Below are 72,089 nucleotides of genomic sequence, written 5' to 3' on the forward strand. Positions count from 1 at the left end.
GGAGTTGGGAACTTGTTTAAATGAGTAAGAAAGTTGTAATCAAGTGTTCTTAAACCACACAGTCTTTTCAAAAGATGCTTAAGTTGTGAAGGCCGGTGACTTTTTGGAGTTTTTCAAATCCTTTTAATGGCTATATTAAAACCACTGAAAAGTGCCTCTTCAGCAATTCATATCTCATAATATTCAGATGATATGGAGCTGGGACTTTTCTCAAGTTCTCAAATAAGCTAAAACATTATTTTGATTAGCACACAATCCTTACGGTATGTGATTTGTTGTAGATCGGAGCTGATACGTGTGCTTTGTTTCAAGGTTTACACAGTGTCAAAATCAGTGGCAAAAGCCAAAATAGGTAAGATGAAATGAAGCTGCCAAAAACCCTGGCATAGATTACATAAGTGAAAGAATACTCTGAGTCAATATCACCTCAAGAAAAACTTCAACACTAAAAAGGGAGGGGGAAAAAAAGAAAGGTCATCTGGTTTCCATTAAGAAGATAAAATGGTTCACTCTGAGCCTTTTACTGGCCGCTTTGTTACTGGGAGGCGTCCATACTGCTCTCTCCATCATCATCCAGTTGACACAACATTAAAGGCTTCAAACAGCCGCACAGGGTTCCTTAATCAAAAACTAATTGTAATAGATATTGAGGAGTGCTAACACTCTGACCGCTTGGCTGGTATATGTGGTCCAAGGCTGGAGATACTATTAAACACAACAAAGGCATGATAGCTGAGACAGGGCAATGCAAGTGTGAAATACAACATGTGGCTGAAAAGGCACAGATACACTGATACTATAAAGCACTGGTCTAAGGCGAGCCTGTCAACTCTGGTTATTTAGAAACAAAACAATGGATCTGGAAAATTCCTGAAAGTGGATACAGCAGAGAGATTTAAAATCACTAACAGCTAAGGAAAGGATACTGTGGCATGGTGCCAGACTTAGAAAATTAGGAACATGTCAGACAAGAGGACATTTTGACAGTGCTTGTGTGTTTAGTATGTGTGTACGGCGTGTGAGCCGGCGACACAATATTTAATTTAGCAAATTAATTCTCATTAATTTGATTAGCCATTATCATTAGCAATAACTCATCAAAGGCCTTTATTCCTATATATTAACCTTTCAGACACTCGCCCACTTAGCATATTAAACATCAGAGTCCAAATGCATGAACAAGGTGAGCGGAGCTTCTGTCTTCGAATGATACATGACGCAACAGTCATCTTCTTGGACTGGAAACACATAGACTTGTCTCTTTCATCATGCCAATCCTTTTGACAAGTCTCATTCTTCTTCTGTTGCTGAAGAAGTCATTTGACAAACCTGTCCTGAAATGAATCTTAACAGACCTACAGAGGTCAGCAGTAAAACACTGGGCAACGAGTAAACAGAGCCAACTGTTTGAAGCCATCAAACCTGCTTTTTGGGTTTAGAAAATGGTCTGAAATTAACTCTACATCTATCTATCTATTGTACCGGATGATTTCACACCCGACGCGATAGAATCAGTGCTTGTTTTTGTGGGGTACTTGTGCGTATACCATGTCTGGCTTTCATGCAGGTGATGAAAACTTTGAGTATGAGACATGAACTCAAACACCTGCAGATAATGTTCACCTTTTTACCCCATTATTCACTGCATTATTCCCTAATCCTAAACAAAAATTGTAATTCCCCAAATTTAATCACACCATAATAATTATTTAAATGTCATAAGCATAACTGTTCCTTAAACCTGTTGTCAAAAGCAACAGATTTAAAAGACTCTGGACTAAAAATACAAAAACAAAACGTATTCTTATTCTGAAGTTTTGCAGAGATGTTGTTCTCGACATTGTGCAGGATAACTTGATGTAAAATTACAGTAACATGCTCCCTGCTTTTCAGGGAGCGCATATGCGCAGGCATGCTTATAGATCCTACCAGGTGTGTCTGTTTTTGTCTGTGTGTGCGTGCACCAGTTTTACTCCTCCTCTGTTGGCAATAGAGTGAAGGATATTCAAACTCTATATTGTACATCAGTTTGGCTTTAGCAGAGTCAGTTTTCTCTGACCATAAATGTATGGCTATGCACGGTAATTGTGTGGAAAATGCATGCAGCCTCCACCTAGCATAACCACCCCTGCTGCACTCCCCTGTGGATAACAAATGGCCCTTTTCTCTGGGAATTGAGGCTAAACGATGGTTTCACTTAGAGAGCAAAGTGACTGTCCATCTTCATAACAGTGCTCTCCATCAGAGAGCAATGAATCCCATCCCGTCCCACTGGCTCTGATTAAACACAGGCAATGGATATCCCCTTTATGAAGGCCTCCAAAGCTGGCCCTTGTGTCAGCCTTGCACCTGCAACTATCAGCTTCTCCTTCTTTAATATATAAATTTAAAAAAAGAAAAAAAGGAGAGAAAAAAAGCCATCTGGCCAGGGGGAGCAGTGCACTTCTCCAGCAGGCCAGTTCAACAGAGTCTGTTTGAAAGTGACACACCTTAACTTGATCTGAATTACTTAAGGCATTTCTTGTTGGTGGGGGTCACATGGAAAGCTCACAGGTCACAAAGTTCACTGGCTGAGGGACTTTCACTCGTGGTTGTGCTTTGAGCTCTTCCCCTTGTCTGTTTTTCCTCATTTCTGTTTAATAATATTGTGTTAAAGCAGTAGTCTGTCTCATATCAGTAGGGTTATAATGTGTAACGGCTTTCATTTTTGTTTGTTTTCACGGGGAGAAAAATAATTAGTTGCTTCTTGAGCTCTTTGTAGCCATAAGCCCAAAAGATGTCATTCTGAATCAAATGCATTTTGACTTCAAGTGCAGCCCCTTGAGAAATGTGGCTGAAATGAACAATAAAGTCTGTTTACATGCCTATTTCTGTTGACACTTTTTACCATGTAAGAGGTGCACGCGGTATAATATATGCCACCACTGGCTCATATAGTCTGTCCATGGTGGGAAGCTGTCACGTCAAATCTTGCGTTTGACCACTTGCCACTAACTTCTTTCAAAGTGTTCAGCATGTCACATGAGAGCAACATCTTGAAGTTATTTAGGCTTATGAGAGAAAACATTGAGTTTTACTTGGTGAAAGAGCTTCCAGCATTTGAATAGGCTTGCCATTGTCAGGTTGACCTTTAGTTACAGGTTACAGTGCTAAAACACTTGCGCATCAACTATGACTTAGTAATAGCACATGCTGTACGTGATGAGAATCACTTGATGTGATGATGAGCACTTTTAAGAGATTCACACTAGAGCGTAGGTTCCTCAGCCATAGACACGGTGCAGAAGACGATCAGTCGGAGATTATTTGTTTATTTATTTTGTTGAAAAAAAAAAAGGTTGTGTCGATGGAAAGCTCGTGAGTGCTTTTACTTGATCAGGTGGGGACAAAGATTTCAAAGCAAATGGTTGAATCCAGAACAAAAGTGCTTGTGTGTGTCTCTGGGAGATACCAGAATGCACACAGTGGTATTCTATTGTTCATACATTAGCTAATGCCATTATCTTGTCTGTGGAGTCAAAAGAGCTAATCTCATGTTATAGGATTTGCAGCCACCTAGACTGATCTCATTGGGTAAACGTTTGGCACAGTGACAAAAGAACAGGATGAACATCCAAGTTCAGTAAGCAGAATCCATAAACCAGCAGCAACCCGACCCCGTGACTGGCAAGAGTAGAGCCAATGCAGATGTGGCCAGCTTTACTTTTCACTTCAGGCTGGAGTTTGAACTGTGAAAAAACTACTTTGACACAAGTTTTTTTATTGGTTTGTTTGTTTTCTTAAGCTTTGCAGCATGCCTGTTGTGACCAATTTCATATTTTTGATAAAAATGTGAAAACCTCCTCCACTGTTATCCAGTGGTTAAACATAAATTTCAAAAGCCAACTATTTGCAGTGGGAAACAGTCTTATCGGAGTATAACTGCCAATTTGGTCCAGACACCCGCCTCATAAATTATCAGGAGTTAGATGGATTGTACAGACTGAAAGATGAAGTGATCCCAAACCCTTGAGAGCAGCACTAGACTCGAGTTTGGCATGGTGTTATCATTACTCGAGTTCATATTGATGACTTCTTTCTTGGCCTGATGTCATTTTCAGCAGTGACCATGATCAATAAATTCGGTTTAAAGGCTGCTATGGGGTTTTGTTGATTTAGTGCACAGGATTAATATGTGCACTAAAATCAAGTTCAATCAAGTCAGTTCTGTTTATGTAGTGAAAAAAAGTGCTTTCAAGTTAGCTAAGACACCCTCTGCCCTAAAACCCTTGATTCAGATGAAGAAGAAAAACAGGAGAAAACTCAGGAAAAGCAGTTGAAGAGGAAAATATTCAGTATTGGTATTAACTAAAACCAAACCAAACAAAAAAGCAAAAAGAAAGCAATAACACCCTATTCTCGTTTAATAAAAACAGAGCTCTTAATGGAGTGTATCTAAATAGCATTAAGTATCTAGAACCAAAGTCAAATCTAGCACTTTATTATTTTTTAACAAGACATTTAATAGATCAAGAAAACACTTCTTACATCCATTTCTGCAAGTTAAACAAGGAGATTAACATCACGCTCATGTCTATGCAATAATTATGGATCTAAAACTAGAAAGTAATGAGTCTCGTTTTGTTAAACGACTGGAAATGGGGCAGAGCAGCCAGTCTTTCTTCCAATAAAATAAGGAAATATGCATTTTTATTATTTTATTTCTTACACTATCTCTAATGACAGTAACTGTAACAATAACTTTCTGTGAAGTAACAACCTTTAATGATTTTTTGACAATTACTCAACAAGGGCTGGAGTGATGGTTGTGACTGCACTGCGATCAGTGATTTTCTTATCACACATCCTTGAGTGAAATAGGTGCACTGACACTGAACTGAAGTTGAGTTACTTTTTTTCTGCTGACAATTATAAGGGGTCTAAAATAGTAATTTGTCTGCTTCACTTTACTGTTTTAATAAATTGCAAAAATCTAATGGACTTGCAGTGAATTTGACAGATTTCCTCAGAACTCAGAGTATTGGATTTACTAGTAGTAAACAGAGCATATATGTAAATAATTTCCCTAAACTTGAGTTATGAAGGTTCGTTGATCCCCTTCTCACCTTCCAAACCTGTGGGAAAGCAAGGCCATAATAGTTAAGAATACTTCTTTAAACCAGTCATAAGATGTGTATCTTTCCTGGCAATCCTTAGATGACTCCTGCTATTATGTTTATCTGTCCCCAGAGCTTCTTTTGAATTCATTATTCCTATAATGCCCATTTGCCATATTTGTTAACATGCCGGGTCACCTGTCTCACAGCTGCCTGTGTTGACTAGATCTGCCTTTTCATCAATGAGAGCTACCTGCCATAATGACCCTGTAATAAAGTGTCATTATCTATCCACCCAGTCTAGTGTAGCATGCACAAAGCCACTGGAGGAATCCAGGCCCTGTCTAATTCATTTCTGCTGGGTATAAATGTCAGCATCCTTTTGTGAGGATTACAGACATTCCCACATTAGGGCCGGACTGATTGTTCTATATGGAACGGTGGGAGTGGAATAGAGCGTTTGATTTCAGATAATGTAGTACGAGACAAATGTCACTGGACCGGATAGGTTTTTTGTCTAAACCTGGCTGCAGACTTGAATCTGAGACTATGACGGTGTCAGGGAGAGCTTGAAGAGATGAGAATGGCAGTGGTGTGGATTACACAGTCTGTTATTACAATTTGTCAGGTTTTATGATGTCAGTGATGTCTGGAATTTATCTCTTCAGCCTTTTATATTCCACCTCATTATGACATCCAAAGCCATCTAAGGTACTAATTTGTCAATTTGTATGTCGTTAGCTGAGAACTGTGTTAAGAGGAACGGTGTAATCCCAAAGTTGGATCAGTTATTTGTGGTGTTTTGCTTTTTTTCTGCCTTTAAATCTGTCATTTTGAACCCGGGTGCCAGTATATGAACTTGCAGATTACCAAAGCATATGCCAAAAATGTTGTAATTTACACAAAACTTTAAAACTTCTTAAAGTGTACAGTATAGTTTGTATAGATCATTGCTTTAAAGAACATGTTTAATATCTTGTTCAGTAATTGCTATATTGATTGCTAATGTCATCGTGATTTAGTAGAGAAGCAGTCATGTGGCAGCTTCAACAATTCAAGGGTCTCTTTGTCCATTCATCAGCACCCCTGATTGGGCCCATGTCATGGTTAGCTGCAGGCCCACCAGATAAAGATCAGTGGATGATTGGGCACACACATTCTTAACATGGCTGACCCGTGACATCTCAGGGGCAGGCAGGGAGCCTGTCATTATGTGTACAATGCAGCGCTTTCTTCCCTCTTATCTTTACTGATGACATTGAGAGTTTTTGTATTAACTCATTAATGAAAAGACTCATCATTAAAGGCATCACGGGACACGGTGCGGCGGTGGTGACACTGCATTGCCACTGTCAGCAGGAATGTGTCCGAGACGCTACACTAGCACGATGACAGCATGAGAACTTCTTGTGCTTTTGTTGTAGATGTAAAGCTATAATATCGAGTTTCCTTTGTTGCCTTCACCACAGCCCACACTTGCCCACACTACATTTAAATCATGTATTTAACATGATATGTTACACCTCGGCGTCCATTTCTGATAAGGAACCTTATATAACGTGTTTAGAAATTGTGGCTAATTGTTTTCTCAATGTTGTTTAATAATTCATTTAATAATGTCTGCTGTAAGACAATGAGAGCAGTGTTTGGGTTGTCAGGCTGGGGAAAAGAATGTTTGCTGGACACAGTGAGTTTATAAACAGCTTTAACAGTTTGGGGTTGTAAGAAATGTAAGAATGTGGCTATAATGATATAGTATAATCAGCATCTTTAGACTTTTATAGCTTCTCAGGGACCTCACCAATAATAGTATTGTTTTATAAATTGTGTAAATACTGGAAAGCATGATTTTTCACAGCCTCGCAATGATAAATTACCAATAATATAACTTTATAAGCAGTTGCAAATTAAATAATTTCTTTAATTACAATAAAAAATGTATCAAGATTTCCTTGTTATAAAGTGGTATCAAGACTTTGTTTAACATATCCAAATTTCCCCATCCAGGCCAGTTTGATCTCCACGAGCCAGTGGGAGGTTCTGAAAGTGTGCGTCGCTATCCACTGCATGCACTAACTGCTGACTGCACCTTGGTGTGTGCGCTCAAAACCATGCATGTGGTGAGTGGCTGTGCTTATGTGCAACTCGTGTGTTAATGCTGTCGTTTCCACAGATCAGTCACAGCAGCATTTTCTCTGTTGTTTATGGTTATGTCACCACAATTACAAGAGAGAAAGGGGGGCAGAAATAAAGTGTCTGTGAAAGATTGATAGCTTTGGTCTTTAGTTCAATTGTAAATTAGAATAGCAAGTCCCTCTGGGATACAAGGGCTCTATTTATGATTAAGAAAGAGCTTCCATAATAGAGTGGTGGTAGAAAAGTTTGCTCTTGCTCACAAACAGGCAATTAGCTTGATGAAACAAGCCTTACTTTTTTTTTCTCTTTTTTTCCCCCCCTCGCAGCCTGGCTGTGTGAACCCATATTATTATGGGCAGCCTTATAGTTTATGGTATTATTTTCACCTTGCGCTGCAAACAATATGGTATTTAAATAAACTGGCATTTTTCTTGTAGACCACTGTTTTATCACTGCAGTTTAATACGGGCAGAGCAAGTTCAGAAGTAAGGCGAGGTGTTTATATTGTGTGTATCATGTGATAAAGGTGACAAATATCACACCATAGTTTTAATCCTGGCTGAGAATCTGCACAGAGAGTGTAAATAACATATGAGGGATATATAGAAAAAGACTTACAGTATGTACAGTGAAAATGCATATTTATTTTTCCCCAAATAGTTTTTTTTAAATAGAAAAGCAAAATTTATTGATGTGTAAATTGCCTATAGTTGTTTCTATTCAAACCCCCCAAAAGTAGCTTTCTCTCATACGAGAAACGAATTCCAGCCAATATACACGATGATGTCATTTTGCTTCAGAGTTTTCGTTTTAAAGGATCTAATCCTTGCATTGTGGGCTCATTGCCATGCCAGTTATTCAACCTGACTGTACAGATTTGTCCCCCTACTGTATGTTTCCTGGAAGAGATCAGTCACAATCTTTTTAACAAGCTAAGCTTTACTACTGTTTCATTCATGCGGGGAAATCTGGATCAAAAACGGAGCCAAGAGTTAGTATTAGTTAACACTGTAGAGCAGTCTGTCTGAGAAGCTAAAAATCCTCTGTGTAAAAGATTATTACCAACACCATTATAGTTAATGGCACTATGGCTAAAAAAAGAGTGAATGGGAGACGGGAAATTACTGAAGCATCAGAATATACCTGATTGTATTGTAGAGACTAAACAAGTAAATATGTGAGGCGGTGTGTGCCAAAGAGCACGTAGCTATGAGATGTACCACTGTTTGTTAGGGCTTTATCTTTTAAACAGTGAATTAAAAAAATAAGCATACAAAAGCATAGTTCATAGTGCACACCTGTTCAAAAAAAGTAAATGAATAGAAGTTATTGTGTTAATTGAAAGCTACTAAAAGCTTGTTCAATTGAAGAATCTATTTCAAAAGTAAGTTGTTATATTATCCAAGGCCAAACAGCCAGGAGGATTGTTGCTGCTAGGCACAGTGCTAAAGCACCTCTGTACAGTACCAAGCTGACTGCCATTAACTACACAATATGGGTAAACTATATTTGGTTGCCTGGCCTTTTCATCTGCTTTACTAATGAGGTAAAGCCAAGTAAAATTTGGAAATTCCTCTTGAAATCACAGAAGCTGGAATATTGTAGTGACATGAGAAATGCGTAGGATTCAGAGATGAATTTTTAAAGCTGTGAGATGACAGAATTGTAAATTCAAAAGAAAGAAGGGTTCGACTCAATATTGTGATGATTTCCTACTGCTAACTATGAACTTAAGTTACCACCTCAGTACCAGTACAGGACTGCCCTGAGCCTTTCTTTACTCAATTAGTAATTTAATGGGCACCAGCTGAAGGTTTTTGTTGTTGGCTTCAAGACATATTTGTGTTGTTGTTTTTTTCCTGCTGATACTTCTCCTTTGCAAGCCAGATGAGGCTTCCCCACACATACACGACAAGACATGTGTGGCCACCGCTTTTCGTTTTTTTTTTCTACTGTTTTGCCTGAGGACACACACTCCTGTGCCAGCTGTTGTCATGGAAATTACACCAGTTTATAACATTTGTTTTTGGTATAAAGACAGTGGTGATCATGCAATAGCTCTCGTCTTTTTGGTATTTACACTTAGCTAATAAGTTCATTTTTGTTCTCTGTTTGCTTTCTTGCTTTCCAGTTCCTGTGTGCCAGACGTTATGGCTGCACAGACTCGCTCTGCAGCCACCATTGTTGTTTACAGCTCTGTTACGCCTGTCGATTGATCCGCAAACAGATGCATCTCTGACTGTGATTCACCAAAGCTGATTAAGTCACAAGTGTTTTGTGTTGGTTCACCAGCATCTTGGTTTCAGAGCTGTGTTTTATTTCTATAATTATTTCCTGTACCTGTTGAATATTGCTGAATTAAACACAAGTCACATTTCAGACTGTAAAATGCACCAAAGTCTTAATACTATGAATCTGTAGTGGTTAGTTGTTGTTTTTCGGGATTATAATTTGTCAAATTACAAAATGTAAAATTGTTAAATAAGCTATCTGTGGATATATAAAGTATAAAAATGCACTTATGCTGTTTGAATACAATCAAAATAATGAAACACAGGACTGTCTTAGCCTAAGGATACAAAATAATCAAGGTTTCACAGTGGCAGTTATCTAAATGATTCTCTCATAAATCATTATAATTTAGGGGGGATGTTGCTGAAGCAACGCCATTGTCTGTGGTGCCGCTTAATTTGAGGGTCTGATAATTAGGGTAGCCTAGTTACCATGATATAACCAAAAGCCATCTTGGTATTAAAAAAAATACAATGAATTAAATTATCTTACTTGTTTAAAAAATATATAACTGAGGGATGTCAAAGACAATGCTGTCAGCATCAGGTGTTTAATTTTGTCACACTAAAACATGCCAGAAAGCAACAATAGTTACACCTCCTGTCCGTGTTCTTATACTTTTACATACAAAAGGACAGATTACTCATGACAATTACAAACAAAACAAAAACACATGAATAGAATTTGTGATATCTTCAGGCATTTAGAGTTTTTATTTCTATAGTTATTTTCAGTCAGTTTGTTTAACATTACAGTTGTTTGCTCGTTTATTTTCACAGTTCACATTTAGAAGATGCACTTTTACCTTTGGGCAATCATCCCGCTACTGCACAGCTTGAAGTACTACATACTGAATTCATTTAGTGTTTTGTGACTTCTAGTAGTATGTTCAAGAGTTTGCATTAATAACAAAATGCTAATCCTAACCTTCATACATTAGCGAATAAGAAGTGGCGAAATATAGTTGCTACACACTGATCTAAAAACTTTGTATATCAAATACACACTGTTCAACATATATTTCAGATCACAATAAGACATTATTTTTTTCAACCTCTGCACATTATCACAACATTTTTACAACTCCCCTCTCAATTTATTGTGAGAAAAACAACTCTAATATTCAACTCAGTAAGTGTTGCGGCTCACGTTCTAAAATAAAGCTAAAAGTAACTCCTGTATGTCCTCGTGTGAAGATAAAGTAACTGAGACAAACAATGCGTGATTTTTGGTTTCAAATGGCTTTCACTCTCAAAGTCATGAAATTTTCTTCTTCTTATGTCGAGTCATTACGGATGTGGAGGTCTTTCCAGATCCCACTCACGTTCCATCTTGCGTTTATTCCCTCCCTTATAGACCACTGAACAAATGTGGATTAAATGTGACTTTAAAAAAATTGCATTGCAATATTTGCTATTATAGAACATGTTTTGGTAACAAATGCTGAATATGTGTCTGTGGAGATGTGGTTAAAATTGTCGATATTCATGGACTGCTGGTTTTGGTCATAGTTACAGTATCAGTGACTGCAGTGCTTTTACAATGACGTGCATTTTGATGACAGAACATTTACTCTGGATTGATTTCTCAGTCTGCATTTCTTGTGTTCAAAAGTGGTCCAAGTTATATTGCACAGCTACAGCTTATGTGCGACTGTGTTGAAACCCTGTAAGTCACATAAATCTCAAAACTGACAAATGCTTCTCAGTTTTGAAACTTAGGGTAAAACTGCAGAAGCTGTAGTTGGATAATCAAAACGTTCCTTAATTTGTACCTTACTCCTAATCATTAAATTACCAGAGATGCGTATAGGATATTGTAATTGTTTTTTACATTAATGCCACAGGAATATCATTCAAATATAAAATGAATAGGACTTTATTATCTTAATTTCAGTGAGCATCGTTAGCACCTTAAAAGCACCAAAAAACCAAGCATCCTGCCAAATTACTAGAGCAAGACACTGATAGCTTATACATTTAAGGCAAACAATCACAGTAAAACTGGAAAACCTCATTCTTAACATGTATGATACAGTAGGTGCTATAAAGAGAAAAGCAGTCAAAACACAGCTCATATCTTAAAACTTTATTAGTGGTAAATGTTGCAAATTGATATTATACACAATACTATTTAATTAACTTCTTGACTAACATATAAAACATTAATGCTTAACTGGTTATCTCATAACTTTACGTGGTAGACCATCACATAAAAACTGTGTATTTCCGAGATCTCACAAATGCGAGACCTCATGCTACAAACAGTAAAGTTATTCAGGAAGGAAGGAACATATACGAAAATCACTAAACTGGAGATACAAGGCTTTTAAAACAGAAGCAGTTTGAAATAATTGGTTAATCAAATACTGGCTGATTATCACTTGAGAACGTAAGCTGCTGTTATAGCTATAAATGACTGTAAATGACCTTCAAGAACAGAAACAACACACTTTAACACTGAATAGCTGTAACGGTAAGCTGAAGCTGAAGTAAGCCTCCACTACATCCGTTTGTGTAGTTTTTACATATCCCCCACTGCTACCACATTACACCTTGAGTTACAGTAATTCAATACACTGTCTGCTGCCTTTGGGGCCACATGTGAGCCACGTCTGGCTCGAGACTGAATGCTGCTACGACTTTCTCTCTTCTTTCTTCTCCCAAACTTTTTCTCTCTGAGTGCATGAAAAAAAAAGTGTGAAGCAAGCGGACTGCCCACTCTTCTCTTTCAAAAGGAAAAGTGAGGGGCTCAAAGAGACACATATCACAAGTGCCTGGTACAACTGCACTGTTGTACTGATGGTCACCGTACAGCTCCACTGGGACAGATGGGATTTAATCTGCTTGGCCGATGGGCACTTCAGCAGCAGTTTCTGGGGGTTAGAGAGCACTTATCACACAATTCCCCTACCCAGACTTTCCCAGCGAGTCCTTGGAGTTAAACCATTGACCCTCTGGTCATTGCTGCTACAATGCTGCTGCCTGAAGTAATCATCATGCATGCTCCATCTATGCAGTCTTTAGCAGCCAAAACAACTCATCTTTCTCTCTCTACAGTTTTGATCACTTTAAACCTAACAGCAATGATTCAAACCAAAAGCATTTACAAATACATTAAGAGCATGCTGGCAGTCAGCCTAAAGAATTCATTGAGACAAATTGATCCCTATCTGTTTAAACTGGCACTATAATCTGTCATTGGCAAATTGAACACAGTGAGCTATCTGGGATCTATTGCCTTTTTAGATAGTGGCCCTTGGGGCAAGCAGACAGAGAGAAAGTGATCCACGCCGCTGAATGAACTCTATGTAAGGTTTTCAATTGAAACATGCATGGCTGCTTATACGAACACACTTTAAAACACACCTTTTTTCCTCACACTCCACATAGCTAAATGCTTTTATACTGCCTGCACGCGTATGCCGTCAACTTGCTTGCACACATACCACATTTATAATAAAGCGCTGTTACTGGAGGTAGTGGAATGCTGTTTTTTGTGACTAAATTAAAATTACATTTACATCAGAAAAACAAGCACAGTAGTCTTTAAACCTTACAAAATCCCTGTTTAGAGCAATATAACCATTAAAATATTCATATCAAAATAAACTACAGTGTACGTCTGGTCAGGATAAAAGCCAAAAAATAAAATAAAATAAAACAAATTCTATATTAATGATATAATTAAGTTAAGTTTGTTTATTTATCATAAAAATGTAAACTTTAAAATATCCCTACATCATGCTACTTTTCTTATGCTGCCTTTTTGTTCTTTGGTCCTGTAATAATGTTGGTAAAAAAAAATAAAAAATTTGAATATTTGGTTTGTTTCTTTTTCCCCTACCCATAATATCACAAAGACCTACCATTCCAAAGAGTCAACCTTTACCGGAGGTAAAAGGTACTGATTGATATTCAGTGCAACAGATGAAAGTCCCATGAAATATGGGACACATCCACCATAATCAAATGAAGGAGAAACAATTTGGAGGTGTTAAGTTTTTTTGGCTCTTTGTTTTGTTTTTATACTAATGTGTGTGTTATGCTTGTAATCTTTTTTTGACGTGCTGCCTTTTTAACTAGAAAATAATCAGCTTATAAGTTATCTGAAATTCTTTCTTCATTTACGATATTTTGATTTAGATTGCGTCAGTGGGCAAAAATATGACCAATATCTCTCTTCGGGGTGTTTTTTAAGTGGCACAGTTTAGTTTCTGTCTTGATTCCACACTGTCATCTAATTCAATCAGACTCTTGAAGTTGATTAGCCTGGTTAACCTTTGCTCCTGCTTGGGTCTGGAAGGGTTAATCAGGCCGGGAACTTGGAGACCTCCGGGTCAGTATCCCTCTATCTGCATGAAGGACTTGGTGGAGGAAGATTAAAGTCAACTTCTTCTTCTTTTTTTTTTTTTTTCATTTTTGACATTTAGCACAAGTGTGAGAGAGCTCTTTGGCCGTCAGCAGTTCAATTTTCTTTTTTTAGATCTTGGTGCGTTTTAAAAGCATTTTTGTAGGAATTTAAAAAAAATTTTTTAACTACATTCGGTTTTTAGTATATGTCTATAACGTTTTGCAGAATATAATCACGTCGGAGCGCACTTCCCAGTTTAACCTGATATTGGAGGGAAAGCTTTTCCTTCGCACGCCCGTAAATCTCAAGAATTGTCTATCTCGCTATCGATTAATTTAACTGCAATCATTCCAATCAGCACATCTCCAGTCCCGTGTTCCAGAGACTGTGCTTTGTTTTACTAACAATAATAAAGTGATTTAGTCCTTTCTCCCTGTCAGAGCATGGGAAATCGTTAAAGATCTAGCTATTTGTCTGTGATCAGTAAATATTTAGTGCAGGCGACATCCTCTGTCTCCTCTTAATCGATACTGATCCCGTTGGGCAGCGCAATTGTTATGTGCATGCAGGCTTGCTGAGCATACACTGCTTTTATCCTCTGCTTGAAAAGGAGAACCAGTACAAATCACACAGGAAACTTTTAAATCCGCGAATTAAGAAAAACTGCAGGACAAGAGTTTTGAAGTGGGGGGTCTAATAGTTAAGCAGTTGTGCTGCTGTGGGAACGTTTATGCGTTAAGAAAATAGTGCGCAAATTTCTGTGCATATTTACGCGTGGTTCATTGGGCAGTCATAATTTATATATAGGCTTTCCTACTATCTGCCTGATGCATACATGCTAAAGGAGTATCTGCTAAAAGGTTAATTACCCTCTTATGTCATTACTGATATTTCTTAATAATAATAATAATAATAATAATAATAATAACTCATGTATTAGCATTTTGTAGGATAAAGTTAGAGCATTTATTAAATTATTTATGCTAAATTAATTTTTACGTGTTTAATAATAGCTTGGCTGATATTGCGTCTTGGCTTGCTTTCTCCATATATTTCCTAATATGCAAAATCTCATAAAGATTGCTCGCCATACTTAAAGACAGGTGTCTGTTCTGACTTCACCCCCTCCCTCTCGCCTCAATAGCCCACACAAAGCAGCCGCGTACGAGCGCGTTTTGGCCATATTACTGTAGGAGAGAAAAAGGCGCACAGGATCTCTCTCTCTCTCTCTCTCTCTGCCTGCTGTAAAGCTTACTTATCATTTCCAGAGGCAATCAAATGATATTCTGCTCGGACGACACGTCAACTTATATTTCCAGTCTCTCGCCTAACAACACATGACGTGAATCAGTTGTTTGTTTTGGCTCTCCAAAGTTTTTGCATGATCAGACATTGCAATTTTCCAATAAACAGCGTGCTTTTTGTGTCTGATCCCGTCTGTTGGAGAGGAAGCTTTGCCAGCTTCAGTCTGAGCACTGTGTCGAAAAAGAGAAGACTAAATATATTCTGAATAAGAGAGAAGATGCATCCCGCTACGGACGAATCAGCAACATATGCATTTGGTAGGTTTGTTACTATAAGAATACAGCCTCCTGCCTCACTATCACTATCGGGTAACTTTATGAATGGGTGTTTGCAAACTAGTTGGGCTTGATGCGATTCGTCATATAAATTAACGCTGCGATAATAGGCAGAGATGACTGACGGAGTCGTCCGTAGTCAGTGCGCATTGTAGAAGCATCGTATATATGTAGTCTACGTTATGCTCCGTCTGCAGCACACGTCTTTTATTTGAAGAGATGAGCCTATTTAATATGAGATTTAATTGTGAGCAGAAGGATAAAGCATTGCAACATTGCTGATTTATCATAATAAAGCATACAAATCGCATACTTACCATTTGAAGCAAAACTGGGTCCTCGATAAGCCAGTACCTTGCGGGGTATTTTATTTACAGACTTTCCATGTTCACGGGATCTGTAAACAAAACCGACAAAATAGTAATGCAGACAAAATATAATCGGCTAATTTGTTCTAGAATAAAGACACAATTGGTCTATATACCACCGCTGGGACTGCCTGAAGTGGCAAAAAGTAAATCCAACTTTGGCAACTCTCAAAGGTTTGCCGTCCAAGTCATGTAAAACAGAATTTAAACAAACAGTCATCAGTTTAAAATGGTGCTCGTTAGTTTGGTCGATGGGAGAGAGCAGACTGAATCGGTTTCCGTGTCCGACGGCTCCTCTAAATTGAATCTTATTTGAAGCAAAAAGAATTCATACGCTAGGGGGCACCCATATACTGTAATAGATCCTGGGACAATGCATGCATGCTGCTGCTCTCTCTACAGGCTAACACAGTGACCGGGCTGTAGGTTCATCTGGAGGGCTCTGTAAAGTTTTACCTGCAGTTCAAGTTTGATAGCCTCAGGCCACGGTGAAAGTAAATCAGCCCCGTTCAAATACACACAAATATCAATATAATATATTATTATTATTATTATTATTATTATTAACCATGTGGGCACAGCCATTCTCCCCCTTGTTACAAACACAGCATCGTTTACTTTGTTTCTTATCGTCATTAAAATAAGATGTTTTTATTTTATTTATTTTAGTGAGCAAAAATCCGACAAGTATTAAGGTATCGTTTTTGTGTGGTGTGTCAATACGGGGACTCTGCTTTCACCCTAGCCTTAAAGTGAAGGGCATGGCCTTTGACCTCGAGTGACATTTTAATTGTGCTCCGCATTTAAAGCTGTAGTCGTCTCAAGCTCTGACCACATATACAGACAAAACTGTCTTTGGAGAAATCATGCTTTTGGACCTCCTGACCATGCAGATGATTAATATTTGTGGCTTGCGGGATTTTTTTGTTAGGCAACGGCGAGCTGTGGGATGATTTCACCAGGCGATAGCGACAATTTCACGAGACATGTGGATTGTGATGTGTAGCACCTGGTACGATTGGAAAGCACTAATATGTACTATTAGCCTCGTAGAAATATAGAGGTTTGTTTAAAATGAGAAATAAAGAAATCCAGGTGGCGTTTTCTTCTCTTCTTCTTTAAATGGGGAGCGACCTTATTCAGTGTCTGGTTTTACAGTGTGCATGGAAAGACAAATCGAAGCCTACACTTGTTTTGATTTTTTTATATGCATTTATTATCAATAATAATAAACATGTTATTTGGTCTAGGTAACAGCATCACCAGTCTTAAATTAACGTAGCCCATCACACAGCCTTTTTTTTGTTTCTTTTGTGTGTTGTTTTTTCATTCATTCAGCAGTGGAGTCTGTCTTTATATCCACATACCTAAAGGATCAAGACTGTAATGAACACAGGTCATGCCAAGAAGGTGCATCTGTGTCTCAGGGATAAGAAAAAAAAGAAAAGAGAAAAAAATCCTATCTTCTTTTATATTTCAGCTTGTTATAGGGTTACCGGATATACTGTAGCGCGACATGATGCACTGCATTGAATTATTGATATTTTCCTTTTTTCCCCACTTGAAATTGCTAAAGCTTTACCAGGCTGCATGTGAGTATACCTTATAGTCTGGGTGATTTGAGTGACTATCAGTGAATACTCTCTCCGAAAAGCGTCTCTTTTTAGGACCAAGCGGCCCTCTCGACCTCCATGCTGGCTCTGGCAAGGTACCAAGTAGCACAAGTGCCGACTAGCCAATGGGGTTCAGGGGGAGGTCCCTGAGCTCTGACCAGTCAAACACACTCTCCTTCCTTATATGGCAGCAGATCTCCATGGTAACGTGTGCTAAGTTGCAGCAGTCGTGTCAAAGTTCACTATATAGAGAGCTCAGTGAGCTGATCAGAGAGAAAGCATTCTGCCAGCCCGGCTCCTACCAATCGCAAATCACTTCCTAACCTCCGCCTTTTTAACATATTTGATCACTTTGATTCTCTTCTCCTTTTTCCTATTATTTTTCAGTGCACGGAGGAGGTTTGTAGGTTGTGATCCTTGTTTTTTTTATGTTTTTTGTTTTAGTGCTTTCGCTTTTTTGGGGAAGAGTTGTCTTCATATTCCAAGCTCTCAAAACATTGGCTTCAGCTGCGCGCTTGCTGGCGCTACCTCACAAGGAGAAAAGGAAGAAGACGCAGTTTTTTTCTTTTCTGTTTTTTTACCCAGTTGGTGATTTTCTCCAAGACTTGTGCTGGAACTTGATAGTAGCTGCTACAGTGTGCTCACTAATTGTTTTATGCTGCTGCGAGCACGGTCTTATCAACCTGCTCCATCATCCACTGACTAGCCCATGCTACCTCGGTTGGTTATTTTTGAATATTTAACCCACCTTTTCCCATTGATGGGTGTACTGGATGGCTGACTGTAAGCGCCCCTGGACTTGGCCTTTAAGCGCAAGGCAGCGACTCAGCTCGCCATCGCATCAGTTTTGAAAACGTGCTTCGGCAACGTCTCCAACAGCAATAAATCGACAGTTTTCGGGAGATTCAGACTGGATTCAGCGTAGGCTAGATCTGGCATTTTGTGTGTCCGACTGTTAATCACAGTTTACCGCGTTTCCTTGAGACATTATTCACCGCGACACCAAAACGGCAGACAAAAAGTTTCTTTACGTTGACTGATAGATATGGCAATGGTAGTGTGGAGAGGCTCCCAGGACGATGTGGCTGACACCCAAGGCACCCTTTCCTCGCAAACCCAAGGAGGACTATCTCTTCCCACACCTCAAGCAGGCCAGTTGAATTTGACAGCCTCTCAGGTCGCCCCTCCGACCCCTCAGACTCCGGTCCAAGGACCCCCGAACAACACACAGTCCACGCCGACGAACCAGACGTCGCAGCAGTCGGAGAAACAGCCACAGCACATTGAATGCGTGGTCTGTGGGGATAAATCTAGTGGCAAACACTATGGCCAGTTTACTTGCGAGGGGTGCAAGAGCTTCTTCAAACGGAGCGTACGACGGAACCTCACTTACACATGCCGTGCCAACAGGAATTGTCCAATCGACCAACACCACCGCAATCAGTGTCAGTACTGCCGCCTCAAAAAATGCCTTAAAGTCGGCATGAGACGGGAAGGTATTGGGATTTTTTGTTCTCTTATCCATGTGTGTGTTTGTGCGTTTGTAGGTTTTAGACATCGAACCATATCATGTCGCTCCCACAGCATGTTTCCTTTCCCGACTATTCCCTCCAAGGCTGTGCGGCTGGAGCACGCAATGGAGCCGCTCTCTGCCTGTGGTCGAGACGGGGCTCTCCGGATGTTCCTTTTAGCCATGCATTACAGTGTCTAGCGCCAGTGCGTTATAGCTCTGCATTTGACAAATACGAGCCCACCCGTGGCCAAACTGAAGCTGCCGAATATAATGTGATACCGTGACTGCCGTAGAGATACATCTGTGTTGAATTTATGATACAATAGCCCTCTGCGCTATTATGGCGAGTGGCGAATTAAGAGATAGCGTGTTCTGGCTACATCTCCACATCTTGCCGCTTGCCTTGTTCTCTGTGTCTTAAGCTGGACATTAGCGTGACACTGTGCGTTTAAAAAAAGAACGATCGTGCTCCGTCTAACCCGGAGAAATTATCTGAATTTTAGTCTAAAATAGGCCTTCGTGTATGGGGTAAAACGAGATGAATTGCTAAGTAGGTTAAGGGTTAAACATGCAAGGTCTCCCTTGCCCTCTTTGTGTTCCTTCACAGCCAGCTCATGTTGCTGTTGCTGAATAACAACAATTTAAAGCTAGACATGTGCGAGGCTTGTCTTAATTGTGTTTAAAGCGCATCCCTGTTTGTTTGTTTTTTAAATTTATATATATATATGTATATTCAGTGTACGGTTTCTCACACTACAGCCTCTTTATTATCAAGGCACTGTGTCTTATCTCTTTTTAAACTCGGGTAATAATATGTGTGTGTGCGTGTGTGTGTGCGCGCGCGTGCGTGTGTGTGTTTTGATCCTGCACAGGCTAGTAAACATTTACAGCTTGGCGTTCAGATTTCAGTTTTCTGCACTTTAAAATACTGTACTGTTTAACAGCCACCCTTAATGCTCAGAATGTCTGTGATCATTTGTAGAATTCAGGCTTCAATATCTGTAGTTTCTCTTTTTACTGCAGCCGTGCAAAGGGGACGGGTGCCACCCACACAGCCACACCACGGTCAGTTCGCCTTGACAAATGGAGACCCACTCCACTGCCATTCCTACTTATCCGGATATATCTCTCTTCTGTTGAGAGCGGAGCCCTACCCGACGTCCCGGTATGGCAGTCAGTGCATGCAACCCAACAACATAATGGGTATCGAGAACATTTGTGAACTAGCAGCCAGGATGCTCTTCAGTGCCGTGGAGTGGGCCAGGAATATTCCCTTCTTTCCAGACCTTCAGATCACAGACCAGGTGGCTCTGCTGAGGTTGACGTGGAGTGAGTTATTTGTGCTCAACGCCGCGCAGTGCTCCATGCCCCTGCATGTGGCTCCTCTCCTAGCGGCGGCTGGCCTTCACGCCTCCCCCATGTCTGCGGACAGAGTGGTGGCCTTTATGGACCACATTAGGATCTTCCAAGAACAAGTGGAAAAGCTCAAAGCTTTGCACGTTGACTCTGCTGAATATAGCTGCTTAAAGGCAATTGTGCTCTTCACCACAGGTAAGACAATAGACTGCTCACTCAAGTTCAGTGTGTGTGAATGTCACTAACCTGCACACTGACATCAGCTAAATCAACGCTGACCTAAATATATCAGCACTGGCCAGAGGCTGTTGCTTGTATTAGATGAACGCTGTACTTAAACGTTCACCTATGCTGCCTTCATGGCCAAGGGCTTTCAGACAGACCCTAGGCTACTCAATTATAAAATCACTCGATTGATCAACTGATTTATCAGTCACATGCGCAAGGATAAAATGAAAATGGTGGAATGACCACACCAGATCTATCTTGGTTTAAATGAACAACAAAGCAGAGCAAAGTATGCCCAGACACACACATACACACACACAAAACCCACCGCAAATTAAGCTCGAGTTAAATAAAACTGATAACTCCGCAATAATTGCTCCAGGCATCATAAAATCGAGATATTAGAACTCTTTTGGAGACTCAAATAGCCTGCAGATGAATTTCTACACTTGGGCTTTTCGGCCATTTATCATTGTGTGTATACCCCACGTCTTGTTTGTAGGAAATGACAGATATAAATGATGTCAGGCTACGAGGGGGATGGGAATAGAAAAAGAAAGACAAGCCTAATGTCCCATTTGCACACAGTAAAAGCACTGCCCAGGTTTCAACGCTTCCTTGTCATTTAGGTGGCATACATGTGCTACCATAAAAAAATACATAAATAAATAAATACATAAAAAACACGGACACCCCTATATTTGCAAAAATGAGAGAGTCTAACAGCATTGTGTGATATTGCGCAGTGACAAGAGGGGCGGCTTTAATTTTTATTTGCAGAAATATTCTCTCCGCCTAAGATTCAGGGCGTCTCTGGACTCGCTCGAGAACTGGGTCATGACCTAAACATAACCCAAACTTCCCGGCTATTTTGTTACATTAGCTACACCGTTAAAGGAGAAGAAGAAGAAAAAAAAAACACGTAGGGAAGAGATTTACAAGGTTTCACCGACGACTGAATGCATGTCTTTGAAATGATACCATACCTGCAAGCCATCAGTCTTTTTATTTCATTTAGCTGTGGCAATCTTCAAGTGAGCTCATGGTGGCTGGTTAGTTAGCCCTTTCTGAAATAAAATCATAGTTCATGTCATTGAATTTTACTGTCAAGGCTTTATACATCCACGATGGCTTAATTTGTCTCCTCCATACCTGAGTCCCGGAGGCTTGAACGTGAGCTGTGTGTTGTAGCCTGAGTGACACGCCTTTGCTACTTTGGCGGTTTGGTTGTTGTCATGCATCAACTTTACAAACTTACCCAATGTGCGTACAAGCGTTTTTGGCACATCATCAGCTGCCGCCCACATGCAGCAGCATAGATAGTGATTCTGCGTCTCCGATGGTATAGTATGACGGCAGCTCCGTAGGCTATGGGCCCTTTTTTTTTTCTCTCGAGCTAAATCTCTGCTCACTAAAGGTCAGTAGGTCTCCCTGTCTTTCCCTCTCTCCTCCCTCACCCCCACCCCTCTCTACCTCGCACTGCCTCTGACTGTGAAAGACACAGGCCCATCTGAAACACAGTCTTTAACTATGAATATGCTTAATTATTTAGTTCACTTTTAAATGGCTTTATCGGGGAAAATATAGATAATAATAGCGACGAAAGGAGAAACACAGAATTAATATGACGAGGGAAGCAAGGCTCTCATTTTTACCTGCCCCTGTAAGATGGCAAGTCCCCCCCCCCCCCCCCCCCCCCCATCCCCTTTTTCATAAATTAAACACACACGCAGATAAGAAAATAAAAATCAAAGTAAATAGTTTAAACAAAATAAACTGGCATGCATGTGGAAGCGTATTTTGGTTAATGGTGCCTTACATTATTTGTTTAGCGTAATGCTATGGTTATTGTATTATTGTCATATAATAATTTGTTATTATTTTTTTTAAATCGATATTTATTAAATCAAGCCTTGAGACCATTCAGCTACACTTTTACATGTAATGTTGAGATTTTAATTCTGCAAATAATTGATTTTTTATTTTTATTTTTTATGTGACAGGCTATCAATTTTCGCTGTAGTGTATCACCACAGTGGGAAAAAGCTCCTAGTGAGAGAAACACTTTAGGTTACACTTTATTAATGTTTATTTGTTTTTCCCCCTCTCAGATGCTTGTGGCCTCTCAGATGTGGCCCATGTGGAAAGTTTGCAGGAGAAGTCCCAGTGCGCCCTGGAGGAATATGTCCGGAGCCAGTATCCCAACCAGCCAACACGGTTTGGGAAGTTGTTACTCCGCTTGCCTTCCCTCCGCACAGTCTCTTCCTCGGTCATAGAACAATTATTTTTCGTCCGATTGGTAGGTAAAACCCCCATTGAAACTCTCATCAGGGATATGTTGCTTTCGGGGAGCAGTTTTAACTGGCCTTACATGCCAATTCAGTAAACCAAGAAGGCGACGAACAAACAAAAGGTAGGGTTGGGGGGCTGCGAGACTACAATGATTATAGCTGCTTTTGTGGAAGGAATAAAAAAAAACCCGGCTGTTACACGGGGCTGGCTTTCATGAAGAAAGACATTGACGTAAATGACTGTGAATTCCCCCCCTACTCAAAAAAAAAAAAAAAAAAAAAAAATTGAGACATCCATTGAACTTTCAAAATGGCAGATACATGCTCCCAGTGTTCATGCAGAACAACCTGCTTCGATCCTTTTTTTTAATGAAAGAAGAAAATGAGGGAAAAAAGGGAAAGGGGATTCTGTTGATCCGTGTGAGGAAATTTGAAGTATTAAGTGCATTTAAAAATGAAAATTTGGGTTAAAAGAGAAACTGGAGAAAGGGAAAATACGAAACGTGAATTTTCTTTTCTCAGATGACTTGTCCTGTGTCCATGTATAGCTGTGTTTTGTACTTTCTTTGTTCCTCCTTTCTGGTTCCAAACCGGCCTATGTGATTTCTGTAGTACAGGTGGTGTTATTTTCTAAGACAATGGTTTATTTTGAAAAAGGTGAAATAATGAAAAAAAAGAAAAAAAAAAGTTCTAAAAAGAATTAAAACCACAGCAATAGGAAAATAGGCTTATGATGTAGGCTTAATGCTGCAAACGCACTTATGTTGTTAGGATGACCAATCTGGACAAAAGGGAGTTTTTTTTCTTCTTCTTTTTCTTTTTTGGAGTTCATGTTAAACTTTATGACCCAGCGGAAACACTTCGCTCTTTATTACTATGAAGTTACAGGATCCACTTTTGTTTTCCACTCCTGCTTTTAACTAAAGCTGCATAAGCTCTCTTAAATTTTTAAATTAATTAGTTTGACGCTGACAGACATGAGGGCTTTACACGATTTTAATTATTTGGCGAATAATCTTCCCAGTTTCATCCAGCTCTGAATATTTGGCTTCAGTTCCCCAATTGGATACAATAATAATAATATTTTTTCTTAAAAAGGAAATTTTTAGAAGTTGCCTAGACCTGCTGTTATAAAAGGTATGTAAAATAGGTTGCTCTAAATGCAGTACATGCGCATTTAAGAGCTTTTGCAGAAGCTGAAAACTGTACTGAAAGCATAGTTGGCTTGCTTGAAGAAAAAAAAAGTTGGAGAGGTCAAGGGTCATAAAAGTTTGAAGCCTAGCCAGAGTAGTGTTTAATAGCAGTATTATTACAGCGTCCCTGAAATGTCACCCTTTATTCACTTCAAGCATTAAGTGCCTGACAAGCATGGTGTGATTTCTTATCAAAACGATGTTAAAGTAGGCCTACAACATTTTTTTTTTTTGGGGGGGGGGACGACACAATTAGATATGAAACTCCAGTCATGTATTTCACTTGAAAAAACTGATTAGAGGCAGTATTCTTGTAAATATAGGTCAATTCATTTCAACAAGTTTTTTCCTTCATACAAAGTATATGTGATTAAGAAAAATCTGTGGTTGCCATTTTTTTTTCCTTCTCGGTAATACAACGTCTTCAAAATTGAGTGGCAGACTTAGCTAGTAGCACTGAAGGTTATGTTTTTAATGTATATACATATTACTACAAATGTTTTCTTTTTCATGTATATTTAGACTGTGAATGCATGGCCACAGGTCGCTAACCTATTTTACCTTTGATATATAAATGTAAATGTTTTTTCTCTCTTTCTTTCACTCTTTTTTTGGACTGTATAGATATAATCTGTGCATTCAGTACACTAGCCCTTGTATTTAAAGCAACAGAAAAAGAAAAAGAAAAGAAACGACGTTCATTATTAGGCTACAGACTTAAACAGGGTGAGCAGGTTTGGGGACAAAAAAATTTAGAAAAAACCTAAAAAAAAAAAAAAAAAAAAAAAAAAAAAGGAGCTGATATTTTAACTTTAGTGTTATGGCTCCTTTTGGTCTCTGACAGGTGCCGTGGTGTGCATGCGCGTGTGCGAGAACGTGTGTGTGTGTGCGTGCGTGCGCGTGTGTGTGCGTTTGGAAGCTAGCAATTTTGTCCTTGTTTTGAGGCTTTTCTTCAACACACACATACAAAAAAAACACAAAAAAAAAACACCATGTTGTGGTTGAATTAAAAGGGATCACTGATTGAACACTGATCTTTGGCTGTTCGGAGCCACATATGGACCAGAGAATGATACATGATTGTAATTATGAACAGTTTAAACTGACCCACGTTTTTATATAAATATATAAAAATATATGACTGCAGGGTATTGATAACGTATAGATACTTTTTTTATCATTATTATTATTATTATTATTAATTGCAAGTGATATATGTGAGTGTGTGTGAAAGTTTATAGTTGAACACAATTCTTGTTTGTTTGTGTTAGCTTATTGTAAACAAGCATTCTGCTGTAAATTTGTTCTTGGTATTAAATTATAATTTATGAATTTGAAAACACCAGTTTTTCATGGTTTCTTTTTTTAACTTCCCAAACTTTATGTGTGAACTTGTCCTTGTATGGGTGTGCGTGCGCGCGCGCGTGCGCGGGGTGTGTGTGTGGTCGGTTGAAGGTGGTGCTGGTGGTGGTGGACGGGGAAGGGAGGGGGGGGTGACTGGAGTCAATTTGCTGTAGCAGGATGTTGCCCTTTTGCCCTTTGAAAGTGATTAATGAATTACAAAATAATTAATCAATCCGGCAACAGGCCCGCTCAGTACCTTAACCCCCCCCCCCCCCCCCCCCCCCTTTTTTTTTTTTTTTTTTAATTTCCCTATAAGGTTATACTTCCTAAATCCTGATCTCTAAATTACCAAACTGTTTGGGAAATGATGGATTCAAGGTTGCTGTCTGTTAAAGCCCAGAAATGGAATACCACTTGTAATAAGGCGCAGTGCCTCAACAGATAATAACATTTCATAACAGTAGCCCGCCCTCACACGGGACTGCGACCATAGTGCAGGAAATACCAAACCCTGCCTTCCCACCGCTTTATCTGCGGAATAAAGTTTCACCTTTGTACGCTCGCATAAATATTAATGGGCGGAATTTATATAGGAGCCTGTACATTATGCATAGTATCAAAATAAGATAAATCGTATTGAAAGGGAAACCGCTTTGAATGATTTCATGAATATAGAATTGCTCTCTATCGCTGGCAGTGGTTTAGGTTGTTATGCTCTGCTTTTTATTTTTACTTCCAACCGATTCACCGGGCTTCATCAACACTACCAGAACTTCCTGAACTATAGGCGGCATAATGCACATCATCGTTATCGTTGCTGTTATGTGTGTGAGAAACTCGAGAAGTGGATGTAAAGGTTTACAGTGCCAGCTATTTACACGCACTCTACTCTGACGCTAAAACTGTTTGCCCTATAATTATTATTAATATTGGCTTAGTTGGAAGTTAAATCTGAAGTAGAATTAGCCTTGTTGTGCAGAAGCTTTATCAGGATCGGTATGAAAGCCAACTTCACCACATTTTTTTCCCTGCCGCTGCTGCTGGTGTGTATCTGTGAGTGCGCCTGTGTGGTTGTGTTGCTGTTGATAATGAAGAAAATGATGATTATAATGTGGCGCTGATGGTCTTTTATCACTGGCTTCTTGCTGAAAGCGCTATTTATCCATACAGTGGTGCTTCCCCTGTTTGTCCAACCAAGCTGTCCCTGAGGTATAGCCTACACTGGGGCCAAACTAAGCCCATATTGATAATTAAAGGTGGACATCTCGCTACACGCGATCATCAGTTAATTGGACAGAGTGTTTAAAGTAGAGCAACCCCGGCCACTCAAAAAAAAAAGAAAAAAAACTTTTACCATTCACAGTGTTAGCAGGGGGTGAACACTTTGAGGGATGCAGAATTCACCCACGTATGTCAAAGTAAAGCTTTCGAGTGGGTCTTGACCGGTTGGATTTCGACACTGACCGGATTGATTTGAGGTGACAGAATTTTTTTTTCATGACATATTGGATCTATTGGACTCCATAATTTCTACTTCTGTCCATTTATTAGCATTATGCAGGGGGAAAAAACCAACAAGGTGTAACTTGCTGCGACGTCACTTTTATTTACGTCTGCTTGACGTGCCAACTGTTTGACACGCGAGCTGGTTTTGCCTATAAGCAAAAGTTTAAAGAAAAATCCTGCAGCCTGCTGACGATGCTACGAGGCTGTGGCATGTATACAGAGTCTTTAATGCTCGGTTAGTTTGTTGGGGTTTTACACACAGAAGCTTAGAACTTATTTAGGGCTCACGGGCTATTAGTGGCGCTATTTGTTTAATAAGATAAGGATATGGTTTGCATTCCCTTGCTCTTCCGCTGTCTACTTCACACGAAAGCACACAAGTACATGTCTGCGCAGTTAAGCCACAAATGCACATATGCACATTATTTGTACCTTGGCACTATCACTATGACAAATTATCCCATACTGCATGCGCTTTATTCCATATAGTTTCAGGCACCGCAGCTCATTTACAATGTAGCCTACAAGTCAAAGGCTTAGCAGCTTGGGGCACCTGCCTCATATGTTAACGCACGGGCTTTGAAGACAGAGGAAAAAATAATTAATATTATTATTACTATTAATATTATTAATGTTATTATTAATATTACACATTGACTATAAAGTGGTGATGAAAGCTCAATCAGCAGATGCAAGACTGTTTTTTCCCATTCTGTAGCAGTTTTCTTTATTTTAAATGTTTTATTTTGCGATCATTTCTCCACTTTGTCTTTCGCCATTAAAATAAATTGCCTTTCACTTCTCCTTAAAGCAAACGCCTTCCCTGCACTCTGTCCATAAATGTAAGAAAATTGTGCCATCTACCCGCTGTCCCTGGAACTGTAGCTTCCCAAGACCTCGGAGACCTCGGCTCACTTTAACACAAACGGAAAGGCGGTCGGCGCTGCACATGCAGGCGCCTCCTCGCGCGTCCATGACAGCAGCTGCCGGCTGCTATTAGGCTGTAACTTTACAAGTAATGTGTGTTTTAAGCACCTGTCATCCACTCTGTATCCCACTGCGTCAGTCTGTGTGAATGGAGCAGATAGTATACGGCCACTGGGCATCTCTTTGCCGGAGAGTCCAAATTCACATGATCCTGAGCGCAGGAGCAGGCACACACACAAACTATTTGGGGGGGGGGGGTCGAAGGTAAAATGTCATAGTTGGGGGATAAGCCTTTTTTTTTCTTTTTGGAAATTCGTGAGACCCACGACTATAATTTACGCCTATAAAGAACCGCGTTCTGCTGTTGACTACATCAGCGAATTTTGTTCCTGGTTATTTAGCATCTATAGAACATGTTATAGAACATGTAGAACATATTTCCCGCACAACTGTAGACCTCCTGGGTTTATTTACTTTTATGAAGATTTGTTTGCAGCACGCCGTTTTTATATTTACGCCGATATTAATCGATAGTACTGAATTTTGTTCCGCTTAACTTAAACAGAGCGGTTCCTTTCATGAAGTTTTCATAAGTGTTCGGACCGAAAGGAGAGAGAGAAGGGGACGTGCAGAAAGAAGGGCCAGGCAACACTACCAAGACAAAGTTCACTTGAAAAAAAAGAAAGGGGGGGGGGGGGAAGGGAAGGGGGGGGGAGAAAACACTGCTAGACTTTCAAAAGGGGTGCAGCGCTTTGTGGCCGTTAAATAGGGGAGGTAAAGACAATTGCAGCTGATGTAGTCCAGGAGTATGAATATACCCCGTGCTGAATTTATGCCCGTTTCGAGAAGGCTATTTGAGTTTTCTTTTAGCCCAAACACGCTCACAGCTAGTCCATCTCGGTGCCAGCGAAACATTCCCTGCGGTAGTTTGAATATTTACGTGCCAAATGGATCAGAATGCAAACTGATATTTGGCCACCGAGTTTAGCATGAAGACCGTTTACAATATTAAAATGTATTTACGGCCGAGAGAGAACAAACCTTTTCGTTCTTTTTTAAGAGGAGCATGCTGCTGGGTTTCTGTCACACTACTGTGCGCCCGAAACTACAAAGCGGGGAGACCGGCACCTTTTTAAAGCGCACGTTGTAATTTGTCTTAATATAGACGATCACACACAGAGGGGAGGACTTAGAAGAGCGGTGAGCCAGAGGGATGATTTGAAGAGACCGCAAACACTCTGCTGGATATTAGACAGCCCCCCTCAGCCTCCCCAAACCCTAACGCATTACTTCATCATGAGTACTTCATAGGTATTGATCGATATAGGCCTACATCTTGCATTGATTTGTTACTCGGGGTACATAGATACTTTATTAAGATTCCCATTAGGTGCACCGCAGCGGTTGTCAGTCTTCCAGGGGTCGCAGTATTAATGTTACACACTCTTCACTCTGAAATCGTTTGGCGCGGGACCCTGAATGTGCCTACAGCCCACACGTTAACCTGGGGGTTCCCGTGCGTGCGTTTTGGAGGTCCTTGGAGGTGCGCGTGCTTGTGCGTGTAACTACAAAGTGGCTGATTAGGCCTGCGTAATTGGCGATGTCAGTTAACCAGGTTTGTTGACTTAAATCGCACTATTGCGCAAACAGTGGTGTCCGACTTAAGCCAAAAGACGATGATGAGGAGGAGGATGGCGATACCTGCAGCAGTGATTAGCGTGTATGGAAGACGCTGGACGTAAAATTTTGCATAAATTGCTCAGATAGAAGCTAAATGTTTAATCAATTCTGCATTAATTTGACGGACAGGCCTGCCATGCCTCGCTCGTGTCACTCCACACGCAGCTCTGCCTGTCTTACCCGTCGGTTATGGGGATGTTTTCTGTTTTCCTCCCTGTAAACCTCCCTCACCACGGAAGTGTGTGTGTGTGTGTGTGTGTGTGTGTGTGTGTGTGTGTGTGTGTGTGTGTGTGTGTGTGTGTGTGTGTGTGTGTGTGTGTGTGTGTGTGAGAGAGAGAGAGTGAGCGTCTATGAGTGAGCGTCTATCCCTCTGTGTGTGGATGCGTGTGTTTGCCGAAACTTCAAACGCGCACTTGGCAAAGCTCTCTCAAACTGTGAAATTAATTTGGCGTAATTCTGGTCGATGCTGGTGGTAGACTGAAGGTGCTTTAACAATAAATCTCACACCCTGGGCGTTATCTCTTGTCCAGCCTTCATCTTCATCATCGTCATCATTATCACTGTTATTATCATCACCATTTCCACCACCAACACAGTGATCAGCAGCCTACACGTTCACAAATTCCACAGGTGAAAAAAATAAGCCAAACAAAAATCCTCCAAAAATGTAAATTTGTAGACTCACCTCTGCTGTGGAAATCCTCGAGAACTTCAGCTTCAAGAACGTGAATTCTACTTTTTTGTACCCATTTAACCTAAAACAGGGACTGCTAACATTTTCTATTATTCTTTTATTTTACTTTATGACATTTCTTTCATCGTCCAGGCTATATGTTGCTCTGTCCCTCTCTGTAAACAGCCACGGGAAAGCGGTCGTTGAAAGTGTTTCTGTAGGACGGACTTTGCGTATTTCAACTCGTGTTTAAAAAAAAAACAACATAAAAAATACAAATAAAAAATAATAAAATTAAACACCAAGCTCTAAACGGCCAAACATCTACTCGTATATTAGACTGAGTCTCCCGCGGCATTTATTTGACCCGTAGGCCATAATAGCGGCAGATATCGGATTCTTTCTTATTCAAGTGTTTCTTAAAAAACATGAATATAGAAACAAAATAAAATTAAAGTGAATGGTTAAATAAATAAACAAACAAATAAACGATGTTATGTTTACGTCCACGTACCGATGGTTTCTCAGATCCTCAAGAAATCCTTAAGGATTTGTGACTCCTTCCCATTCCCCTTTTTTTTAAAAAATCATCCTATATTTTCAAAGCTGTTGCGCTTAAATTTAAAGTCGCCTCTTTTTACCTTAACTTTTTAAAGTAGCATTCTCTTTATTCTCAGCTCACCCAAACAATATTGCGACATAAACACTGCGCGTGTGTGAACAAGTCTTCTCTTCGGGCTCTTTCGCTACCAATTCATGGGCTCCCACACCTTTTCGTGTCACGAACACCAGACGCAGTTACGACTTACAGCCCCCGGATCCCCGCTTGATAAGATGTTGTCACGGGGACCCACGTCTGACATTTTCTGAGGCTTGATAGGATTTTTTTTTTTTTTTTTAACACAGTCTCCATGTGCTGCAGACTAGCAGATAGCAGCAGGGAAGCTGAAATCCAGGATCAACATCCACGCAGGATGTATACATACATCCTGTAAATGTGCAACTAGAAGCTGAACGTGAATCACGAGAGGAATTAAATTATTTCTCTGATTTCCGAGGACCCCATTTTATCTCCCTCGGCGAACCAGTATAGCTCACGGGACCCCAGTTTGGGAACCAGTGTATATGTCGGACTGTGATCATTTTTTGTTGAATTAGATTACAGTGAAATGACAGCACTTCTCAGATTGCTGAGGACGACTTCACCCCCTCCTTCGGTGACCCCCGCTGGTCCCGGGACGCGCTCCGGGACCCCCTGCACTAATGAACAGCGATAACAGTATAACTGGTGGCCGCCAAAAGACAGCAGCATGCAGGCTGTTGTCATAGCTGGCTATGCACACAGAAATCGGTCAACCTTATGAGGGGACAAACCTTCACCGAGGGTCTCCGCGGAAAAGGGGGGAAATGTGAAGGAGTATCTGCTTGCAACAGCGAGATGGCGCTATTCTGCATGTTTAACATCAGCTGCGCTCCAGTTCTCTCTGTGCCTGTGAAATGCTCCATGTCTACCTGACCACCTTTGATTTCTCTGCAAAATACGCCGAATGAAACTAAATACAGATATCAAAGGGTAAATAATCGGCAGACTCCAGTCGGACAGGTTAAGCATGGAATTCCAGATGTTTTGTTCACATTTATGCTGAAATGTATGCAAATTTCTGAAGAAAAAAAAATTCTTATTATTAACTAAATGTCTACTTAAGGGGGGAAAGAAGTATAGAAAGCACAGTAGGTAACAAACCCAGCTACTGTTTGTCAAAGAAACAGTGAAGATCAGGTTTCACATAGTGTTGCGCTATAAGCTCATTACGCCTCTTCCCCGCAGGCTCCAAATTCGCGATGATCGGTGCAGTTTCGATATTTTGTGTTCATTTATTGACAACTGCTTTATGTTGAAATCTGATCTGCATTATGCTTTTTGTGTCCCGTTTATCGAACATTGTGTTACATTTCAAATAAATCTGCTTTAAGTGTCCAGAACACATTTGAAATTTCTAAAAGAAAATAATTGATAATATAATATATAATCTATATATGGCCTTATTTTTTCTACACTCTGGATTTTTTTTAAATTTTATGTTATTTATTTACTTATTTTGAACCTTTTTCAATTTGAACTTCAAAGCGCTCTGGGCCTGCTGGCACTAGTCTCTTGTATCTCTCTCTGTTGTTCATTTGCTTCGTAATTATTATTATTATTACAATTTATGGTAAAATATTTATTATGATTTTTATTATTGCGATCCTGTTTGTTTGTTGGATCGGAGGTGCTTCCAGCGGCCTGTGAACGAGCGGCGCTCCTGATATAACAAAGTGTAAAATAACACCATGTGATAGTTCATTCGATATCATTTCTCATCCGGTTGTATTCTCTCTGTTTGAATGACTGAAAACAGGTATATTTTCGCTTAAGCTTCCTTCAGCTTTTTATTTATTTATTTAATTATATTTTTTTTTCAGTTTTTCCTCCTCTGCACTTCAAAGAGCGGTGGGAGCTGAACTATTTCGATTTTATGAAATTTTGTCTTTTAGCTGATTTTACTTTTAAATTATGAATTGAAACCTTGACCTAAAAACGTTAAACTCCAGCGTCAACACACTGAAATGAAAGATAGTGAAACAAATGCCCCCCGCAGCCTCAAGTAGTCTCAGTAATGAATAACAGTATTAGTTATCATTACTAAAGCCACTGCATTGTACGTACGCACACGTGTAATTTACTTGTGTATCTGCGAAAAATTGGATACAATTAACAAAATAAATAAATAAATCACACTTTCTACTTCTTTAAATTGTTTTAAAAAGTTCGCTTTTGCATCTGAATGTAGGTAAGGCGATAACTGAACGACCTAAATTGAGCCATTTCGTGATGCTGACGTTGTGGACTCAGTCATCAAGCTCCCTGAAGCTTTGGCCAGTCCTCTGAACTCTACAACTACATGTAAACAAGGTGTCAGTTTGGGAATAATCTTTCTTACTTTTTATTGGAAGGAAAATTCAATCTCCCAAGCTTAGATTAAGCAGTTTTTTCCTTTTACTCTCACCCTCTTCTTCTTCTTCGTCCCTTGTCATTGCTGGGGCTGGACTTTGGTGGACAATAATGCGGGAATTGTTGATGCTTTGTGACCCATAAAATTTGAGGGTGGCTATTCTGGCTTTGGTATGTAATTATGCAAAACACTTTGCATAAAGACTTGCTATCCGATCTAATGATAGAGCCTGCAGTCTCATTTCCAGAGAGGGAGACACCAGCAAACCCTACACTCCGAGTGACGGTGGAAAAGCTGCCATAATAAAACCAAGACAAGTGCACATAAGAACACATGCTATTGTTCAGGTAATTTTGTTTTGGTATGGATATTTATAATCTAGCAAAACAGAAGACTGTATTTAAATGTAACTGCCACTTACAGTATGTGTTTCTTTCACATTCATCTCTTTTTCCTTTTTTTTTTGCCTTTTGTTTCTTTTTGAGTCCACTGTTCTGTTTTTTATGAAGCTCTTTTAATGTGTGAAATCTTTTGGTTTTTGACTTTTAAAATGTCTTTAAAAGAAAGAATAAAGAAAAGGCAGACAGGAGGAGAAAGTCAAACCCTTTGCAGAATGTGTCTGCTCTGAAGAGCAGGTTCATTGTGATATTGTTCAGCACACTGGTTTTCTTCACACCAGGGGTCTAAAAAAATATCTAAATACAACCTATGTTTCTATAAACACAAATCATGGCAACACTTATTTACTTTTTTTTTTAGATTATTCCCAATAAATATGTAAAACAAAAGAATGAAATAAAATAAAATTTAAAAAATGGATGCAATATTTACATGGATATATTTTTTGTCACAATTTTCAGCCTGTTTATTAAAAGACTGCATACTGCATGTCTTTGAGGTGTGCAGTATACGGGATATTCTGTGTGTATGCACATAATAAACACTTGTGCTGCCTGACAGAGGTGTGAATCTGAGAGCTTTTCTACCAAATGAAGTGCCAGCAGAGAGAGAAATAAAGAGATCTGCAGCTGTCAGGGGTCAGTCAGGCAGAGATTGCTTCTAGAGATCTTTTGAAAAAATCACACGTTTGAAGGCTTAGTACTTTGCTGTCTTCGCATTTCAAGCTCAGATCAGTGGAATCAGAAAAAAAGGGAGAACATGGGTTGGAGAATTCTGATGTTGGGATGGACACCGGACGAGTGCTTTTGGAAGGCAGGAGACAAGTCTTTTACCTGATCCTTTAGAGAGAAGAGGAGAACCCATGTTTTTTTTCTTTCTTTTTTTTGTTCTGACATTAAAACATGTATTCCTCAGTTAAAGCAACAGCGTCTTTAATGTCTGTGGGCGTGCATGTGTGTGTGTGTTTGTGCAAAGGAAATGTAATGTACAAAACGTGCTCTACACACTCCTCTAATTTGCTGTGTGTGTGTCGACAAAGAAGGAGTTACGGAAAACAACTCTGAACTCTGAAGTGTTTTATAATTCACTCACATATTCAGTTTGTTGCTGCTTGAGAACCTTTATAGTTAAAATGTGGAGCACCCCCCTTTTCCAATGTAGAATCTTTTTGGCACTGTTCAGGAACAAGAAACCAAATAAATTACACTGAGATTGTTTCACACATTATTCATTATTTCAAGGATATAATGCGCCACATTTACTGTTACTTTGTTGTGCTTTTTGAGCAACTTTTCTAAATCCTGAGCCAAGCAGGAGCCTTTTTTGCTCTTTCCTGGCTGATATTTTGTGGCGATCACTTACTAATTTTAGGTCTTTTCTTGAATGATCAAACTTTTTTTTTTCCTACAAGAGTTCAGAGGATTCCACAGACACAAAACACATTCTGGAGAGATGAAGTTAAGCGTTTAAGGAAAGAAGGTGAGTTTTTATGATATTAAGAAGTCATTAAAAAAAAAACAGAGAATCGTTATTCCCCATGTGTTTCCTAATAGAGTGGAGGTGGAGCAGTGTCTCGACAACTGTGAAGCCAAGAAAATGTAACTGAATACACACAATTTAATTTCAGGACTTTGAGGTCCGGGTTGCAAATAAAATTTAAAAGAAAATATGTCATGAAGGTTATTGATTATGACTTTTAACGTACTTTTAAGCAGCATTTATCTCTCTCTGTGTCTCTTAGACAAACACACACACACACATATGCACACAAAGCGAGCGTGCTCTGCATCAGAGCAGAGTGTGCTCCAAAGCAAACCCCAGTAAGCAGTTGTAGTAAATTTTGCCAAAGTGTTGAGTCAAGCTATTTCAGCCAATCACTACTCTCACTGCAAAATCCAACAGTGTGAATTTTCCTTTCGCCTCAGACTCCTGCACAGAGCAATGTTCTTAAATAAGGGCAACGTTTTTATTTACAACATAACTTTTGACATAAAGCCCCGTTGAAAGCTGTTGACCTTTTAGAGAGTTTTGTTTAGTGACAAGATTTTAAAAGATCTCTAAACTACTATATTTGGATTTATATCTTTTTAAAGTTTCTGCTATGTTTCTATGATACAACACTAATATCCTGTTTAATACTAGCATCAGAAATCTGACAAATATGCCAACTTGTTCTTTAAACATGTGACAAACTCACCAGCCTGTTGTTTAAACTCGTCAAATAGCGGAGAAGACGAGATTTAGCACTTTGATTCTTACATTGTATGACACTGCTCCCTAAGCAAGGACTAACATTATTTGACAGCCAAGTTTTAAGTGTATTTTGAGACTGGTAAAGCTTTTTTCTCCCCCCCATTTCTGACACACTATAAAGTAAATCTGTTTAAAGATGAAACAAAAGAGAAATGAACCAGAGGGAAACTGCTATGGTGACAGAGAAAAGGAACAAAGTTCAAGTAAGCACATTATGACTGATTATTTGATTAATAATCTTCTTGACTTTGAGTCTTTCAGACAGAAGAGTTTAAAAAACTGTTCTTGAAGAAGCTTTCACCTTGAAGTCCTCACATTTTCAATCACAAGAGAGTTCTGGAGGAACATGTCTGTCTTAACGTGAACCCTAACTCCTGCCTGTGTTTTCTAACCACTTGTTTTTTTAAAATATGCCATGTGATTTCTTTTGCCTGCAACTTGAGGAAGGCAAAATATGCAAATCCCATCAGATTTATAACACTCTGCGCATTTCAGTTGTATGTGCTTCTGCTGTGGTGTATTATTATTTTCAAGGGTTCTCAGCAGGACATAAAAGGATCATAAGTTATTCTTCCACCTGACAAAAATATTTCTTTTTCCCTCCGTTTCAAAGATGGACCCAAGTAAATGTGATAATGACGTGATTTATTATCATCTGAATGGATGACGGTGAGCTGATTGGTTTCGACGGAGCTTCATGCAATGCTGCATATGGAACAAAATATAAATTGACGGGGGGATGCTTACGATGAAGTGGAAAAAAAAGTCTTTCATGTGACAGCGTAGTGTGCTCATTAAATCATTTGCAAACAAACATTTTCATTCAGGCGACTATAGGAAAAGCCCTCTGAAAGTGGGCTGAAAGTGGAAACGAGAGCAGAGTCCTGGCGCCTGACAGAAAAGCTCTTCAGTGAACTCTGAAGTTTGATTTTTCCCCAGAGATAGTTTTCTTACTTTCTATTTTTTTAAACTAAACAAACACTTACCAATTCTTCAATGGGATTTTTCCCTTGAACAGTTGGCATACTGGTACTTCTTTTTCTCTTTCTTTAAAGGTTGTCCTGAATCGGGATCCGCCGGTTTTGACTGAAAGACCTCTGATTGGCCTGGTGTTAAAGAGCTCTGATCTGGGCCATGACAGCTTAGTCCAATCAGCCTGTTCAACATGCTGGTTTGACTGTCACTTTCAATTTTCACATGACCCCTTGGTCCTAGAATGGGGGATAAGTGGCAGAAAGTAGGGCTGAAAGCTCATATTATTAGTCTGACAGCTTCACTCATCTGAAAGTAATGCAAACCACAGTTCATATTTATTCTCTGACCTTATGCTCAAACAGGGAATCTACTGTATCTGCATGTTGGATGCTAAGAAAAAGGCCAAAATGGCAAAAAAAATAAAGAAACAAAGGAAAGAAAAGTCAAAATTCATCTGATTTCCTCACTAACTATCCTGTGAAAAGAAACAACTGTGCCTTTTAGGCTAAAGAGCAAAACTACATCTTTGTACTTCATGTATTAGGAGAACAGCAGGTGCATGAGCAATCCATAGTCCATATTTTTTCACCTTTCACTTAACACAATGGAAACAAAAAAACATGAAAAACACAGTGTCTGTTGCTGCACATTCACAGCTGATAATATTCTCAATATTCCTCCCGAAATGTTTTTATCTGAGCTATATTTATGCTCATGTAGGTCATAATAGAAGAGCGCTATCAGTGTTGCTGGATGTGGTCATTATCAGACATGGTGCTAGACAGAAGGGAGGGGTTCATTGTTCACTGTGTGCTGCCTGCCCAATGACTGAATAAGGTGTGTTCATTGTTCATTCTCTCTGTGCGATAGCCACAGGCTCCAGTTTTACACCAGTGTTGTTACTGCGCTTAACTATCACACAGCAAATAATCTGGTGACTTTAAAATACTGTAATTTTTTTTTAAAGGGGACATAAATGAGAGAAACTGACATCACCTCCCACCACGGAAACGTTCACAATATTTTGTCATTTACCGAAAGGCTGTAAATGAATGATGGAGTTTGGTTTAAAAACATGTTCCCTTATCAAACTGAGGTCACTAGACATATCAAATATTTCCATGAAGAAAAAAGAAAATGTCAAAAGGTGCACGTTAAAGGCACCGTTTCTCTCTTCTTCTTTTTTGCTCTTTTTTTATATGCTAGTGTTATCTCATTTTGTGATATCACTTGTCATAACTCCAGCAGTAAACATGTAGAGTTGGGTGCTGTAGCAGTAAAGGTTGTTGTCTTTTCTGTATAATCCTCACTTCTTGTCCCCTGCCTGCCCTCCTAATCCCTTGGCATGTGTTGGTGACATCACATGGCTACTGGCTCTAAATTCCCCCTGCAACTGTCATTAACTCTGTGAACAAATGAATAATGACTGGGAGACTCGCTGGCTCCCACCACTGACCTTGGGTATTATTAGAGTGACCTCTCTTTGGCTTGACCAAAAAAAAAAAAAAAAAACCTTTTTGATATCATTGCTGAAAGTACACTAGGAATGATGGCCTATCTGCCGGGGGGTGGTGGTGGTGGTGGTGGTGTAGTCGACAACCACCACTGTCGTGTAAACCTATACTTTCCTCCCACTGCTGTTTCATGAATACTTAATTAGAGCACACAGCCTGAAATACCCGACTTGCAAGTTGCCTGACCTCTCTTTACCAACAATGCACAATATTTGGGTTTAGCCGGGTGACATGGTCAGATGACATGTTTCACTGTAAAGGAGGGCCTTTTGGGAATCTTGTGGCAGTTAGCTGTGTGATATCATCTGTGCAGACAGTCAGGTGTGGCTGTGGGAGGAAGCATCTCCATATGTCACAAAACTGGTGCTCATAAGAACATGCTGGAAATCGCATGCTGATAATGATCACAGCCTGCAGAGAGATGAGTGAGGTTTTATTGTCAGCTGTAGAGGTGTAAAGTAATACAGTGCATTTACTCAGTTGCTGCATTTGAGTACTGCATTGTACTCAAATGAGTACTGCGCAGCTTATTTTTAATTGGCAATTAATAGCTAAAGATTAGGATTTGATATAGCAATGCTGCATTTTTACAGGTTTGACTAGTCAGCATATGCAGCCTGTATTTTCAAATTTCACTCTAAATGACTTAAAATTTAAAAGAAACACAATCACATTATTATCGTTATTATTAAAGAATTAACATGGATCTGAAATTATTTATTTATTTACATATAATGGCTATTTTTAATATCAGTTTGCCAAAAGGCAACTTTAGTATCAATGTATTCCAATGTAAATATATTATTTGGTAACAGTAACACCTGCAAGAGGAGTACTTTTACTTCATGAACATTTAGATATTAATGCTTTTATTGCATGATACCTTAAACTTATTATTGCTACTTATACTATGTTATTATTAATATTACACTTATTTTATCTTTGTTGGTTTATAGATTTAGATGATATTTATAGATTTTATAGATTTGAATATTATCCATGCATAATATAATAAAACATTGAATCTGCAACAATATTATAATGACAGTGTATACAGTGATAACATATTTTATCAGACTTTTATTCAATTATTTATTTATTTTTACAGTTCAGTATTTGTACTTGTTTCCAGTGAATAGGCTTCTTTCACAGCTGAAGTAACTTTTCACAGACGCATTTGCTAAACTCCACTCTGAAAAACAACAATAACAAAAAAGTACATGGCTCATTACAGCACAGCTCAAAGAATAACTGTGTTTTTAAGGCACATCTAATAAACTCATCTGTATGTTAACGCCAACTTCATCTGAGTCCTAATCAAGCACTGAGATCAGCGTATGAAAGAATAAATGGATGAAATGAAGCTGGCATGGTGTTAATCTTAACGGTAGTTATGGAGAAGGCGTCCCTGTATGGACAATGACAAATACATATCGAAGCTGCAGCTATTTAGGGATCGTACAGAACGAATAAATACCTGAGATGAAAGGTAGACACAGAGACTGGCTGATGTAATCAGTGCTGCCACAACGAGGGCTCTCCATCATTGCAATCTGTAGATTGCAATAAAAGTTCCCAGAATTGCACTGAGCAACCCAATCTAAACCAATGGACAATCACAGCCTCTGATCTCAGTCCCAATTGAGACATATCCCAGCTGAATGTCCCAGAAATTAGACCTACTTGGTGTGTTCATGATCCCGAGATGGACAGATAGAGCAGGTGTCTTCCCCCCTGTCTCTCTCTCTCTCTTTCAAACACACACACACACACACACACACACACACACACACACACACACACACACACACACACACACACACACACTTACATGCGCGTCAGTCGATAAGCTTCAGAAAAAGGTTTGTTATTTACATCACTTTATGCTGGTACAATTTTACACGGCATTGCAAAAGCCAGAGGGGGCAAAGTGAATCGCAATTAAAGGGTGACAATTAGTCGTTTGGTTATGCTGAAGTCACTAAAGCCGCACGACAGAGCAGCACGACCTCTGGCAGCGGAAAACAGCAGAGTGGGGAATGAAGGGGCGACAGAGAGGAGAGCCCCGCTTGTTCACTTGGGATGCTGATGTTGTCGGCTACAGAGAGCGTCAAAGCGCCGAGTCTATGATGTTACACGGGGCTGGTAAAAGAACCGTGTCCCGTGAGTTTTGGGACCGGCACACCAAATGAAAAAAAAAAAAAATCAGTTAAAATAGTGGGAGAAAAAAAACTTTCAAAAGCGCATTCTGTTGATTTTTCATTGTGTGATGACAATAATCTAAATATATAAAAACACACTGAAAGACTAGATACTTGTAGACAAAGCAGCATTAATTTCTATCGTTTAAACAATCCCTCATCAGGCTCTCAGTAGTTACCTCCCTGGTCATTTAATTTTTGGATGCGTCACCATTTAAAGCTGTGTGCACGTAAACATTTTACGCAGGTGCATCACCGCAATGTTAATGAATAATCTCTCATTTATCCCCTCTTCGCGTTTAGAAATGTACAGCCTGGATCGAATTAAATACTACTACTACTACTACTACTACTACTACTACTACTAATAATAATAATAATAATAATAATAATAATAATAATAATAACAATGATACATAATAATTGCCCTACGTTTTAATATTTTGTTTTTATTTTTCATTTGAAATAAAATAAAAGAATAAATAATAATGAAACAATTCCCAGCGCACGGAAATTATTTATTTCTTTATATATTTTTTAAAACCTCACGCGGTTCTTAAACGGAGCCAGATTCTGTCTGGAAACGAGTTTTGAAACGCGGCGTATTTGGAAGCAGAAAACGGCAGGTTTAATGTCCGCCCAGCACCTGTCATGACTTGGATGTTGTTGACGAGCAGGAGGTGGAACAAGAAGAAGATCTGAGTGACAAAAAAGGACGCGGGAAGATGTGAAGGAGTGAGAGATAAATGTGTATGGATCCGACCTTTCACAGAAAGTTTAAATGTGCTGGGCCAAGACCACGTGTGACCAAGGTGGCCAAGATGATAGAAATCATCATCAGAGCGGTAATTATAGTATAGTTTATGGCTGGCTGCCTTTGCCAAAAACAGTAATTGGAGCACACCTCTTCTTTTAAGCGGAGAAAGCGTTCAGCTTGGAGGATGGAGGCAGTTGTGAAAGCAATGACGGATACTATTGTCCAAAATTTGACCCTCTATTAACATCTCTTGGCAGAATCTGGATTCTGTCACCATGGAAGAAGACAAAAGTCATTTTCTCAACATACCAAATCCCCTCTTTTTAAATGCCTCCCCCACCAATAAATTGGTGGAGGCCAGCCCAGAAGCTCTTCCTTTAACACTCTCCACGCTACCACCTCTCCATCCTCCCTTTTGTTTTGCAGGTGTCTCCAATTACCTGCTAATTTGCCACTAATCTTGGCACGATTCTTAATAAACATGTTTATCCCCCCCCCTATAAAACAAAAGTTGCTGAAAATCTGAGCGCACACTGACAATAGCACTGACATTCTCCCCCGCCTTGTCATTAAACAATGTGGCGATTTATTAATTTCAGTGTAAAAGTATTGCAACCCAAGAGAGAAGTGAAGAGTGTCGGTGTTAGAGATGGATGCAGGTTGTCGGGTGGCATTTCATTATGAATTTCCTTGGTGAAAGATGAGTGCCAGGGAGCAGTCAATTCAACACAGACACGAAGAGAGAAAGAGTGTTGCTAAGAGACAGGGATGCTGCACAACTTCCATCAGGAGCTTGACTCTGACCTTATATGCAAATTAGCTTCTGCCAAATCTTTTGTGTGAAAGCAACTGCGGCGTCACAGCTACCTGGCCTAAAAATGCTTTAATATCTAGACTCCTCTTAGAATGCAAAATGCACTTTGGAAAGTGGAGCAGTGCAATAAATAAAGACCCAGGCGCACTTGTTGGGGTTTTAATGGGGTCTAAATGAAGAGTACAAAAGAAGGATGAGGGCTGCTATGAACCTTTACTTGAATTGCTCTGTGTAGAATCAAAGGCTTTCTTCCCCTTTAGAAATAATGCTCTGGGAAGGGATATTCAAGAGCTGACATGTTTTCCAAAATTGCCCAGTGCATGAAATTTCAGCTACATCTACTGCATATTAAATTTAACTGGCTTTAAACTGTCCTGTAAACATTTGTTATTTACCTTTCTTCCTAAAGCTACCTGATGAAGCAGGAGATTTTGCAGGTGGCGTCTAGAAGCGACATGGATTATTCACACATGACACATCAATACTGCACAGTTTTCTTGACCTGTAAGTCATTTAACACAAGAATGATAATGATGCTGAGGGCGGGGAGGTGGGTGGAGGTGGTCGGACAGGGCAAATAGGTTGCGACCTGCGAAAAGGGGCTGTATCAGGTTGGAGCATTTTATTTGAAGTGGACACTGATAATGGCCTTTTAGACATGCCAGGTTTGATCTTTCACCACTCAGAAGAGAGCGTAAATCAATAATCGGAGTGAGCAGTGATATGAGGTTACTGTATGAGCAACTAGTAAGCAGACGACAGCATCTGCACATGGCTTAATTGGCTGGACATTTAATGGGGTCAACATGAGAAAGAAATACAGATTCACTTATCAATAGGGAAATGTTTTGGGGGGTTCTGTCATGGAGCGCTTCAAATCAAAACCATTGTGCAGCGATTGTACGTTTTAATGTTTGGTCTTTACGCACGAAATAAACACTTTTGGAAATTTAGAAATTATGATCACAGCCAGCTCTTCACAGATTAACTTGCGGGAGCAATGAACACAACTTCAAGGCGCAAGCATAAAATAGCCATTTTAATCAAAGCTAAGTGAAATATAGATCCCTCTCCTCCTGGGGTTCTTCACATTATGCAGAGATACAGACAGAAAGAGAGTGGGAGGGAGAGAGAGAGAGGAAAAAAGAGAGGAAACGGAGAGAGAGAGAGTCCAATACACTACTGTGTTCAAAGCCAACCTTGTCAATAGTACTCACAGTGGGCTAGGGGAGTGTAATAGCACTTCCCTGATTCTACATTGATATCATATAATCCAGTGTGCCCTGTTTCAGTATCATATTTATCTAACCTGCTGGGGGACAGGGTAAGGGGGACAGTGTCCCTGCTGCTAGGAGCAGACACATTACACACTGCCTCGTGTATTCTTATTGATTACTCCCAACCCACAGCCCAGGGACCATAATTTAACTCAGCAGGCACTACAGTTAATACTGGAATTCAAACATTCCATCTACACTTCAAGAGACAAAAACAATTGACACTTTAAAAATGTGCAGGGCCTCTCTAAATGGGATCTGAAGGGAATGGATCTCCATTTTCTGGTCTGTTTTTTTTTTTTTTTTCTTTTCCTCTCTCCTACTTCAGTCTCCTGCCTGCACCACTACAGCATTGTTTCTGAGCAGAACTGTGAGCAAACAGCTTTAAATGAATTGCAGTGAGTCAAGGAAACTGGTAATCAAGAAGGACATGAAAAGATACATACATTCTTTTTCTTTTCTTTTCTTTTCTTTTCTTTTTTTTTTTTTTTACAAAAATGTTCTTTTAATGCTTCAAATATCTGGAAAAAAGCATTGATAATAAAAAGCCAAAAAAAAAAAAAAAGCAAAACAACGACAAAAAGAGCATTTTCTAACTCCAGATAAAAAAAATAAATTCCTCTGGTAAAGTTTGAACACTGAAAAAAAAATGACGAGATAACAAAAAGCACTATTGACATGACGTGTGAGGGTGGTGTGCCCTGCTCAGGAAATCACAGGTACCAGCAGTGGCAGGAAAAGGAAGCTGCCTAGTTTAATAAGAGTGTTTGAAATGTAAACATAAGCATAACATTGAAGCTAAAGTAATTAAACCCTTGCGAGGTTATGCAGGAGAAGAAAAAATCTTTTGCAGGACTCTTTGTTGGTGACCAAGTATGGGGATGTGGACTAAATCTATGTTGTTGCTGATCATTTTTAAAGCATACTGAAAGAACCTGTCTCTGTAAAATGTTGAGCCAGGAATGAACACTATTCATTCGAAGGACATTCCTTCATTTGCTGTTTTTGATGATGGTGGTGCAGGCACATTTCTAACTCGCTGCTCCCATAGGTGTTCAGTTAAGTTGAGATGTGGTCACTATGAAGGCCATATGAGTCACATCATTTTCATACTCATCAAACCATTCAGTGACCCCTAATGCCCTATGGATGGGTGCATTGTTACATTAGAAGAGACCCCTCCCATCATGATAGAAATGTTTCATCACAGCATAAAGGTGATCATTCGGAACAACTTTGTATTGATTTCTAGTGACCGTCCTCTCTACGGGGGCAAGTGGACCAAAATCATGCCAGCAAAAGGCTCCCAGCAGCATATCAGAGCCACCAGATCTCCTTAGCGTAGGGGTCAAGGGTTTAGATGTATGAAAAATTATTTGTTGTCCTTTTTACCATCTATTGAAACCAAGTAACAAGCAAAAAAAAGCAACAAAAACAAAATTATTGGTAATCCTGTAAGATAGATTATCCCATCAATAACTATTTCATAAACAAATCTACAAATTCAGAAAAAGTGAGACCTCAGTTTCTTTCAAACCGAGGTCTCATTTTGATTCGGAAAACGATCAAGCCTTAGAAATAGACAAATCTAACATAGACTGTCACACTTTTTTAAAGCTAAAATGAGCATCACAGGGGATTAATATGCATTAATTAAATTGACTCTGTTTCCTTTAATGAGAGGGAACGGATTTGATGTTAATGCTGTTGATCTCACAGAGGCTTGAATCTACCTAATTAACCAGTATTTCTGTAACACACTAAAATAATCAATAATGAAAAAAAAAAGAAAAAGAAATTTCATCACTACCATGGATACAGATACCTGAAACACATGAAATGCTACCTCACCTCGTCAAAAACAGGCTTTTCAGTTTGGAAATGTTTCTTTTATTTCTTTTCTATTCACTCCCTTTCTTTTTTCATCTGGTGCAATAATTAAAATGACTGCTTTATCTCAGGTTTTAGTCATAGTGTGGCAGCACTCACTGTTGCATCTGTGTGCTGTGCAGAGATAGAGAGTCTGTGGAGGGCCAGGGAGCAGGCTCCAGCGATCCATCCATCTCAATCTGAGGCTACAGCTGACACCTTACAAAGAGGTACAATTAATAAGGGCATTATCCAGCAGTAGGCAACAATAGAGTCCTAAAGCAGAGACACCAACCTCAGGAGGCCCAGGGAGGAGAAAAAGGGAGAGTGTGTGTTTATGGGTGGGGGAAGGGAAAGCCAAAGTGCTTCAAAATGGGATGCATTACAAGCGACGTCTTCGGAACATGAATTACAATCTATTAAAACTGAGGTTTATGATGGATGATAGAGGCTATTTTGTGTGCTAAATGGGTCACATTAATTTTACTGCTCTAAAATCTTACATTTACCGAAGTTTAAATGATGAAAAGTCATTCATATTTTCAATACATCAAGTTGCTTAAGCTATGAAATTCCAGACTGGCAGAGCCGAATCTGAAAAACAAAACAAAAATGATTATTAGCTCTTTGTTTCATGACTGCTGTTTAATTTATGAAATGGTCATCATGAAATCTGAGCTATCAAATGCAGCATAACTGATAATGGAGCTCTCATGAAAGTGTCCTGTTAGTGCAGGTTGAGTGCAGCTCTGTGGTTCACAGGGGAGAGGGCGGGGACAACGCTGCACTGACATTTACAGCAATCCAGGAGTTGTTTGTGGTCACTGGACTGGAGACAAACGCTGAACCCCAAAGGTCAGAGGTTGGGGCTAAATTTCATCCACAGTGGAGGTCCCTCTGTTGGAAAAGACAAACAGAGAAAACAGCTGAGGTGTGAAGTGTTCCTGGTGTCGGGGGGATCAATCAATCGTCATGTATAAACACAAAAAGGAACACCAAAGGACTACAGACCTGCCTAAATGTTGGTACAAAAAGTGTTTAACGTCGTAAAAAGAACAATAAACACATGCAGATCAATACAAGATGACGGGTGAAATAATAATCAGAGAACGTATTCTTAAATAACTCTTAAGGCTGCTCCAGTTTTTAAAAGGAGTCAAGAGTTCCCCCCCACAGTGATCTTTTTATATTTTCCTGCTCATTCCATGGGGAAAGGATGAGCTTGGTTATGGATTAACGCTGTGATCAATAACAAGATAGGAGCCCGGCTCTCTAAGCTCAAGAAAATTAATTCGAAATGCAGTCAAACTCTTATCGACCCGCAGCCAGGGGTTGCTTTCATTGCAGGTAGTTGATAATCCACCAATATTGTGATGAGCAGCTAATCTCTCATTTGAAATATGACCTCCGCCGCACATAATAAAAGTTAAGACTGGCCATGCATTTGTTGTCCATACAGCACGGTCCCCTGGCTTTTTTGTCAGTGGTGAGATTTTGTGATCTATTCCAGGAGTTTGAGTTAATCTTCGCTTTAGAGTTTGAGTCAATTAAACCAACTTAAAACATCTTGATTAGTAGCTGCTCTGAATTAATTATATGTAAATGGCGTATAACAGCTTTCAGATAAGATTTGATTTTTTCAACATTCTTTTTTTTTGACATACTAAAACTCATTTAAGAGAAGCTTTAAAAAAGCTTTAAATAAAAGCTTGGCATGTGGAAATGCTTATGAAAATGATCATGGGTTAACTTTTGCATACTTTTTTTTTTTTTTTATTAAAAACACACCAAACAAATTAAGGGTTTGCTAAACATACAGCATTAGAGGTCTGAAGGAGTCCATCTTCAAACTCAAAAAGCAAATTTAATCAACTCTCATAAATTTAACTTTTGCAGGTTTAAATTCTTTCAAAACATTTCACATAGGTGATGAGAATCGCAATTTGTAATAATGTCCTAAATGTCATCAAACATCAATTTACTGGAGTAGCAAAAATGTTCCAGCAGAAAAGAAATCACTCTAGTCTTCTAGATTTTCTTCCAATTTCCGTTTACTTTCATTTACTTGGGCAATAATAGGAACAGCAGATAATGGCGATGAAGATGAAGGCTATTTAAATGTTGTGTTAATTATTATGCATCAAAGACAATTAATATTCAGTCTTCCTTTTCAATCAACAAATCAAAAGTTGTCCCTCCATGACACGGGGCAGCTCTTGTGATGTATCTTGGTCACCTCCAGCCAACATTATGCACAAACCTTAATCACTGAAGAGCCCGAGGAAAAGTGGTGTTATGCAAGTTTCAAATCAGAAGCCCAACAAAGCAGGTTAATTGATGATCAACATAGTCTGACTTTAATGAGGCCACGTTGCCCATGGCCAGGCCCAGTCCAGGGTATACGGGACTTTCTCCTGACTGCTCCACTTTCTTTGATCTTGTTTGCTTTCTCCACTGCTGGGACTGTCATTGTTGGTTTTAATTACTTCACCACCAAATGGTACAGATAAAAGATAGGTGTCTGTAATTAATAAAATCTCCATAAATTTGAATCACTAACCAGTCTCATTAGCTTCTGCCTTTTGTTTTGACTGAAGTTCTCATGTCATCTTTTTCCAGCTCTAACTATACAGAATAATATTACTTAGCCGAAGAAATCACTTGATATGCACCATATTTTCTGATAATCAAATTCACTGTAGGTAATTAAATGCAGCACATACTGTAGTCCTCCTGCAATGATTGAGGTCAGCCTGAAGGAAATGGCAATTGTTGTATTAAACCAATATAACACTCGAAAGTCTTTTCAATTAGTCATTTCTGAGGAACACTGGATGTCGATTTTAGTCAAGCTCAAAAACATAATCAAATTGTTGAAGAACTCATCTTTGATCATGTGTAATCAGGATCAGGGCTGTGTGATGCATCCCTGGGCCACAAACTAAATGAGTTGCAATGCTGCTGGCACTTACTGCTTTGGATGGCAGTCAGCTTGGCAGTCACAGAGCTGCAGTGTATTCACATGATAAAAAAAGCACAGTTACACAGAGGGGCATTTTGGGGGGAAAACACCTGTTGTTTTGGTGACTTTGAATACGTTAGCATTCTGATCAGATATGTGTTTTTAATGTAATCCCCCACACCCCCGCCTTTTCTTTTAAAGTTATTTCTTTTTCACAACTTGAACAACAATCTCTCAGCAAAAAAGAAAACAAAAACTTTATTCTTGAAGAGTTTAACACATTTCAAACACAATTTTGATTACACATACATCATTTTTTCAGGCTCACACCATTAAAAACAGACTTTATATTCAGTCATTCGGTCCATATTAATAATTCATTGCATTACAACATAAAGCACCTGTATTTTAAATATAATAAAGACATCCTTCCGTAAACGTACTTTTTCTGTTTACCTGCAGCGTAAAAATAAAGCTATTCTCAATTATAGCACATCAGGTCAGACACAGGGAAGCAAGTCTTTGTTGCTTTGTGACAGTGCTCTATAATCTTGTAGAGAACAGCCTATCATTACCAGGCAGTGTGGTAATAGACTGACATGGATGCTATGGGGAGCAATTGATTCCACACATCAATCAGTAGGGAAACTCGCCTTAACGATTGCAGAGAAGTGGTTTGTTTGTCCTCAACATCGCGATAAATGCTAACACGAAGTGGTGCACAATATCTGCAGCTGAAAGCAGGGGCAGTTACTCATCATAAGAAATTCATTAGTCAACCCCTACTTTTCCCAGGTCCTTCTTCTGATATTGTCAAGCAATGTTTAATACCTTAAAATGTGCACTGATGTTCCCCAGCTTAGATAAAATGACAAAAAAGTGGCTACCAGCAACAAAGGAGTGATCTTAGTTTACATTTCAGACCATTAATCATGCATATCAGTGATTTTTTTTTTAAAGCCTACAACACCGGATTTAGTAATCCTTGTTAATAAGCTATGTTTCAAGTCTACTGATGATAAAATAAACTACTAAAGAGATATTTTTAATATTAAATTTTATGATTCATTTTTAGTATATTCACTAATCCACAGATTTCTTTTTTGGACCTCAGATAATTTGCTTTTTTCTACTAACAAACAAAACTTTTGCCTTTTTAAAAAAATAAAAATAATACTCTATGTCTTTATCGGTGCCAGTTAGTATAAAAGTCACAGCTGGATGCAGAGAATATACTATGTTCTACTCTAAAAGAGAAGGGTCCCACCTGATTAAGAAGGGCAGGGGAAAGACTTTGGCAGGCCAATGGGAGAGGTCAAGGATAGACCAACCAGCTTCACTCCCCCACCACATCATTTTTGTATGACAGCACCACCCTAAGGTTGAAGTTCACTGAGACTTTTCATGAACAGAGCGCTTAGCGTCAAACACAAGATTAAAGCGGGGGTGTCGCATCTTGGCAGGACCAAATGAAAATATCAACTGCTAAGCCCCCCTCTGAAAAGCCAAGGGACAGGTATCTAATATTAGAGAGTAAGCCTAGTTAGCAAAGGCAGCCTGCTGCTTTCCACATTCTCAGTGGTGGTCAAAAGGCCAGCCTGGCTTTGGAATTGCTTTATTGGTGAAATATATTACAGTTGAGGCCTGCAGAACTACCTTATTAAGGAGGCAGAGAAGAGATGCCCTTGTGACATATAGCAGGAACTGAGGACATTTCCATATTACAAGACAAGAAAAAAAAACCCTCTGCTTTTCACAATTTAGAAAAAAATACAAATATAACCGAGGATTATTTCACTAAAATACAAACAGTCTGATACCGCAAAATAAAACTGAAATCAAGTATGGGATAAAAACTCAAAAAGGCACCAAGTATAGTAACATTACACCCGAAATTGATCATTTTAAAATGTTAATGTTTCACGAAAGTGCTGTGAGTGTCCTGTGAAATGTAAGTTTTATATTTTAAAGCTTAGACAAGCTATCTGAGCAGTGGTAACTCTTATAGCATATTCTGGATCTGAGGGAACACATTTTAGAAAGAAGCCATTTTGTTGTACACAAATGACTTGTTTTCATCCCTCGCAGAGTAGCAACAGAAGCTGGTGCTTCAGCTCTTTAAGTGGCTTGGAAACATAAAAGAGGCTTATCTGCCCCTCTCATTTCTTCTGCCACACAATCAGATGACCTGAGGAGATCTAAAGAGAAACAAAGCCATTCAAAACTCTATCTATCTATCTATCTATCTATCTATCTATCTATCTATCTATCTATCTATCTATCTATCTATCTATCTATCTATCTATCTATCTATCTATCTATCTATCTATCTATCTATCTATCTATTATTTTCAAAATGTCAAAAAGTTTCAGTTTCTTCAATTTCTTTTTGTATTTCATTTCAAACAGACAAATTGTCCAAAAATAAAGCAACGTCACATTTAAATAACAAGAAGGCAAAGCTCATGACCTAAGTTCACCCATCCTGAAATGAAGACATACACAAATTCATCAGTCTGAAAACACAACTGTGCGGTTATAATAAGTGAAATCAATTCACTTATATATATTCATATATATGAATTCTTTAATTTACACCTTCCCACGTGTTTACTATTAAAATTGCTTATTACGGGTATTACTTTTGTTTTATCAAAATTAAAATAAAGAATAAACACACATTGTAAAATATTTAAATTATTTAAATGGATGGTGAGATTAAAGCATATATAATTAGTTTTAAATGAAATTTAGAAAAGTATGCCCCACGTACCATTCCTTCTTTTTGACATTGTAGGTAAATAAACAGCTTAAAGATATTTTCTCCATATGATCCTTGCCAACGCCTATTTTTTTTTCTTCTGTTACATCGCACTATTAATAATCAGAAACTCTAGTAAGACATGAAGCTGATCTCGAGGCTTTTCTATAATCCCTCCCCTGGAAGTGGTCTTTACTGGAAGGCTAGTTTGTGATGGGCTCACCCAGTAGCACAATGTTGCATTGGGATACAGCATTCAGCTTAAGCCAACTTATCAACTACATTCAAAGCACATCCATTGAGCTATGTGGGGAGACTTTTTGCCGATCTATTAAAAATACTCTTATCTGTATTTAGCATATGCTGTGTATGTCAGTGCTGGCAGCTTTAGACGGATTTACACTCAAAACACCTCAAGGTATTCTTGAGCTGAAACTACTGATAACATTCTGAAAGTTCTGCAGACAAGCAGGTTTTACAAATAGATAAATTCATTCAGCACGCTGCTATATCGTATATTTACTTATTGTTATTTTTTGGTGGACAATAACTGTTTTTAAATACCATTTTGCCCTTTATTTCTTTAGTGTTTTTTTATTTTTATTTTTAAGAATCATTCTTTTCCTTCCACCTGCATATAAATAAAAGCTCTTTTAAATATTTATTTATTGCTTGATCACACAAATACAACAATTTACAAAGTTAACAGAACAAGGAAATAACTTTTTGTAAGGTCATCTTGTTTTTTTTACTTTTGATAATAATAACAGTTTATTAAATATTTTTTTTAAGTTGATCTTTATTTTGTTGGGTAAAGTGAGAGAAGAGCAAAATTGTTTCTTGTAGAGAAACAAACAGTCAAACAAGGCGGTCAGTATAAAAGAATTGCTGTTGCTAGTTAACAAGAACTTTTTGGAATCCAGCAGCAAATAATGTGGAAATAATCCACGCATCAGGCTTTCGGTGCGTTTCAGTGGGAAGTCCTTCAGAGGAAACACTGGGGCTGCAGAAAGCCTCACATTCTCTCTTTCTTTCACTTTTCTTTCTTTGCAGCAGACAAGGCTTATTTGTACTGCGGGATAATTACTATTAGACATAGGCAAGCTCATGTTTACTTTAACTAAGATGTAATTACAGCAAAAATTTGTTGAAATTTTAAAAATACACAAACTGATTTAGGGCTTTCTCGGGCAGTAAGGAGAAAAAGAACATTTATTTTTCCAAATCTAAACATATGCGAGGGGAATTTATTTATTCACAGAATTATCATGGCTTAACTTGCTGTTCTGATATTTATCCATAGATTTTTGTTGTTCTGGAATATGTTTAAAATATTAATATGTTGGGGGTTTTTTTCAATTGCAGGCAAACCTTTATTTAACTCTGCTCTCTGGGCAGTAGAGGTTTGGCCTTTGAAGCGATTGAGAAAGAGCACCGTTATTCATGCTGCATTCAGTGCTGAGAACTGAGACTCCAAAAACAGCAGTATCCTCTCATACCTGTTGAGAACACTTTCATCCTTAATGGGCTCATTAGCCACATTGTTAATTGAGTGCTATTCAGGCCAACATCAAAGCTAATAATAATTGTTTACTTACTTACTTACTTCACTAAAATGGACCCAACTGTAGCATAATGCTGCTCTCTTGGAAGCTATATGTTCATAAAGGGACATATATTTATGAATAAACTGGGGGAAAAAATGGGACACTCATCATTAACAGTCTCCCTTCACACTTCACACACACAGAGAGACACACACACAGAGAATGCTGAGCCTTTTGTGGACGTTTTATATAACAAAGCTGCTTCAGTTTGACTGAAAAAAAGAAAAACGAACACACAAAAAAGTTAATTTAAAATTTACAGCTTTTGCATTTGAAACCTGTCACTGCCTTAAAAGTTTTCAATAGTTTGTTTTAATTATTTTTTTTATTTGTTTTTACTTTTTGTATAAACCCCCCCCCCCCCAAAACAAATGCATTATGGTTACGAAAAATAGACAAAGAACAAATAAATGTTCAGTGTAATTATGCAGCAACACTGGCACTAATAATTCTACAAGTACTACAAACAACTGCAATAATAATAATAATAATAACAATAATTATAATAGTAATTTATTTTTTTATTTATATATAAGAACATATATTTTATTTTTGAGTTCTTGTCCTGTAAGTTTTCTCCTCCCACGCGCTGCTGCCATATTAGTGGATAATAGGATTCGAAAATGGAAGCTAACTCATTGGAATTAAATTTATCAGCATGTGCTCAGAGGTAATAAGCTGTCAGTTATAAAATGAAGATTTGTATTTAGATATATGATAGGAAGAAAAATGAATAGGCAAAATAAATGAAGCTGCTTTACAACTAAATTACTTATTTGGAGCCAACAGACCACGAAGAGAATTATGATGATGACAATGATTATTGCAGATAATATTTTCCCTATGGAGGTGAAGATAGCAAATATGAAAAAAAAAAAGTCATGCAGGTCCATAAAGAGTTAACAGGAGGGAATGTTTGCAGAAATGTTCTGATAGAAGGAACCAAACCTTGAGGCATTATCAAACATTATAATGGAGGAAATCTAATTAGCACTAAGGAGGGATGTTGCTGTTGAAAACCAGACTCGGAAAAGTGCTGACTGACTCACAAATGTTTATATATAGAGATATAATAAGCAGCAAAGATTGCTAATTTTTAAACCTTCTGACAATCACACATAGTGCTAATTATATACATTTGTGGAAATGCTTGTAAAACAGTCTCACTTTAAATACGATTACAGCCCAGTGGGGAATCTGAATATCCATTTCAAACTGAAATTTTCATCATAGCAGGATTTCTATTTTTAAAAGGCTGAGCTGATGAAAGCTGGTCTAAGCTACACCTAGGCTTGGGGCTAAAGCAGCTGCATTTCAATTGATTAGGTAGCCATGCATGATGAAAGTTTTAATAAATGACACCATAGTCAAAACATTTCAAAGAAAACAATCCCTGCTGTATGCCAGCATACTGCAAATATGCCAGAAACCACATGGGAGAATTAGATGAGAGGAAAGTGAACACAACTGGGTAACACATAGGCAAATTCAAACACACTGAATTTAACAATATATGACAGTAAGTGTCTTATTATTGCTTATTTTTGTCTGGTTTCCCCACCAACTAATTTGTAGTTTGCGTAAGATGTCATTCTGCTATTTTTTAGGTGACTTGACAGCCGTGAATTGTTATTATTTATCTGTGCTGTGTTTTAAAGAAACTATTTTTACCAGAACAAAGACATTTGGAGAATTATAGGTAAGAATTATAAATATGTTTATGAAAAGAAACAAGCATCAAGGTTGGAAAAATCTATCTACAAAAACAAAAGTACTGAAAGCTGCTGGAGGTTTTAATATTTTAACATACATATATATATATATATATATATATATATATATATATATATATATATATATATATATATATATATATATATATATATCACTTATTGAGAGAGAGAGGGAGATGTGATAGATATGTTTTTTTTCATCTGAGGAGCCTGGTGAAAACAAGCAAAGAAAAGTGTATTAAAAATGTCGTGTCTATAGGGCTCATGTCTGATGTCTGTCAAATCATTAAAAAGGAGAGGCACTGTTATCGAATGCTCGGGATCAGCAATAGTGGTGGCACATCACTGAGATGAGGTATGTCTTCCATGGGGGCAACTTGAAGGCCTTTTGTGAATTTATAGAGTGCGATAAAATCAGCTTCATATTTCTCTGCGAAATCGGCTGATGAAAGAAGCCTGGGAGAGAATTACATGGCAAGAGTTTTGTCACCAGACTCATAGGCTTTATAGGCTGGGAATTGAAAAGGTAATGAGAAAAGCCATGCTGCAGTTTGGCTGTGTTTAATAAGTCATCATGCCGCTATCTATTGTTAGTCGCGCAGACCCCACCAAGATTGTGTTTTCACCATACTTAATACTCTGCAGCTAGCGGGCATTTCAATGGATATAATACATCCAGCGCGGAGGAGAAAGCTAGCAGCTTATAGCACAGACACCATTACACAGAGTCGTGTGATAACAGTGAACAAAGAACAAAGTCTAAAAAATGAGACTGTTCTCCAGTTGCTTCTCTTCTTGAAGAATATGTGATTGCAATTAAGATAGATAGCTTTACCCCCCCCCCCCAAAAAAAAGGCAAATTCTGGGATGGGCTAATTACACGCACAACTTACAAGTATAATTCTCCCTTTCTGCACAATGGAGTTTGTGTCTGTGCATGTGTGCAAACACACAGAATTCGGGTTGCAGTCTACAACAAGATAAAGAGTGAGGTAAATGCTGTCCTCAGGATACTGAGGATGATACTTGGCAGATGTATTTTTCTCCTTTTTAAAATTTGTTCATCTCATAACTCATCAAACAAATTTCCACCATCCCAGTGATCTCTTTATTCTTCTCACAGATTTTCTGTCTCTTAGTAAACTCGGCACACAGGAGGATAACAAAAAAAAAAAAAGCAGCCTGAAGGAAAATGAATTTAAATGTGAGCTGATGATGAATGGATGAACTGATTTTCTGGCAAGAATTAAAGCTTTGTAACGACACTTGACACAGACTGGATAAAAGGAAGAGTAAGACTAAAAAAAATTAAAAATGATAGGACTACTTTTTACAGTTTGTGTAATTACTGTGTGACATATAATGGGGCATATTTTCCATTTTGACAGCACACTCTACAGCCATCTTTTGTCTTTATGTCACTGCCTCTGGGTATGCATGAAAACAAGACTATTACTACACTCAAACCTGGCCAGACTGTTTGTTGTGCAGTTGTAAACTGCCATTTACTCACATGAGCAGACTTGTTTTAAGAGACAGGCTTGTCATATGCTCTGATCAACGAGAGTCAGTGTGAGGGATTTCTGGAGCGTGCAGAGTTTTTAACATGGAAATTGGCTGTGAACCCCATCTGCACAGGTCGGCACATCTTTGGGCAAAGCTCTGGTACTGCTGACAGGGAAAATGAACCATCAATTCTTTATAATGTGGCCTGATTATTATCCTACTTACCCCCCCCCCCCCCCCCACAAATTTAAACTGCAAATGTCTGCACTCTATAAAATCTGCAAACTCAGAGAAAGAGAAGAACTTATGTCTTCTCGCTCTTTTTTTTGGAAAAAAAACAAACATTCAAATTGAAGCACCATCAACACTGCAATTTCAAACTAAAATAACCTCATCAACTAAACACTTTTAGAAAAGTGCTTGGTGGTTTTACTAACACACTTCAACACGTTTTCCAGCATACAAAAATCCATCATATCCATCTGATATCTGAAAAGAATGCACCTCTACATCTGAGATAAAATATTCAAGCGAATTAAATGTTTTATATAGGTTTAAGGTAAGGCGCAAATGTTACTTTAACATAAAATTCTGGAACTATGAAATGATTAAAAGTATCCTACCTGTGTAGAAATGTTGATTTCCAAATCAAATCAAAACCAAAGGAAACGAAAATAAAGGTTTTTACTGTATATGTTAGGTTCTTAACAAGTGAAATGGGAGTCTGACTGTGAAATGTGATACAAACCAGAGCAAAGTTTGAATGAAGCATGTTCAGCAACTTTGGGAAGGGATCTGTCAACGGCCAATCTGAGATGTCTTTATTTGACACGACTGGTTTTGTTAGGTCTCTTGCGCCAGTCCAGCCTGCCGGTGTCCCTTTCACCCCTAAAAGCAGCTGGGCCCTGACCTCTGCAGCACTGGCCCTCAAAGCCGAGCTCTTTTCAGCTCAGGCATATAGGGAACCTCCCCATTCCCTCCCACAAGCAACATCCCATTCAGCTGCAGAGATAACTTTATTCATCTTGTGCATCATTGTATCCAGTTGAATGCAGATACTATGCAGACACTTGAGTGAATTGAACTAGCAAGCGTGCATGTGTTAAGGACAGGAAAGAAGGGGAGGTGTTATGTCTTAATTTCTTCATTTTGACAGAAAATTCATGCGTGGGTTCACTTTGAAAAGCCACCTTCAGCCGTTTCATTTCAGTGTGAGTGCTTGGAGCATACCTGAGGTATCAGATTTTTAGGAAGACGTGTTAAGATGACATTTTAGCACTTAAAATATGCAATCATGCCAAGAAATTTAAATAAATTCTGGAAATTACACCAGTGTCTGCAGATGATTTCTCTCCGTTACTGGTGCTAATTTACATGAAAGTGCTAAACAGCTATTTTTTTCTCTCTTTTTTTAAATTGGTAAACTCTGGACAGACAGCTGGCAGGGACAGTTGAGCTTATGTTCACCTGCCTAACACCAAAACAGCACCAGGACCACCCTGCTTTTCTCTCATCATTCATATTCAAGCCAGGGCCTCTTGACAAGTCTGCTGATCTCACTCAATGTTTTGTGATTTGGACAATACGTTTTTCACTGTGTGGGCAAAAATGCTGAGGCCATCACACTTCTTGAAGCCAGTCTTGTGAGACTCAACTGAGGCAGAAGGTCTCAATTCTTCCTCCTCTGTGAGAGTTATCTCTGTCTAACGCTGTGGTCAGATAGAGCATGGGATTCTCGGTTTCCATACTAATGTGGTAAAAAAACCAAACCCCAAAACATACAATTTACGTATAACTTCTGATTGAACATAAAGATTCAAATTTAAACAATTTGCTTCTCTCCTGAAAGTTTCTCATTTTAAAGCTAATATTTTCTTTTTTCTTTTATATAGAATTTGACAGAATTTCAGCAAAACATCTAAATACAAAATCCTCACCGTAACATTTTATTTATAATGCTGTTCTTTGTATAACATTATTATACAAAATACAGCATTGAGTGAACTTTTTTTTTACAAATAGAAGTGGCTTGGCTGCCCAAATAGACGTGCATTTATCATTACACCGTTTGATATTAGACATAGTTTTTCAGCTGTTTCATCACTTGTTTACAAGTCAACAAATATAAAGATAATATAAATAAATACCACAAACTTTAGGCTTTTCGCACCACTTTCAATCTGTGGTTTAATACGACGTAAAACGCAGTGGCACTCAAAAATATGATTCTCAATAAAAAGCGTGAATATTTGTGATGTAGCCAGTGGTAAAAATCCTTTTGGGGATTTCGATATCTAAAAGAGAGAGGTTTATACATTAGCGCTGTAGTTGCAAAACACTGTTGATATTCAAATGATTATTGTGCAAAATCTGGGATAAGCTTCTGTGTGAGAGCTCTTCTAAGTGCCTACAACTATTGCTAATTCCCCTCACCATTGTGGGCCGGACAAAGGCCTTAATCCCATTTCACTTTTGCAGAAGGCTGGGGCTATTTTCCCTCTCATAAACCAACAACACTCCCCCAAGCCAGAGCTGAGAGGTTCTGAGAAAGGGGCCAGTGTGTGCATACTTCAAGGCTTTTTTGTCCAGCTTGGCTAGTGCTCTGCATAAACTTTTAAGTGGTCCCAGTAGGCCTCAAACACCTTTTGGCAGAAAAAATAAGCTACCACAAACTGTAAAAAGGAAACCAAACACTCTCTTAACCTGGACAATACAAAAGAAAATATATGAAGTCTTTTATAACTCAGATTGGGTCTGGGCTGCAAAGAGTTAACACGCTTTTTTCAGGCGCTATAGTAAAGGAACTTTCATTCTTCTGAAAGCAGCTCTCTTTCTCTGCATTGTAAATCCTTTAATACATTATTTATAACATGGTGGTCCACTATCAAAGAAAGTGGAGTAGAACAGGATTCAGTTCTTGTACTTTGTAGTATAGCTCTAGTTCGCAGTGAAAATAAATCCACTTCTCTGACTTTGACATAATATTTTCTCTTTGTTATTGAACCTACTTTAATTCTACCTTTTAAATTTATGATTTAATTAAAACAAGAGACACTTTAAGGGATTTTGTCCATTCCAATTATAATTTCATCACAGAACCCTCACTGCAAATATGAAAAAAAATATCAAGACATACAATAACTTTGATTTTTATTGAACTCTGCAGTATGTCATTTTTGAATTTTATGTCATATTTGAAGAATAATTTAAGTCTGATTATCACTTAATTTCCCTTTTGAAAACAGGGATGATGAATGTAACATATATATGTAAAGACTGTCTTTTTTAATATTAAATTGCATTTTCTTAACAACAACAAGAGCAGAATATGTGCAAATGCGAGTTCGTGAATATATGCATGACTGGCGAAGCTGCCTGGAACTGAGAGCAATGCCACTAGCTCAGTTGTTTAGTAAGTAAGTGATGGCTTTATTCAGCTGCTGTGTCATGCAGTGCATGTGAACCAGCATGCAGACCAGCATGTGGCCTGTGTTGGCTCATGTTAGGTGTGTAGTTGGAGGGTTTACTCGCACTTAAAAAGGAGGGGCACAGCAAATACAAATCAGCCAGGAATTTTCTTCGACAGCCAGACAAACCATTCTCCTTTAATCTTAATCAATTAGACACCCATGAAGTGCAAACAAATCACAAACCTGTCAGCATACACAATACAGTGTAAAGAATCTGCAAATTACATGCAGTGTAGACAAGCTGTACCCCTTCCTACAACGCTGCTGGGTTGAGTTCCCTAAAAAGCTTCACACCACTCAGCTCATATTTGTGCCACTGACTTACAGTATAATAAAGAGAATCTCTTTGCTAAGATGCCCACCGGAGTCCAGAACTGTTAGTTTAATATCCACTGGGATCCACTGGGGTTAGTGTAGCCTTTCACATACAATACTCAGTCCTGGAAAGTGATACGTCTTTGCTTGATGTTAATGGTTTATAACATCCCATGATAGCTAAATTTATCTCTGGAAAACCTGGCCTAATGATATTTCCCTTGCTCAAGTTGACAAAGAGAAAATCCATGGTTAAAGTACTATTGAATTTTCACACCTGCATACAGGGAGTCATGTATCACATTGTTTCGACTCTTAACTGCACAAAAGTACACCTGAGGGTTTTCTTACTGCTCGGGGGTGGAGTGTTGGGGGTCAAGAAAACCCACCATACCTATTTCTTGGTTAACATTTACACTGGTTGACAAGTAAAGAGAAACACAAAGCTTGAACATTTGTCAAAGCCATATATGAGATAATATTCCTTTGCTAATTTATGTGTTAATGACAATTATTTCATTTATGATATGTTAATTGTAACTTTGTGATATTAAATAATTGTGAAAAACTGGTTGGTACAGCCATTAAACATAGTGTGATTAGTAACATTGTTTCTTATTACTATAGCGACTTTTTTTTTAAAGAAGGAACAGCTGTTGAATAGATACAATGTTGTGACAAACTGCTACTCAAAGCATACTACCAGTAACCTGTAAGTATTTAAAGAGGAAGATGACAACTGGTAATATGAGGATAATCTACTCAAAAATGGTACATTGTGTTTCAGATATAGCCAAGTGCAAATTTGATTTAGTTCCATCAAATATGCAGACATTTTAGTGGGTTGTTTGAAGATTTTATTTGTTAACCACTACCGCATGTTTCAGCTGACTAACCTTATCCATGTAGTTATTTTTTGAGCACTTCCTCTCCATAACCTAAACCAAGTAGCTTCGGTTGTCTAAACCTAACCAAACCTTAACCATACTGTACTTGTCATAAGCAGATGTTGTAGGAATAATCAAGTGGAAAATGTTGGCAGCAAATGCTCAAAAATGTTGTCACGAGCGTAATCTGGGTTTCCGAGAAATCATCCAATATCAGCGGCCTGTCTGGTGAGTGGGTTGTGTAAAAATGATCTTTGCAACCAACATGTTGTGAGTTTCCCCACAGTAAATGTCCTGGCAGTAGGATCTGGCACAAGAATCATTTGCAGGGTGTCCTGATTCAGTTACTAATATCCATTCAACTGAATGCTGTCTGTGGTTGCAAAATCTAATTTAACCCATTTATCCAGCTTCGAATGTAATGATCACAGAATCTACTCACATACTCAGTAAGCCTGTATGTATGCTTTTGCTGAAATCGCTGTGTTTCTTTTTGTAGTATTAGTGTGGCATTGCATTTAACCACTTTTGATCCTCTTCTGGCTACAGATTTATAGTTTTCCTTCAATGAGTTTCAAAGTGCGTTTTGGCACCTGTCATAAAAAGTAGAAATTGAAAAATATAGTGTTTAATGTCAGCTTCTTAGACAAACTTTTTTTAATCCTCTATCACAGCTTCTTTAGAATGATATATTCATTGAATCAAGAAAAGAGTATTTTCTTTATTTGGAAAGAAATACCAATTTAGAAAGCAAACATTATACAGAATGGCTTTCATGCTTGTAGTGTATGAAAACTTTAAAAGAAGCATCTATAAGAGCAAGATATTAGTAGCATTTATAGTTGTAATAGCATTATTAGCAATAATACATTTATTAGTTATGTAAAATCATCAAAAGATCTTTTTTTTAATCAAAAACTAAAACCCCTCTCTTAGGAGGCAATGAAGAAGCGTCCTGTTCAGATATCCATACCACTTCAGCTGGCGCCTTTCGATGAAGAACAGTACTGGCTGTGGTCTTAGCACATCCTGTGGGACCAAGATCCACACTAACTCTAAGGCTGAGCTCAGAGACCCTTTGGAGAAAACTCATTTCTGTTGCTTCTTTCAGTCAGTATTCACACCAAAGGTGAGTGTAGGCACATAGATTAAACTGTAACTTGACAGCTTTTAAATTTACGCCCACCTCTTTCTTCACCACAGCAAACTGTTACACCATCCAAACCAATGTGCCTGTCAATTTCTTGTTGCACTCTACCCTCACTTGTGAACAAGACCTCGGGATACTTGAACTTCTCCACTTTGGGCAGGAACGTATTTATCCATGACCAGGCATCAGTACTCCACCCTTTTCTAGCTGAGAACCATGGCCTCAGATTTGGATGTGCTTATTCTCCACCCAGCTACAAACCACCTCAGTGTAATCTAGGAGCCACTGCCTCATGGAGCCAAAAGAAGCACGTCATCTGCAAAGAGCAGGACAAAATCATTTGTACCTCTGGAGTTTGCAGTCAGTAGGATGAAGGTAAAACTGAGTTTGAACTAGTTTGAAGTAGTCTGAACTGTGAGGTGTGCTCTAGTAGTATGGAATTCCAGGTCGATTATCACAGTCCATTAGGTTGTAGTGAATGTTGAACTTTAGAGTAGCCCCTTATTTCTAATCCATTGTGATGAGGGTGAGGAGGATTTCCATTTTGGGAAGCTCAGGATAGAACCCTTTCTTTTTGCAGATGATGTGGTTCTCTTATCTTCATGACGCTATGAACTTCAGCATGCAATGAAGTGGTTTGCAGCCAAGTGTTAAACAGCTAGGATGGAAATCGCACATCCAAGTCTGAAGCCATGGTTCTCTGTTTGAGAGAGAGGTTGCCCTAACTGAAGGAGTCATAGCATCTTGGGATCTTATGCACAAGTAATGAGAAAGTGGAGCGTGAGTTCAATTGGCAGACTGGTGAGGCATCAGTAGTAATGAAGGAATGGTTTCAAACTGTTGTAGTGAAGAAAGGCACTGAGCCATCTGCGTTCGAACCCTGTGATCCTGAGATCAAGGCCCTGAATACAAGTCGCCGAAATGAGTTTTTTCTGAAGGGTGGCTGGGCTCAGCAACACACAGGGTGATGAACTCAGACATCCAGAGAAATCTCAAAGCCATTTCAAAAGGAGTGGCAGCTGAGGTGGTTGGGGCATCTGGTAAGCATCTCTCCTGGATGCCTACCCATGGAGATTTTCTGGGCATGCCAAACTGGGAGGAGATCCTGGGCTATACCCAAAACCCATTAGAGAGATTATGTATCTCAGCTAACCTGGGAAAGTCTCAGGATCCCCCACGAGGAAGTGGAAAGTATTTATTAGGAGAATATCTGGATATATACCTGAATATTTGGAATATCCTGCTTAGCCTGCTGACACTGTAACAAAACTTTCAATAAAGAGGAAAACTGTGGCTGGATGGATGGATGGACCACCAGAGGAATTTTTGCCATGTAATGCATGTATAGAACTGTGGATGCAAATCCTGAGAGACTAAGTTTAATCAACTGCTAGCCAGACACTCAAAACAGAAATGCAGGAAACTGGTGACCCAGCTGAAGCCAGTCCTAAGAATTGCATGGTAATTATTTGCTATAGTTAATGTGACTTTATGGACTAATGCACTAATAATGCAGAAGCTGGGATTTATTCATATGTATCAGATACATTTATCAAATTACTTCAGTCATAGGCAAAAAAAAACACAAAAACAAAACATTACTTGACTAACAACACTACACTAGCAAAGCACTGTTAACACGAATGCATGTCTGCATATGCACAATGAACTCCTCCTTAAGGAACCTAGTCTCTGGACACTGAAAAAATGGTCACTGTTACTATGGTTAGCGACCTGTCCTGGGCGTGCATCTCGTATTATGGTAGCTGGAATAGGCTCCAGGCCAAACACGACCCTGGTAAGGGGAAGAGAATGGATGGATGTTAACTATGGTAACCATTGTAATATAGAAATATTGCTTTAATAGTGTTGCAAATAGTTTTTAGACAGCGGCAAGTCTACCTTTAAACGAACAGTTTTGTATTAGGATCATATATATATATTAAATACATATAATATAATGTCTATAACACGGTATCATAACACATCAAGTGTAAACTGTGTCATTGATATATGGTGAGATGTGAGACCACTGAGGTCAGTAAAAATAACATTTATTTACTGTGTTAATCTGGCTCTTACCATCACACAAGACTAAATGTGCACTAGAGCTAAACTTGGGCACAGCTGTACTAATACTGTACTAAATACAGGAACCAATAAAGCAACACATTGGTTTATACTTCTTATACTCCTCAAGAACATTATCAGAGCACGTGACCATCACAGTATATGGAGTATGGAGAAGAAATCAGTTGGGGAAACTGGACGGCGCAGTAGAAGGGCATCACTCCAGCCCTACAAAATGACCTCAGTAGTGTTCACACTTAGTACATGTGACAGATTACACAATATGTGACAGTAAGGTTTTGAACTTCACTATTTAACAAGGTCCTTTAGCAAGGTCTGATGTGTGATTTAAGTGCTCCCTTAATTTTTCTGACCAATGTATTTATTCCTTTAAACAAGAAAACTAGATGAAAAATATGAGCATGATGAAGGTGATTATAATCAATCTCCAGTAGAACGTGAATGTGCTTCAAAATATCGACCAACTGTTAAGATAACTGCGCATAGATACAAGTTTTGGGCTGACCAACCCACCACTTGGCTGACTCTCATGTGTCCATAAAGCTGCATTTGACCTGTTTTATTAGCCTTTGACAGAAAGAGTGTGCTTACATTTTTCTTTTCTTTACCGCCAAAGAAAGATGGAGCCAGTGGACTAGCAAAGGTTTGCTAATTAAATATCTACAGTCATCAGTGATCATCTGCAGCCATTTTTGCCTGCTCACCAAAAAGACTTTAGAAAACACAAAGACAAACATGCAATGGTCAATGATGATTGACCATTGCATGATTTACATATATAATTAGTTATTATTTAGCCGGAGTTTATAGGGTTATGCAAATAAATGTTGTCCTACAGTATTTTATTCAACAAACAGCACAAATGTGCTTGATGATACAGTACACTGTTGAAAGCTTCGTGTACCATTTTTAAAGAAGCAAACATAACATGAGGTGACAAATTAACTTGTCACTGGTGGAAATTACTCATACTGTAGTTATGAACATATTAAAATGCTTTTAACTTGCAAAAGCAATCCACATCCACTCAACACATATTGGAAGATAATTAATGAAAAGACAAAACAGACAAAAGTTCAGTTATCCCTGAAAGGTGACAACATCAAAAACAGAGCATCTGGCAACTCACAACACGAAAATCAGCTGTGTCTCTGAAAGAATCTGTTACTGACGAATATTTGAGGTGTTAAATGACATACTTTAATGGTTTTCAGTAAGTAAATAGAACCCCTGAAGGAAACAGATATTATAAAATGCTGGCACATTTATTCACAAGTTTGTATTTCAAACTATTCCATATCCAAACTTACACTAAGCTACTGTAATTCACTACTTTTGTATATCTCACATTTTGTAAAGCCTGCTAAGGGACTTTCTGCTCTTGATTTTGAAGAGAATATAGTGTGTGTAGTTTCCATTTCTTCACTGACTGATGACTAACAAGGCATTTGCTTTATTGGCAGCTACTAACCTAAACACCAGCCTTTGCAGTGGATGTGCTAGCAGTATTTAGTATTTATTTATTTATTGTCATTGTCAAGAACAATGAAATTGCGTTTGGGGCTTCCATACAACCCAAAAAAAAAAGAAGAAAATAATAAATACCCCTTAAAACCCAAGTGTACATATTTAACCCAGTGTGACTCCAATGCAATAAGACAATCCTTAGCAATAATGTTCGTAGAAATTCAGACAAAGACCTGAGAAACATGACAAAATACAACAATGCAACCCATTCAATATTATTGTACTGTGAGATATGATATCAGATATGATAGTTATCTATTTAAGAAAGAGGGGGGGGGGGGGGGGGGCAGGAGGGGGAAGAGAATAAAGATATGATGCACCAATGCAGACCAGTTCATTGCTATTAAGAAGTTGGATATGGTTATTGTCCGTGAGAGGGGGGCAGAGAGTTCAGGAGCCTCACAGGCTGTTGGCCAGTCTGGATGTTCTGGCCTGTATAGACCTGTACCTTCTCCCTGAGGGCAGCAGATGGAAAAGGTGGCGCGCAGGGTGATGTTGGTCCCGCAGGATACTGTGCACCCTCCTCAGACAGCGAGTGGGGAAGATATTACTGATCTCTGGCAGACTTATACCACCAAAAGTGCAAAAGTGTAGGAGCTCCGGGCCGCTGCGTCTGTGCGCGCCGCCATCTTGTTGTTAGTGCAACTTTTCCGTGAACAATCAGAAACCAGCAGTCTACAACACTGAGGAGTTATGTCAGGTCAGGAGGACAGCAAGGAGAAAGCCCATTTGCTATCATTCATTTGGGTTTTGTACTGTAAATATTTCCCCTGGTCTGTCAAGGTCTACTTTAACATCCCCCGAGGTGTGTGTTAGAGAACATGACCTCCAGTGGAAGTGACTTCCCACTCACCTTAAATACCTGCTGAAGTCCCTGCAAAAGAATATCATGGGTTCGTACATCCAGAACATTTTATGTACCATATGCAGACATTGCAAGCATCTAGTGTGTCATTTTATGAAAAAAATAATAATATGCAGCAATACAGTGCAAAAAAATCTCAGCATTTAATATGTACTTGGGTTTATAACCCCAAGCTGCCCCCTGCAACTTCTTCCCTCTTCCCTAGAATGACATTTAAGTTGAAGAGTTGTCCTTTTTGACAGAGCAATGTCAATATATTGGCAGAAGTGCTGGGGATGCTATATTAACCTCCTAAGACACGAACTCTTCCACGGCATGCATTTTTAATTTATCTTTGACATTAGGGCTGATTGGCACCTGATGAATGTAAAAACAAAGAATTACCAGTTTTTTGTTGTTGTTTTTTTACCTAATTTTTGTTCTTGAGAAAATAATATCCACATATGAGGATATTTGTTTAAAATTGCAATAGAACAGTGGCAGTATAATGTCCTCATAAGTGGATATCAGGCACTTGTAGAGCAAAATTTTGTATTTTGGTCTAGACAACCCAAAATGTGATGTCCACATATGTGGACACCAGGTCCTAGGAGGTTAAAGCACAGGTTTACTACTTCGGTTGGGTTAGTGGCCAAATAATCTTTTTTGAATGCATTATGTAACTAACATCAAAATAAAGTTAAGATTTGCGTTTTTTTATTCATTTCACAAAGCAAAAAGTAACATCTAAACAAAGTTTTAATTAAGTGTTTTTAACATTACTTATTTAATGTCTAATTTAAAATAAGAAAATCTTATCACTTGCATAAAGCAAACCACATCTTTTGCATATAACTATTTCCGTTTTTGTTTTAGAAGTAAACGTGTCAAAAATGTTGTGTACCCACAAAGAAAGCACAAAGGAACCTGCCTGGGTGGTTTTTCCCAGGCTTTTGGTGACCGTTGAGTTACGTATGGACGGTGTATGTTGAACATGACTCCCAAAAGAAAAGCAATAGAGAATGTAACATTACAGGAACATGTTTGATGATGAAAAGAACATAATATATTTAAAAATCAAAGGAACCCTGAATGCTAATTAATGTTTTTTAATATAGAGATATTAATAATTGCTGTATGTGTGATGATGTTTGTGCAAAGTTTCATTCAGATTGGTTCACCTATTAAGCAGAAGATAGGGTACATATGGACTCAAATCTTTGTAGTAATATTATATAAAAAATATTCCATTTTATTTTTAACTGTGAGAATACTGTAGTGATGTTTCTAAGTTTTGGGATGCATAATACTTCTATTATAATCTATTTAAACCTGCATTAGGCAATGCCATTTGATTTAGACTGAAGTCTAAATAAGTACATAAGGAAGTAAGTTAAGTTTATTACTCCTGTTTCACAGCTTGGACGTGTCAAACACAGCGCTTCTTAACTGCTATTTAGAAGGAAATGGTAGTTTTTAAAAATAACAAAAACTGAACCCACATCACGAAGTTAGCAGCATTTTGGTGAAGAAAGTCAAACATTCTGCAATCCAAGATCCAGGTATTTCCACATTTTTCAGGTAGCTGTATGTCATAATATCAGCCATGTCAGTGTATCTGTCAGCTTGTTTTGGAATTATTTTGCTCCCTAGTGGAAAAACTGTTATTATATGGCAAAATGGAGGGTCAGTCACAGCAAGAGGGTCCCGCTCCTTGTGCTTGCACAGGTTTTTTCTGGGATCTCCTGTTTCTCTGGCCACCAAATAGACAACAGATTAAGGTTGCCTATCCTGGCTCAGGGCACACTTGGAGAAATTCAAAATTGCAAGAGGTTTGTTAGACAGTTAACTAAAATAAAAGCCTAACAAAAAAAGTTGGACTGATTTCTTTAAAACGATGGGGTGCCTCAAACGAGCAGCATGTCACCACTTCCTCTTCAACAAGCTAGTCTTCATCTTTTCTGCTAAGTCCTTTTCCTGCTATATTTAGGAACCTCTCTCAACAACTCAACATAAGGAGACACTCTGAGTAACATGAACAAGACAAAGCAAGAGGGTGTAGCAATGCTGCTTGAAGAGAGGCTACTTTGGGAGAGCGATGATAAGATCTTGTGGTGTAGTTACTACTTAGATAAGGATAAGAAGCTTAAAAACTAGCTGGCAGGACACAAACAGTAAGTAGACTGTAAGTGCCCTTACTATTATGTGAAGTCCACTCTTCTTTGTGTACTTTTGTTTTGCCCTTAGAAATATTAGATGTGGCTGAATCATTTAGCTTCTAACTATATTTAATTTCTATTTTAATTTCTATTTTCTTCAAATGGTGAAAATGTTTCATCTGGAAATGTGAAAGTGCACTACGGCACAAGTCCAAGAAACTAACTCTCCTGAACTCATTTTTTAATTTATATCATTTAGTATATAAATAAATACACATGTGGAAACGTGCGAAGACATTTGCTATGATTTGCTGTAAATATCTCTGCAGATATACTGCAATGTAATGATTATACATTCTGTACATGTAAAAGTAGTTTTTGTTTTTAGATATTATGGCAGTAGCAAAATAAATATATAAAATAAATTCGTCTTTGCCTTAAATATTAGATAATTGCTTCAGAATTTTGTTCCATTAATAAAGAAGGATTTAGTCCCAGTTGCTTATTGGTTTTGTTAAGGTCTTAGTTGTAACATCCAGGTGATCATTAAATAAAATCTCTTATCAGTTGCTCACTTGTGGAGGAATTAAGCAGTACTTTGGTAAAGAACATTTTCACCTCAGAGTTTAATTAATATTAAAGAAGTGGCAAAACAATAGCCCCACTGCATTTGAAATCTTAACCCCAGGTGCCCTCATTTGGAGCGCCTAGCATATCTCCATGCTGCACCAGTCTAATCTATGGCATGTCAGCGTGACCAGGTGAAAAGTGGCGTTAATTCTATATTGGAGCTGGGCATGTGTTGAGAGCAGCAGAGACAGGTAGAGCATGCCATGGGAGTCAGCGTGTGACCTGACAGGGATTGGCAGGCAGAGTGTTAATTGGATAGGTGCGCCAGCCCATTTGTGTTGGCCATCCCATCGCAGAAGACATTGTACCTAGTTCTTGACTCCCAAGACAAGCTGTTGTTCTCTTCGTAGGCATGCTCTGAATATAGCCAATGAAATTATTTGTTTCATGACTGTCATGTGACTTTGCTCAGACAAAGACAGGGGGATGGGAAAGACAATGCATCACCCAGTTGAACCTGAGCACTGATATTATTTGGTAAGAGTGTGCGAGTGCAATTATTTCTGTACAGAAATAAGAAGTAAATTATAAAAGTACTCAGGAAGTGAGATTTGTCTGCCGAACACAATACTGCAAGGATACAGAAATGTTTCTGAGGCACTAATTTGTGATTAGTTGGTCAATAAATGCATTTGTGGTGTCCATAACTAGAACTTTATTCAATTTGAAAGTATTATTGTATCCACAGGCTGTTTTGCAATCATTTATGTAGAAGACAAAAGACTGGCTATTTTGCAACTTGTTAATGGCAAGTTGGTGGCTGTATTATATTTGACAACGTAGTAACAAATAAATAAAAAATTGTTTAAGCCTAAACGAATTAGAAGACTTATTAAAGTTAGCTCTTTTCTTAAGCTAATATTGGTTCAGCAAAACATTTGTGTTATATTTTTCTTTTTCTTTTATTTTCTTGTATAGCTCATGAATGTCTTGAGAGAAATCTTTAAAAGAAAATGGTTCACATCACTCTCACTTTCTTCATATATGTGCTAAACCTCTTTGTAATTGATAGGAATGTATACTGGAAAAAAATTCCTTTGGTCTAATCAAGGCGCTTTCTGTTTGTGATCACTCTGGTTGATGTTGTTTTATAATGATTAGTCTATTGGCCTTGATTTAAAGTAAAGAAATAAGAAACTTGTCATCATTTATCAAATCCTATATTCTAGGTGAACACAGCAGGAAGCTGCGCCGAACTACAAAAGCAATTTAATATCACAACTTGGCAATCGGTTTATCCTTCAGACCACGTACCATTAGATTCTCTCAGATTTTCTGATATAACAGTATTTCATAAACTTCCCAATTTGCCTGCCAAAGTTGTCTGTGAAATTACAGCTAGTGAATATATGATGTCCAATAGGGTCATAAACTGCATGTGACAACCACATGTTGAAAAGTCCTTTGTAGTATAATGCAACCTATTCTGTCAGGTGTGAGCTACTGAGCTACTGAACAGTGGTTTAATTAAACACAGAGCACACGTCCGAGTTATCACAGTAAATAGTTGTGGATTGTATATTTGTTAATCATGATTAATGTTCCTAAATTTCTATGGAATTACAAATGAAAAATTACTAAAATAAGTACTGGCAAAATGGAATTCAAGAGCTTAAATTACCTGGTTCTGTTAACTATAGCATGTCTGCAATGGGTAAACAAAGTCTTATTAATTTTTAAGATATCTGTAGCCCGGAAGGGGGATTTCACAGTGGTTGCAGAAATAAACATCTATTTATGATGAAACACTGAATTAAAAAGAGGCTCGACTTTTTCCATTGACTTACAACTTCCCCAAAATCCACAAAAATCAAAATACATAGAAAAATGACAGTTTTGTAAGCAAAAAATTAATTTATGATAGCTGTGTAGTATTATATACTTTAGTAGATTAAGAAATATACAAACAAAAAAAGAAACAAGCTGCAGTTCATGCTTAAACAGTTAAGCAGTTGCAAAAATTAAACATGTGCTATCAATGTGTTTTTTAACATCAGAAATTGTAACTGCATTGCATTTTTGGTTTATGAGTGCAACTGTGAGATTTCACATTGCGATGCTGTATGAATCAGTGACTTCAGTCTGCTTTTATTTGAATATGAATGGTTCTAATACAGCAAAGGGTATACACAACCCTCAATTTAACCTTAGCCATTGTGTTCGATGCAGACAGGCCTTACTATTGTTCAAGATGCTGCATCTTATTTTTTTAATAAGGAAAAGGATTAAATTAAAACCCATGCAATCCAAATGAAATAGGGATTTTTGGATGCATTCATACAAAATGTGTCTGGAAAAGATAATTCCACTTAATGGAAGCATTTAAAGAAGTTGGCTGATGCATCTGCTGAAACTTGGATTACATTGTGTATGTGTGTGTGTCTGTGTGTGTGTTTTTCTTTTCTTTGTGCCATCATAAATTATATTAAGGGCAAAAACTCAACATTAACATAAATGTTTACCACAATTTCTGCCTTGTTATTATTAACTATTTTTTATTATTATTTCATTAAATATGATACGGATTAGTACATTCTTTGTCACTTATTTATCTTTATTGGGTCCTTTATTTACCATCCTCTGTCAATATATAGATTTTTCCCACTCTGCGACAGGGGCTGGTGTTAACTGTCAGATTTCCTGGTGATATCTCAATTAAGACAAAAAAAAAAAAAAAAGGAAAGTCTATTGTTTAGGGGGGTGTGAACGGATATTTCCATGCTGCAGGCTTTAAAATGGGAACAAGAATGTGTTCGGTCAGCTTGAACAGCGCAGGACGATTTTGGGGAGGACTCCTCCTTTGTGACACATGCTGCATAGACATAATGAATTATATTATAATTACAAAGCACAGTCTGTAGAAGTGGACAATATAGATATTTGGCTAGGGGGTGGAGTGTGCTGCTCCACAGAGACTGAGCCACTCCAGACTGCATTTCTATTCAGATCACTTTAACTTAGACAAATCTCAATATCAATGAATGAGGCTTTGTTCAGGAAATAAAAACATTTGAACAAGGACGCCTCATCTTCTCATACACTGGCGGGATGTAAGCAATTTTAAACACTCCGTAAAGAAACCCCCACTAAGTTCAACTTTCTCGAAAAGTACTCGCTTTGTCTTTACATAGAAATAACGACACGCAGAAATGACATACGGAAATGCAAACATATATAACACTCATTTAGTAAATAAACGTTAGCGGGGAGATGGTTCACCAGAGAAGATTGATTTGTATTGTGTGA

At 38.5% G+C, this 72,089-nt stretch overlaps 1 protein-coding gene and 1 long non-coding RNA gene across 3 annotated transcripts; one reads left to right on the top strand and one right to left on the bottom strand.

Annotated features, from left to right (window-relative positions):
* The first annotated feature begins 17,649 nt into the window (after window positions 1-17,649).
* On the top strand, window positions 17,650-25,362 carry nr2f2 (nuclear receptor subfamily 2, group F, member 2). Of its 2 annotated transcripts, none has more exons than XM_080864025.1 (3): window positions 17,650-18,934; window positions 19,957-20,502; window positions 22,647-25,362. In XM_080864025.1, exons 1-3 carry the CDS (start codon window positions 18,484-18,486, stop codon window positions 22,919-22,921), a joined length of 1,272 nt encoding a protein of 423 aa, XP_080720151.1. In that variant the 5' UTR covers window positions 17,650-18,483; the 3' UTR covers window positions 22,922-25,362. The 2 variants fall into 2 exon arrangements, with proteins under 2 accessions (XP_080720151.1, XP_080720152.1); XM_080864026.1 differs by having other exon boundaries at window positions 17,652-18,934; window positions 19,975-20,502.
* Window positions 25,363-39,329: 13,967 nt separating this feature from the next.
* Window positions 39,330-56,511, bottom strand: LOC308385760. Its single transcript, XR_013969630.1, has 3 exons — window positions 56,394-56,511; window positions 45,497-46,098; window positions 39,330-45,420 (listed from the first exon to the last, which is right to left on the bottom strand). It is a non-coding gene; the product is annotated as an uncharacterized lncRNA (long non-coding RNA).
* Between the last annotated feature and the right edge of the window lie 15,578 nt (window positions 56,512-72,089).

The sequence above is a fragment of the Rhamphochromis sp. 'chilingali' genome, assembly GCF_963969265.1.
Source record: "Rhamphochromis sp. 'chilingali' genome assembly, chromosome: 2".
Taxonomy (NCBI): Eukaryota; Metazoa; Chordata; class Actinopteri; order Cichliformes; family Cichlidae; genus Rhamphochromis; species Rhamphochromis sp. 'chilingali'.

Bases quoted from the DNA above. Each gene is read 5' to 3' on its own strand.
- nr2f2 (XM_080864025.1), top strand. From the start codon at position 18,484: ATGGCAATGGTAGTGTGGAGAGGCTCCCAGGACGATGTGGCTGACACC. The intron at 18,935-19,956 runs GTATTGGGATTT...CAATATCTGTAG, and splicing joins AGTCGGCATGAGACGGGAAG to TTTCTCTTTTTACTGCAGCC. The intron at 20,503-22,646 runs GTAAGACAATAG...TCCCCCTCTCAG, and splicing joins AATTGTGCTCTTCACCACAG to ATGCTTGTGGCCTCTCAGAT.